The following is a 72089-nucleotide window of genomic DNA, read 5'->3' as shown; positions in this document are numbered from 1 at the left end:
GTGTATGGATTGACCTAGAATGATTGGAAAACATGAAAATCTGATGACCCACCTCGCCATCTACTGTGGACTTCATCGGCCCGATTTGGGCTCTTCAACCGGCCGTTCATCATAAAATTTCACAGTTGAGCTCGACGCAGTGTGGGCTTCCATCTAGTGTGGCACGTGTATGTTGTTGTTGGTTGAAATGGACAAAAACGGCGATGACCCTGTTGGATGGTAAACAGGTTCAAAACAATCCGGTTCGAACTCACAGGTTTGGAGAGGAATTTCTTGGGGTTTGGAGAGCAAAATGGATATTTTAAGATTTGCCTCTTGTTTGACATGCTTCTCAAAGCTTTTATAGAGCCTTGGGTCACTAACAAATAAAATCTTGGGACTGGTTTGGATATTGATATAAAATTGATGCTTAAAACTTCTCAGAACCATAATTTTTTATCCGTAATTCAGAATTTGACGTGTTTCCAGTCTATGAACTCGTATCGACGAGCTCTACACAATGGTACATCAATCAAATAAAAAATCTTAACCATAAAAAAAGTCAATTTTGGACCCACATACTGTCCATTTGGTCAAATTTGGTCAAACATGTTCAACAAAGATATTTTGTTATGGGTTGTTACATATAACCCCTAAACAATGAAAGAATTGCAAATAAAATTATGACTTAAAATCTCAATAATACGCTTTTAAAATAATATAGCTGGTATATATTTTTGGAAAGTAAAATTTAAACATTAAATATCTAATAAATTTTTCTTAAAAAAAAATTGAATGATGTTGTTTACTGTTTTTGTTTTTTTTCTTCTAAATTGTGTGTAGTTAGAGTTTGTTAAAGATATCAACTAATTACAATGTATAAGAATAAACAAAACAAAACAAAAAATACTAAAAACTAACCAAGTTTTAGATTGTATTTCAATTTTTATTGATGCATTTCTTTTTCTTACATTTTTAAATTACACAAAATTTAAAAATAAAAAATAAAAACAGAAGCTAAACACATTAAAAAAGGACGTCTAAATAATTATCATCTAAATTATAAAAGTAATGCATCAAAGATTTTGAATTTATTAATTGTATATTATTTATTTTAACTTTCCTAATCTTTTTAATTTCATGCTTTTTCTTCTTTCTCAAAATAGTTGGGATAATATAATATTGGAACCAAAACTTCTGTAAAATTCATTTGTACTATTGTATAACTTTACATTATTTTTAATTAATTATAATTTTATATTATTTATAAATTAATGTAAAATATTATTTAGTGTAAGATAACGTATTTTATATTGTATATTTTTTTTAAAAATACAATGGGGTATTTTTGTCCTAAAGACCACTGTAATCATTTAATGGTTCAAACCATGTATTAAAAAATAAAAAAAATTGGGAAAGTTTTGCCAATTTTTCTATATTTCCAAAAAGTGGATAAGAAATTTTAGTTTAAAATAAAAACAGGTAAAATCTAGAAACTTTCTATTAAAGTTCTGATATTTCCACAAAATTTTCATCAATTCATTCATAATTTCGTCAAAAAATCCATAATTTTCATGAATTTACATTTCTATAAATACTATAATTTTATCAAAAAATTTATAAATATTATTGATGTTCAACTATCTATCTACTATTATATATTTTTTTTACCATAATAAATTTACATTTCTATAAATACTATAATTTAGATATAAATTATAATATAGATAAAAATACATGTGAAATAAATGATAAATATTATAAGTAGATAAATATTAAAAGATGTGCATAGAATATATTCTCTGCAATTGCAGTTAAATGACTTAATGGAACGTTGTCAAATAGTAAATCGTCGGTATTGAATAATTTTTTGTAATCAACCAATTTCATATAATGATTATTAATAAGAACAATTATATTTAATATAAGATCTATATAATTGACATATTAATAATAATTACTTCTCATATTTTATATTTCAAAATAACGATGAGAAAAAGACCAACAATTTTCAACCACTCGAGAGTTTTATGTGCCACCTACATGACATTTTATCAAATATAATATAATTGTAATAATTGTTTTATATATCTTAATTAATAAATATTTTTATCAAATATGTATTTTTTTTTTTTTTTGCATATCTTTAAGGATAATAACATAATTATGATCATTAATATTTACTATACATTGATTGGATATATATAAAATCAATTCAATATTTTTTTGTGGTCAATTTGATATTCTATTGATTAAATAAGTTAATCATAAACTTATAAAAAAAAATCATTTTTTAAAAATAAATTTCCAAATATTTGGATAATTTTTTATTAAATTTTATTGATATTCAATAATTTTTAATATTTACATGGATATGTTTGAACCTTGATTCTAACCACACTCCATTTTTTCCTAGTCATACTTTATTTTTAATGATTTGTTAATATTATAACCTACCTATTAGTAAAAGGCTAGCATTACCCTAATAAAAAAATAAAATAATAACAATAATAGATAGAAAAAATGCTAGGCTATGGTGTCGGTATAAAACTGAAGATTTTTTATATCCTCCGGTATACATATATTGGACAAAATCAACACATCTAAATGTATATCAGATGACTTCATAAACCAAAACTTGTTGTACTCTTTGATATACATATGCTTAATGAAATCAAAATATTTGTGTTATTTATATCAAATGACTTCACATGTCATAGAATGTGCATTTGAGTTATATAATTGGATGATGTTTTCTTATCCAATATACGCATATTAGACAAAAATCAAAATATTCGAGTTGTGTATACTAAACAAAGATAAACCATTGAGTTTGAAATTTTGAATTTTCTAATAAGCCTACATTGATTATTTTCTTGCCAAAAAAAGTTGCAAATGCAAAATTAACATAAACTGAATGGGTTTGACCTTCCATTCAAAAAGGTGTCAGTTGAAAACAAACTCACATATTGCAAGATTGCTAAAATAAAAGAGATATACCCTGAGAGATTCCAAGACACACAGTACACAAAAAGGGTCTTAGATCCATGGGTCGATCCAGACAAATTTATATCTTCTTGCAACCATTGTTGACTAGACAAGGGAGTTTTTATTGTTATCTCATTACCAACATTTGAAAATCAATAGTAGAAATATTGCATTCATGAATTTAGTGTATGTTAATTTTATTTTATTTTTTTGAGGGTAAAATAATTATGTTTAATTGTATAGGGAGTGAAAATATAATTAGGTCTATTAACTTTTTTAGTCCCTAAGCTGTGCTCATAATTACACTTTGATCAATGAACTTTTTGTTTTTAGTACTTTGGCCTTAAACTTTAATTTTTTGCGCACTATTATTCCTTAAACTATTTTTAATTTAATTTTTCATAATTTTAAAATGTGCAGTGCACTTGATGCAACATGCAGAAGTTTTCTGGGTTAGTCTATTTTTGCAATTTTGTTGGAACAAGTGCATTACATACCTTAAAACTGCTAAATATTAAATTAAATATAGTTTAAGGATTAATGGTACACTAAAAATTGAAATAGGGATCAAAGTGCCAAACAAAAAGTTAAATAAAGAAAATGCAACTATATATATAGGCATAGTATAAGAACTAACAGAGGTAATAACTAGTATATAATTAAGTATATTTGCTTAGCAAAAAAGGTAGCATGGTTTGTATATAAGGTTTTTTTAATCATAGTACATATATACATATATATTTTATTAAAAAGGGATGTTAACAAAGATATGCCGAGAAGAGAGTCTTCCCACAGACTCTACAGTAGCCAAGTGATCATAACTAATGAAAATCCAGGCTAAAATTATAACTAATATTTGTCAGACCATCAGCAATTGCATTGCTCTCATGAAAGACATGCTTAATGGAAAAACCAAGGCTTTGTTTAATCAATGCTTAATAGGTTTAGATAATACCAAAACACATATGATCATCTTGTATACTTGTGTTAATCTAGAATACAACAAGAGTAGAATCCAATATTCAATCAAGATATTGTGAAAGTTCATTTCTCCCCAAATTTCAACAGAGATGCAACTAGTTTTCCCTAAATTCACTGTGACACTAGCAATCCAAGTGCCTTGGCTATCTCTAATAAGCCCATCAGCTCTAGCTAAATTAAAACTTGACTTAAAACTGCCATCAATATTAAGTTTGACAAATCCACAAATAGGAGGTTCCCATTTTATCTAGAGAGTTTGCTGAACCTTACCATTCAAACCATGCATGAAAATATAGTTCATATCCAAAATATACCATCTAAAATGATAATTGAAAATGGATTTACATCTTTACTTCCAAATCAACCAAAAACTAAAAGTAAAGAGAGCATTCTATATAATCTTATGAGCTTGAGACAAGACTTCCCTCCTGCGTTTACTTTTAAAATTCACAGCAAGCCAATCATATTTAAAGAAATCAACACCAAAATGAAGAACACCAAGTGAAACCCAAGTTCCTCTAGCTAAACGACAATCAAGCATAGCACGAATTAAGTTTTAATCAGCATTATGACGTAAGGAACAAGTAGCAGTGCTGCAGAGGCCATTATTAAAACTACTTTCATTAGTAACCTGCCATGAACCAATAGCCAGCAAAAATATGAACTCGAAGAATGGTTTGAAGCTTCCATAAGCAATTCCAATTCCAATCCTTATCAGTATTCAAGATATTTTCCAAAAGACAATATGTTGATTTCACACTAAAGCTAAAATTAGAAGAAAAAGAACAGATCAAGGCATCTTTAATAATAGGATCCATATAGCAAGAATACTAATGCTCTCCTTTACTAGATTGGTAGGTACTAAATTTTTTTAGTTTGTCAATCTGCCAAAAGCCTTCATTAACAACCTCAGCAATTTTCAAATTCCAGACAATATTTAGATTATCCAAAGCTTGATCCTTTAGGCTTCTTTCATAAATACAATTATCAATCCAAAAAATAACTTTTCTACCATTACTAATGAGCCAAGATAAGCCTTTATTTAACAAATTGAGACATCGCTTGATCCCTTTCTATTGAGAACAACACAATCTTCCGTTAATGCCAAATCTATTAGTTTCAGAATTATCATGATCACAAATGGTGCTCTACCTAACGAAATGCAACTTCCTACCATTAATTTCTTGCCAGATGAATGTCTATGTTGAATTTGTTTATCTTATGATCGATATGTTTAGGAAATTTAAGAATTTGCATTTGATAAGAAGGAATAAAACTCAAAATTGACTTTACTAAAGTGACTTTGCCAGCAAAACAAAGTACTTAAGATTTCTAATGCTCAGTTTAATCCTCATTTTCTTTCCAAAACAACTTTAATTTTTTTTTTTTTTTTATTGCTATCCATAGAATGATACATGCCCAAATACTTCCTTGGATCATTAGCTATGAAAGTATTAGTCAAATTCTAAACAGTTCTTTTAGCTTCTCCAAAGGTATACTTAGAAAATAAAGTTAGATTTATGACTATTGATTTTTTTGACTAGAAACCAAACGAAACTCCTTTAAATAATTTAAAACCATAGCAACTTGATCAACAGTAGCTTCAAAGAATATGATAAGATCATCTTCTTTGATAAGATCATCAACAAGCAAGATGAGAAATACTCGGACCATTTCTAGAAGTCTTCAAATTTTTCCATTTACCGGCAAGCACTTGATTTGGGATAGCATAAGAAAGCTTTTCTATACAGAGAACAAAAAGAGGAGGGGATAGACGATCCCTTTATCTAATGTCTCCGCTAGGAGTAAAGCTATGAAATAACTCCCCATTCCAAATAAGAAAAGTGTTTTCCACCTTAATACATTGCATGATTAAATGTACCCATCTATCAGGTAAATCAATTTCCTTCAAAGTACCTTCAATGAAGCTCTAATTAAAAGGATCTTTTAGGTTTGGGATATCTATAGGATCTTTTAGGTTTGAGATACTAATAAAAATAAATAAAAGAGAAGAGATATAATATCATTTTTACATATTTTTATCAGATTTGTCGACTAATATGACTATCCACAAGATTCTTTTGCATTTGATAAACTGATAAAAATAGATTAAAAAGAGAAAGAGAGATTAGATGTTGAGTAGATTAATTACTTCGCATGACCTTTTCAGATGCCTTCTCTCTCTCTCTCTCTCTCTCTCTCTCTCTCTCTCTCTCTCGTGTGTGTGTGTGCACGCTCTCCTTTTTGTCTCTAACTTTTCGACAATATTTTTTCAAAATTTTTTTTAACCTTTTTCCAACTTCTATCACTGTCAATTCTCCCTCTATTTATAAAGGAGGGGAACTCAAAATAAAAGTAACATATATTTCAAATTGTATTCGAAACTCAATTTTAAACTTTAAAATTTAATTTTATATTTTGAAAATCAATTTTGATTTATGATTTTCCTTTTTTGATTTGAAAATAGATAAGGAGTTAGATTTAAGATTAATTAATTTCCACAAATCTCTCTCGTTAAAAATTTTTTACCGTTCAATAGTCTTCTCCACTGCCATCTATTTAATAAACAAAATGCCTTCTTTCACACTCAATGATGTTTCCCCTTTTGAAAAAAATTGTAACAAAAGGGCCAAATTATGGATTTTTAAAATCTTTTGATTGCTTCTGCTACCCATGATAAAAATCATATAATGCACACAAACTTGAACAATCATCCAAGCCATATATGTTTTCTTAGATTTTTCAAAAACCAAAGTGTGTACTTACGTTTTGACCCCGTGGACCAAATATTTTTTTTTTTTTTTTTTAAATCTTGGCATGTTATTTTTCAAGAGAATATATTTCCTTCTTTCCAACTTATAAAAAGTCATGATTCTGCATGAGCATCTTTACTTATGTTCAACTTTCCTAATGTTCTAGAGCCTTCTCACTCTATACTTCTGCTCCATATGCCTACACATCTGCATGATATATTTCTCACATCTCCCATGTTTTCGCCAATTGCCCAGTCGCATGCATCCACTACCTCCTCTTATAATTGAGCCTCATCATTCAATGACTCATCTCATCATCATAATACTACTCTACTATCATACAAAGCTTGACTTGTAGCAATGGGATTTAATCAACATCCTAGGGTTGATTATTTTGAGATGTGCTATCCGGTTGTTAAGCCAGCAATAGTTCAATTGGTTCTTTGCATTGCTCTTACACAAAACCATTAAATTACTTAAGGTAAATAATGCATTTCTTAATGCACATCTGCATGAGGATGTGTATATGAAACAACCATAGGGGTTTGTCAACTCCACTAATTCATAGTATGTTTGCAAGCTCAAAAGGCTATCTATAGTTTGAAACAAATGCCTAGGGTGCAGTTTCAAGAATTGCGATAGTTTTTTTCTTTTTTCTAGTTTTTGGATCTTCCAATTTGTACTTCGACGCTTGTTTGTTTGTTTACAACAAGAATGGTTGCATCTCGAGCTTCTTGTGTATGTGAATGACATTCTTTACCAGGAAATAATCAAAAGCTTTTGGATCAGTTTGTTCAATGTTTGTCCTTTCGTTTCACCTTGTAGAATCTTGAAGACATTAGTGTAGTTTTTTTTTTTTTTTCCCTGGCAATTAAGGTAATTTCAATGCCACATGGGTAGTTTCTTTCTCAAAATCAATATATATTCGATCTTCTTAAGCTGACCAATACGCTTGGTGCTAAAGAGATTTCCACGGCCATGTTTACCCATTCAACTTTACAATGTAGTGATGATTCCTTATTGCATAGTGCTACTGAATTTTGGTAAATGGTTGGTGGCCTGCAATATTGATCTTTCACTCGCCCCAATATTACTTTTTCTGTTAATAAACTTTCTTATGCATTAATCTAGTGGTGTTCAATGGACTACTATTAAAAGGTTCCTTCGGTATCTCAAAGGTACTTATGAGTTTGGCATGTTTCGTCAGTATCAATCTCCTTTAACTCTACATGCTTTTTCTAGTGCTAACTTGGTAGGTAATACAGATTATCGAACTTCAATGTATGTCATCTTGCTTGCTGCTAGTGTCATTTCTTGGTCTTTCACAAAACAATGATCTATTTTTCAATCATCTGTTGAGGTAGAATGTAGAGTTGTTGCCAATAACACTGGTTAACCTTGTTGGCTTTCCAATTTTATTTATGAGTTGGCAATTAGATTACCTTTTGTTCCTTTTGTGTATTGTGAAAATATTGGTTCTATTTATCTTTGTGTCAATCCTTTATTTTGCTCCAAAATGAAGTATGTTGTGATTGAGTTTCACTTTGTTCAAGTTAAGTTGTTATTGATAAGCTATTGGCCTGGATTCCAATATTGCAAGCACGCGAATCAAACAAGTAATAAAGTGAATGAGTAGGGTATTATTCCTAAGGATTGGATTTTAGCCTCTTAGCCTGTTTCAGCTAAGTAATAAAGATGTTCACTAGATAATTTTATGTAAGAAACTGGATTCAAAATTAATTGCGAATCAACAAGAATTTAAACTTTAAACTAAATTAATAACTAATATGCAAATTCAAAGAAACAAAACAACATCACACAGTTATATATGAAAACTATGAATTAAAGTATCTAGGACCATAACTTCTTAAACCTATCATATGACTATTCAATTTAGTTATTAATGACCAATTTCACTTCAATTATCAGCAACAGATTTCTAAATTCATCTACTCCCTCTCTCAAGGTAAACAAAGTCTAGTAGAAAATATTTGTAACATTATTGAGTAGAATACCTAATGATTTAGATAAAAAATGATGTTAAGACTTTAATGAGGTTTAAAATTGGTATTTTAATTATAATAATTAGAAAAAGCCAAAATTAAAATATCAAAAGCTAATATTTTTTTTACTTCTCATAATAGTGTCCAAAAATATATATTTTTTATAAAAACAAAATTTTTAGACTTTATCAAACAATTCAAGTAGTTTTAAATTTTTTGATAAAAAAAAAAAACTCCAAAATCAATCTCAAACAGAGTTTAAATATTATATCGACAGTTTTCTCGAAAATATGATAATGTTGTGGTTCTGCACAATGAAGATGGAGATACTATTGATTACATTGACATTTACAAGCAATCAACTTTTGGTCATCCTAAAATGCAAAACAAATAAAAAAAAAAAAATTTAAGTGTCATATATGTTCCATATTTAACAACATCTGTTAATCATAATAGATTTGAGCAAAAAGAGTTTCTTAAACTACGAGGTATCAGATGTAGAAAATTTTAAAAATTAAAAAATTAAAAAAAATCCAAAACAAAAATAAAATATTTAAAAGGTATTAAATTGTAATTTTCTCTCTCTATATTGTTATTTTTTCAATAATATATTTTATTACCTTGACAAGTTGTTATTTCTTTTTCTTTTTGGTAAAATTCATTAAAAAGTAGTTATAAAATATTTATATACATATTAATTGGGATAGTTACACAATCTCCACTATCTAGTTTAGGATAAATACGTAATGTTTACTATTTAGTTTGAAAGTTTTTCATAATTATCTTGGAGTTTTTCTTGTTTTAAGAAACTTGGCTTGTAGTTTTATTTTCCTTTGACATCCTTTTAAACATTAAATAGACAATTTCATCCAAAATTAATACGTTAAAAGACTACAATACCCATTTAATTAAAGTATAGTATTTAGCAATATAACCTTTGAAAACTTGTAATCAAACACTCATTTTTAGTAAATAAAAAAGTTGCCTTCTGATAATATCATAAGCATCATATCAGAAGTCTTGTGTCATCCAGTATAATAGGGATTGCGTAAACTGTAAACTAGAACTACAACTGGTGTGGTGATTGAGTTGTTTTCTTTTTCTAAACTATTACCTTAGTGCTCATAACCAAAGTTTAAAAAACTAAAATTTTTGTGGAAATTTCACTTAAATTTTCATTTTTCTATAGGGTGAAAAGGAAATTTAAATCCAAAATGGAAATAAGTATAACTTTCACAATGTACATCAAAATTTTCGATATTTCTCTATAATTTCAATGGAAATTTCTATTAACATATTGATATTAATTCATTTATAATCCAATTAAAATTTTATAATTTTAAAAAATTTTCATACAAATTTTGAAAACATGCATTAAATTTAATTTGTCTATTAAAATGTTTATAAATATTACTGATGTTTAATAAAAATTTAAAACATATGGATAAAGCTTATATACCAATTATTATATAATTGTTGAGCTGTTAGCAATCTGAGAATGTTGTGATTTTACAATTCAACATGGTTTCCATCTTTTCCATAAAGGTCTAATTAAATCAAATTCCTTCCAAGCAGTAATCACCAAGATCTTTTAACTCTTGAATGTTTTGTGGTAGAAAAAGTTAAAGAGAAGGCTTCAAACTTTTGGTATTTTTATATATAACTTTTCTCCCAGAGCCTCAAATACATATCTCACAAATTAGCTAGGTTCTCCCTCACTTTTTCTAATCATTCTATTTGCTCAAAGGAGAGGCATGTGTGCTTAGAAATGATGCATTTGCAATCTCTTATTAATAAATTAAGTTCATTTAAAAAAAAATATAGAATGTCAAAAAAAATTGAAGATATGTAGGAAATGACTAACAATTTTTGACTACCTAGGAGTTCTATGTGGTATTCAGATAACATTTATGAAATCTAACGTAATTGTAATAATTGTTTTAAATATTTTACTTAATAATTAATTTTATCAAATATGTATTCTTTTGCATTATTTTTATTAATAATATACTATTATAACTATTAACACATACTACACATCGATTTATTAAGAGAAATATAATATTCGTTCAATATTTTTATAATTTTTATAATCAATTTGATAATTAATTGATTAAATAAGTTGATTCTTGAGTTTCAATAAAAATTTCTATTTTTTAAAAAAAATTATATCAATTTTCATAATTTTTTATAAGTTTTTACCTATATTCAATAATTTTTTATGTTTTTATAAATATTTTTATATTTTAAACTTTTGATATTTTCATCTATACTGAAATTTTGGTATTTCTTAAAGTTTGAAATTACTTGAATTGAACTTTTAAATTTCAAATATGTTTCAAAACAATCCAAATCACTAATAGCATTAATTTTACAGTTAGATGATATCAACATGATGTCATGTTGACATCATGATTCATTTTTCGGCAATTGAAAAAATAAATTTCTTATTTTTCCATTTTATATTTATAGTTTTTTATTCAAAAAATAGTATCCAATTTTATTTTATTTAGACTAAAATTTCAAAGAAATTGAATATTTTTTTAAACTTAAATTAGACCCAAAAAATTTGGAATTTTGTTTAATAAAACTAATTTCATTAAATCAAAAATTAAATAAAATTATTTTAATGGACCATAAATTAATAATAATTTTTTATGACCAAACCATAAAAAAAGTCCAAAATAAAAAAATAAAAATTAGACCAAAAATTAAAATAAATTTAAATTTTTATGATTTTTTATTTGGTATAAAAATAGGATTCTATAAACAATGAATAGTCATAGAAAAATCAGAAATAGAATGAACATTTTTTGCTTAAAAAGATAATGATGTAAAAATAATAAAAGTAATTGTTAGATCAAATAAAAATAAAATAAAAATAAAATCAATAAAATAAATATTTTTTTTTATATTAGACCAAAATAAGAAAAGCATAACAATTAAAATTTATATTTATATTTATTTTTATTTTTGTCTAATTTTTATTTTTTTTATGGTGTATTCATAAAAAATTATTATAAATTTTTGGTCTAAAATTATTTTATTTAATTTTTGGTCTAATAAAAATATTTTTAGTAGAGTAAAAATTCCAATTTTAGTTTTATTTTTATTGTTATCTAATTTTAAGTCTAATTTCTATTTTTTTAATTTTAGTCTAAATTTTTTTATGATTTATGCGTAAAAAAAATGTTATTAATTTTTGACATAATAAAATTATTTTATTAGATATTTGGTTCAATAAAACTTTTTAATTAGACCAAAAATTCCAATTTTATTTTTATTTTTATTTTTGATCAAAAAATATTTAATTTTTTTAAATTTTATTTCAAATAAAATAGAAATGGATAGAATATTTCAAATAAAAAATATAAAAATTAAATAAAAAATTACTTTTAAAATTTTTAATTTTATTAAAAATAAAGTATAATGTCCTACTAATATCATCTAATAGTAAAATTAACATTATTAATTAATTAGATTGATTTACAATAGATTTGAAAATTTAAAATTTAATTTAAATAATTTTAAAATTTAAAATTCAATTCGTTATAGGTATAAAATTCCTAATCAATAATTAACTTTTAGAAAAACATTTTCAAATTAAAAAGGAAACTTTTGAAATTATTTCTATACAATTTTAATATTAGAGGTTAAGAGGGATGGGGAGGAAAAGAAGGAAAGAAGACCCATGTCCCTGCATTTGTGGCCTTGTGTCAATGTGCAAATGACATTTTCACATGACAAATTCAATGGCTTCTAGGTTCAGGAAACATCTATGGCACGCAATAGGATGCCTGCACGTTATTATATGTACAACGTGACACATCATTTTTCTTTAATTTCAACTTATAATTTATTCACAAATACAAACGTACATGTTTTAAACGTTCAGGACCCAAAAAAATGATCGTGTTAGTTGTACTCTCCTAGATAAACAGTAAAAAAATTAAATATTTTACCCAATACGAACCCACTTTTTTTTTTTTTTTTGGGGGGGGGGGGGGGGGGGGCGGGGGGGGGTTTTGGGAACATTATTCGAATCCAAGTTCTGGGGAATCTTGGATTTGGGAACTTTAGAGCCACTACTTTTTGAGGTAAAAGAAATTAAACCATCCATTTCAAATACCGAATCTCAAAGAGTTAGCCCTTTTTTAATCATTTTTGCTGTTTCATATCACAAAGAAAATCAATTGGCAGCTACATTTCCAGGGATAGAATGGGTCATTGGATGGAAATGCATTGATATTGAAAGTTGAGTTTATTATTTGTGATTGTTATGATCATCATTATTGATCTGAATTTTCAGGTACCAATTAGTTGTACTTATCTATATTTGTACTTTTTAAATTAAAAAAATTAATATGAGAATATAAATCCTTTTCAATAAATTAATTAAATTTTTACACAAAATATAAATAGTCAATAATAAAGACAACTAGCATTATTCTTTTAAAGATTTTTATTAATTTGGCATTGCATATAACTATTGATGGAAAAGAATGAAATATTTTTGTGGAACCGGAAATTTTATTTGGATTTTATTTTTCTATAATATAATATAACATGATATATTTGATACGTGTAGGTGTGATACAGGTATATCTGGCGAATAAGATGATTCAAGGGTGTTCAGACTTTAGATGTCGACCTTTTATTTATTTATTTATTTATTTTTCCCTCAACCAGCAACATTTTTTTTTCCTTTTTCCTTTTATAGAAAAATAAACTATAAGTTAAATTTTTTGGATTAGTGAAAAAATGGAAACATGATTGACAAAAAGAAGGCCGTCTAATCAAGGAATGCCGAGTTGTTGTGAGAACAAAACCTCCTAACTTAGGACTTAGGATTTATACATAAAAATTTTAAAAAAATTAATTAAAACATAAAAACCATGAAATCTTTTAAATTTTATTTATGTGGTTGAACTTGTTGTAGTAGTTGAATTTAGTCCATCGGATTGTTAAAAATCAAACCAACAATAATTCTTGAAAAGTTAAGATTATGTAGCGGGATGGGACGGGGCCGGTTTTTAAAATTCCGTTCCCGTTCTCGCGGGGAATTTTACATCCCATCTCCGCAATTTTTCTCGTTTTTTTAGGTGCGGGGCGGGATTGGGGATTTTGTGGAGTGGGTGGGAAGGTTTTCCCCATTTTGTTTTTTAATTGATATTTTTTTAAAAATTTTATATAAAAAAATTATTTTATGATTAAAATATAAAGAAAATGACTACAATGCAATAAAAATATAATAAAATACATCAAGGAACAAATTTATAATTATAATAAAATACATATTTAGAAAAATAAATAAAAAAAAAGAAGAAAATGATTTTACATAAATAAAATTTTATAAAAAAAATAATAAATATATATATATATATATATATCGGGGCGGGGTTATTATTCCCTGTCTCCGGCCCGTCTCCGACTCGATTTTTAGGTATTTGCCCCGAGCCCGCCCCGCATCCCCTAATTTTCGGGGAAAAACCGCCCCGTTAGGGGCGGTGCACCACGGTTTCGGGGATGGGTGGGGCAAATTGACATCCCTAATTATGTATAATAAAGGTGGACATAAACCTATTCGAATTGACCAAGTCGAGTTGATGAGTTGATGTGGTTCGGTTCAACTTTTGATTTATAATCAATTTGGTTCATTTTAGAAAATGTTTAACACAAACCAAATTAAAATCTACTACACATATATATAATTTTTAAAATATTTTTATTATAATTAATCATATTTTTAATGTAATTTTATTATGACGTTAAAAAACATCTTATTAGATAATTTTTATATATAATTATACTTTAATACTCTTTACAATTATTCAGATAGTGGACTCTACAATTTTTTTACCCTTATATCTCATATTTTTTAAATTTCTATTTTTTTTTCAAATTGATTCCAATACGTTGAAATTAACCCAAACCATCTAAAATTGTACTTTTGTAACCTGTAATTTTTTTTTCCAATTAAATTCTTTAAAACATATTAGAAACTAAAACAATTTGGAGCCAAAATAAAATCTAAAAACTCACCATTTAATCCAACCAAACAACACAAATGTATTTTTTTTTATAAAAATTTTACTTTTCCAAAACAAAAATTATATTATTTTATGAAAATTACTTTATGACTTGTTTTTATGATTTTCTTTTATTTTATTTGAATCTCTATAATATGTACATATTATTATTTTTATTTTTTGAAAAAAAATATATTGGCATTTTTTAATATTTTACTAATCTATTAAAAAATAATAGTTATCTCTTAAAAAAAGTTTATAAAATGTTAATTTTCTGTCCAAAGTTTATAACGTTTTTTCATACTACTATTTTGTAATGAAACTTAAAATTTTATAAACTTATTTAAGAGGGAACTATTATTCTTTTAATAAAAAATAAAATTAACAACCTGTACATATTACATAGAATCAAAATAAAATAACAAAATATAAAGACGTATAAAAAAAAGAGTGATCAATTATTTTTTATAAAATAATGTAATTTTTGTTGAAAAAGTAAAATTTTTATTAAAAAAAATTACATTTGTGATGTTTGGTTGGATTAACTAGTTAGTTTTTAGAATTTATTTTGGTTGTAAGTTTTTTTAGTTCGCTAATCTATTTTACTAAATTTAATTGGAAAAATGAAAAAAAACTAAAAATGAAAGGGTATTAAAATGCAATTTTGGATATTTTTGTTAATTTTAACAAATTTAAACCAATTTTGATTAATTTTCAAAATAATAATTAATTTAAATTATAAAAAGAATTTCAAATTAATTATTGCAAAAAAATAGAAGGAATTTTAAAATTAATTTAACTTAAATAAGGGTATAAAGGTAATTCAAATTTTTTAAGAGAGTATGGATAATATGATTAAAAACATAATGAATGTTTTTATATTTATCCATAACTTCAAAAGTGTAAATGAAATATTCTCTAAAAGATTAATTGGATATTTTAAATTTAATTATTATTATTATTATTTTTTACACATGTCAATTGATATTAATGATATGATATACCTATGAGGTTTTCAGCTAGTTATTACTTACATTCTTTATAAGTATAAATGAGGTTGACTTTGGTCACCCATACAATTACAGATTTAATTGGCTCAGTTAGTTTATTTATTTATTGTGTTAAATAAAGGAACAACAATTTCATTACTGCAACAGAGTTGCATACATCAAACAATAAGGCCGGAGACAGCCATTGTGGCCTTAGCTGATGCCAAGATTCATAATAGTCTAAAACTAATGTGCCAACTGATGAGTCACACTGTTAGCTTTCGTACCCACAAAAGTACAATAAAATCCATTATGAATAGAAAATAACCCTCTAATTTCGTCCACTAAATATCAATTAGCATTTAAACAAAGATCAGATGTGCAACTATTGAATTGCTAACTGTGAGTTACTTTCAATAGCACCCCCTGTAAAACCGGCCTCTAAACAGAACAAAATTGCTTCCTTTATTACAGCAAGTTCCACCGTTAGAACACTCCACCTAGCATTAAATGGCTTATTCAGAGCACCCATTCACCATTAGCATTATGAACTATGATGTCAATCCCAACACACCCTTGAGAAGATTGACAATGTTGCATCAATATTAATTTAATGGACTCAATTGATATGTCATTTATATACAAGATACTTATATAAAACATAAAAAAAAAAAAAAGATTATAGGTTAAAAATATAGTTTAAAATATCGTAATTTTTTTAAAAAAATTTATTTTTTAAATACATGGAAAAGAAATTTAGCTTCCAAATAAAAATGGATTTAATTTCCATAATATTCACATAAATTTTCGATATTTTTTTATAATTTCTATAGAAATTTTCATTATTATATTTACATTAAATTCTTCATAATTTGGTTAAAAAATCCATAATTTCTATAAAAATTTTCATTTGAATTTTTATAAATTTAAATTAAATTTTCATAAAAATTTTGGAAATATCTATGATTTTTTTGTTAAATCATTTTATCAAAATTTTTTATGAATGTTATTAATGTTCAGTAAAACTTTTTGCTAAATTAATATTATTAATAGTTTTTTTTAATTATCTTCTAATAATTAAGCAAATAAAAATAAAAAAATTTATATTTAACAAATAATATCCAAAATTATATTAGACAAATTTATCTATTATATTTTTAGAAAAAATTAATATTATAAATTACAAATTTACCTATTTATTATTATTTTTTATAATAATAAATTTAATATTTATATAAATATTGTAAAGTAAATAAAAATTAGAATGTAACAAAAATTGAAAAATATGTAAAAAATATATTTTTTTTCAAAATAATATTTAAAATTTTGATATCAATAATATATTAATAATTATATATAAAATTACATTTTACATTTTACAATAAGAATTTGGAATATAAAAACAATTCTCAATGCTTAGAAATTTTTTTAATATTTATAAAATATTATATAATTGTAATAATTATTTTATATAATTTAATTAATAAATAATTTTTTGAATATATATTTTTTTATTAATAGTAATATATTTTTAATTATTAATATTTATTATAAATTAATTGATTAAAAAATTATAATATCTTTCAATATTTTTATAATTTTAATAATTAATTTAATAATTAATTAATTAAATTAGTTAATATTAAAATTTTAATAAAAAAATTTATTTTTAAAGCAAATTGTCAATAATTTTTTATAAATTTTTATTAATATTTAATATTTTTTAATATTTTTTTATTTAAATTTTTAATATTTTTATGATATAAAAACATTATGGGAAAATGGTTATAAATTACCAAAACAGCAAATCATGATTATGAGACACGCCTTTCCTTTTTGAATTAGGTTTTATTGAAATGATAAAAAATAAAAATATATATCCGTTATTAGGAAAAAAAAAGCCCCACAAACACAACATACATTAAGAATTATGGCGACACGTGATCGGTGAGATACACGACATGGGCCCACCAACTCCCCTGTTCCTCTCCATCTACTGCCTATCCCGGAGAAATATGCCATTTTCTCGGAAAAAGGAAAACACATATATGTATTTTTTTTTTTTTTGGGACTCACAAACACAAATCCCGAATAAAAAAAATATATATATAAAAAAAATGTGAAAATGTTGGAGCGGAAAAAGTAATGACGTGAGGTGAGTCAGATAGGATTATTGCATAAACGAGTCAAGGTCCCAAGGTGCAGAAGGCAAAAAGTAAAAACATCTATGAAGTCGGAGATTTTGTTTCTATTATTATTCTCCCCTTAGATCACTCTCATTCTCTCTCCCCCTCCTAATTCTTAGGGCTATCTCTATTTGGTGTGCTTTTAACAAGACAAGCATCAGCAAAGAAACGACTTTTTTTTCCCTTTTTTTTCTTTCTTTTTCCTTTTCTTATTTTGTTTCTTTTCTTTTCGTCCTCGCTTCTGGTAAACCAACAATTAATTTTCCCACTGAAAGACCCAGAGATTTTGGGTTTTTCAGTTCTGGGACTTTCATTTTTCCGTTCAGGTGCGTTCCTGCCTTTTTGTCGGAATTTTCTTTTGTTTTTTAATTAAAAAAATTGGAACAATTACCTTAATTGGGCGATTTTGTATGTGTATATATTTATTTATTTATTCTTTCTAATTTTTCATTATTAGTTTTGGTAAATTATAAAGGGTATTTTAATTTATGCTTTTTTTTTTTTGGGTTTTTTGGGAATGATTTCCTTGGGAAAAAAAAGAGCTTATTCTCAATTAATTATTATCATAAAGAAACTGATTCATATTTATCGAGTTTTTAATAAAATTTGTAGTCTGTTAATATATTCGAAATCATTTTCATTAATTTAATTTCTTTGTTCCTTCATGAACTATGAAAGTGTGTTTTGCATTAACTGTGGAAATTTCTACCTTCTTTTTGTTTCAGGGCCGTGTCTAATTGTTTGGACCAACCAAACAGCTTTTGAAGCTGGCTGGATTGAAAAATGAGAGCATTAGTTCGATCTGTTCGACATTTTCGATCAGCTTTGCGACAACAAGCATGCACTTACTCGAGTAATTTTACGAGGAGGAAGCAGTTGATACACTTCAATTCTGGGTTTGCTTACGAGCTCAAAAGCAATGCTGAAATTCATCGATTTCGAGACCACCCCACGTTTATGGTCTCAAGAGCTCTCTCAGTTGATGCTGTTAAAGTTACTAATGGAGGTTATTTCATTCTTTTTTTTTTTTTTTTAAATAAATTATTTCAATTCGCATATTAAGTGAAAAATTAAACTTCTGAAGAAATTGAACATGATATTTGTGTTTGGTATTTTTCCCATGGCAGATGTGAACAGAGGAGGACCTCTCGTTGAGTACGAACGGAAAATTGCTGCAGGTGAACTTGTCGATGGAGATGCTTGCCAGGTATACCAAGAATTTAGCAGTCTGTGCATATCTAACAAGTTCTGTTTCATAATGTGCATAATCTACGAATTCAGCTTCACTTCAGTAGATCAAATTCATAATTCGACTGTGAATAGGTTTCTTAATAGTGAATGGTTTGTAACTGGATGTATAGCGGCTGAATAACTATCTGTGTAATAGTTGAATGCTGAATGAAAGATAATTTTGCAGCTAGGCACCTTAAGAGAACTTCAGAGGCTCTTTGACGAGCTGGTTGAGTCAGCGGATGCCTGCCGGTTGGATAGGTATACGGCTTCGGAGAAGGCTGGAAGGTAACTCTTTCACTTTGTGTTCCTTTATTTGGAACAGATTGTCCCTGCTTTAGTCCTTGTCTGATCCATCATATCATCTATTTCTTGCTCTCAGGAGTAGGTGGCTGTGGTCTCGTTTCATCCCACAGTCTTCATACTCACCTGTTAAAGGTCTCTATCTGTATGGTGGAGTGGGCACTGGAAAAACCATGTTAATGGACTTGTTTTTTGACCAATTGTAAGTTAAAAATTCATATGCAGTTGTTTCATTGCCTAGATGTGTCTCTATTTGACCCAGAATATTAAGATAAAAATTATGGTAAACCTAATCATAAGCAGATATTAAAAGTGCTGGCAATTATTTTTTGTTACTTTATTCTCATCATTGTGAAATTTTGCTTTCTCAGGCCATACAGTTGGAGGAAAAAGAGGATCCATTTTCATGACTTTATGTTAAATGTCCATAGCCGCTTGCAAGTAGGGATGCTACTCTCCCTCCCTCCCTCTCTCTCTCTCTCTCTCTCTCTCTCTCTCTCTCTCTTACACACACACACACACACACACACATATGGCTACTTTAATTTTAATGCAAGCTAGACTCTGTGCCTGTTATGTTGTCCAACCTGGCTACTTTATTTTTAATGCAAGCTACACTCTCTCACACACACATGGCTACTTTATTTTTCCTGATTATGTTGTTCAACCTGTGTAATAATTGTTGGATGTTTCTCTTTCAATAATTGGAGACTTTGTACTCATGTCGATATGAGCTGGATATTTATTCTTTTTGCTGTCAAAATTCTTGGTGCACCATACAAATGATTGCCCTGGTATTATAGTTTGTTTAATATTTGAGGTCCAGTGCCTCTATTTTAGTCAAACAATCCATTATGCCTTGAATTTGATGTAGAAGTCAGCATAAAATGTAAAAAATATGAAAAGTGGTTCATTTTGCCATTTCTGTTGACTGGATTTGTTCTCCATTTCTCTTGTATGGCTGTGGGTCCTCATATACATGGAAGTGCATGTTATGCAAATATTGCAGCAAGCTAATTAATATAAATATTCTATCTAAATGCAGAAACACAAGGGTGTGGCAGATCCACTTGAAGTGGTTGCTGGAGAGATATCTGATGAGGCTATTTTATTGTGTCTGGATGAATTCATGGTATGCTAGAGATAGTAGTACCACTTTTTCCCTTGCGCTTGTAACCATATCTGACTTATCTGTGACTCAAGGTCATATATTGATTTTCCTTTCTATGTGCTCTTGAGGTAACTGATGTTGCTGATGCATTAATCCTAAACCGTCTGTTTGGACATCTATTCAGCAATGGTGTTGTAAGTAGTTCAACATATATTCTATTCTCAATAGATCTTTCAATATCATATGTTCTATTCTCAGTAAATCTTTACCATTTCAATTTCTGAGTTCTCTTCTGAAAATTAAAATAACTGTTTGCTTTGTCCATATGGTACGAGTTAAGTGTAGATTCTTGTTTCCACTTCAAATCGTGCTCCTGACAAACTGTACGAAGGTGGGTTGCAAAGGGAGCTGTTTCTGCCCTTCATTTGCACATTGAAGGTATGGGTGAATCTTGTCTCACTTGGGAGCAGAGATTAGATTGTTTCAATTCTATAACTTTAAGGATAGTTTATGACAGAAGATGGTACAGAAGGAAAGAGAAAATAGCAAAAAGTGCGTAGGATTTTTAGAGTTACGCTGATAGGAGCTAAAGTTTAATTGGTTATTATTTAGTAACTGCCATAGTGTGTTTAGGCCCTTCACGTATTATTTTCATATTTTAGGAATGCTGATCTGGTTCCAATGCTCATGTCTTCTACTTATCATTTGCATATTTTGGGAATGCTGATCTGATTCAAATGTTCATGCCTTCTGCTTCTTCTTCTTCTTCTTCTTCTTCTTATGATTTACTTAATGATTTGAAATTCATTTTCGTTATAGGAAAGATGTGTAGTTCATGAAATTGCTTCGTCAGTAGACTATCGAAAATTGACTTCGGTATGATATCTAGTCCTTTTAGATTTCTCAGAATGTTCTGCATTTTCTGGTGAAAATTATAATAACAAAGTTTTTCATGTTTGTACTTGAATGCAGTCTGAGCAAGGTTTCTACTTTATTGGAAAAGATTTGTCAGTCTTTCTTAAACAAAAATTTCAACAATTAATTGGACAAGATAAAGCTTGTCCACAAGAGGTGGAAGTAGTGATGGGAAGGACATTGCAGGTATTTGCTAAGTTATATTTCCATAATGTTATACACAATACCTAGTCTTATATTGGTTCTTTATTATTTAATGCAATAGGTTCCACTTGGTGCAAATGGATGTGCATATTTTCCTTTCGAGGAACTGTGTGACAGGCCTCTTGGTGCTGCAGATTATTTTGGATTGTTCAGTAAGTATTTTTGATTTAGCAGAGTGAATTTGGACATGGATATCAAAGTATATGTTCATAATCCTAGGAAACTGACTGCTTCTATGTGGATAATTTGAGCCCTTCTCCACTTGACATTCATTTTTCTATTTCTGAACCTTTAAATTGTTCAAATGAAGTGGAAAGTGTTTTTCCTAATGGGTAGTTCGTATTTTGTACAAACTACAAACTATCAACCTGGCGTCAGGAGTCCTTCGCATGGCTTAATTATACAATGTAGGCATTTTCTTCAATGCTTATGCAAGTTTCTTTGTTTTCTTTCACAGAGAATTTTCATACACTTGTGTTGGACGGTGTCCCAATATTTGGACTCAACAACAGGACAGCAGCGTACCGGTTTGTCACTTTAGTTGATGTATGTTCCATTTCATCATTAATTAGTCAATATTGGTTCTTTCTAACTATGGTTGCGTTACCCTGACCTCTTGTAGATTTATTTAATTGGTCTTTTATTATAGTTTGCTAAGTATGAGATGTCCAAATGCATTCAATGGATATTTGATTTTTGATATGTTCTTCCAGCATCTCCCAATTCTTGGAAATGTTTGACAGAAAATTGTACTTTGGACTTCTTGTAAGCCTTGCAAAAGGCCAAGTTGCCATGTGATGACCTATAGAAATTGGTCTTGCAAATTTGATTAAACTTTTCCCTGAAGTAGACAAATAGAGATTTGTCTGGGTTTGGGAGCAATTGGAATTTCTTTTTCCATGATATAGTCCTGTAAGACTTAAAAGGTTTTCATGCATATTGGCTATGGTTAAACTGGGAGTGAGTAGCATGTGGATCATATGATGCTGTTGATTTTATATTGCATTTGGAAAGAGTTTGTGCCTTTTTTTTTTTTTTTTTCCCCATCAATTTTATTTTAAAAATTATATTGTTATGTTGTGTTGATTTTCTTTTCCTGCAAGAGTTAATTTTTATGTGAAAAAACATTTTTCAGTAAGGGAGTTTATGCGGGCCTACAAATGCCATGGAAATGGTATGGAAGTCGTTAAGGTGTCTTAATTTATTCTTTCAGCAAGTGTAACTTTTTTTTTGAGATAAACATTGTAAAATAAGGGAGTTGATTGGGCTTACAAATGCTATAGATGTATGGAAATAGCCTGATTGAGATATAGATATATAAGGTGAAACTTGAACATTCCTCCACAAGCTTATTGTATGCATAAATGTAGATATTTCTCTGTAATTTTTTCTTTTTGTTTTTTTATTTTTTTTTTGTTTTTTTTTTTTGTTTTTTTTTTTTTAAAGGAGAAGCTGGAGTTGGAATAATGCTATTCACCATTGTGGTTACAGGTGATGTATGAGAACAAGGGCAGACTTTTGTGTACAGCTGAGGGCTGTCCGGTAGAACTTTTTGAAAGAATAGTAACAATTGCTGATGCTCAACAGATTGCACCTAGAACCTCTTCAAGGTCAAGGAAAAATGATGACTCTGACCTTTGTGTGGACAATGAGCTGGGTTTCGCAAAAGACCGCACTATTAGTAGGTATGATGCTATGCTACAGATTCTTTAGGAGTTTATAGAATAATAGGTTGATCTAATCAGCCGTTGCTGACATGAAATTGTATACTTACTTTCCGCTTTTCTCATTATTCGCTCACCGCTCAGCTGCTGATCTTTTCAAGTAAAAGACATCCTATTTTGGTAAATAATATGTGTGACTAAAATTAAAGGAAAAAATATAATATGGCCTGTCAATTCTCTTCATTGGAAAAAAGACAATTTATTCTTGTACATTTGGATCACCAAGAAGTTAATTAAATGCTTGATTTGGTTCCTTTCCTTGATAGATTTAGCAACATCTGTTAATAATTGAAGAACATTTTAAGTTGTTTATTATTGGAAGATGCAAACATAATGAAGGATGATCGGGTCTTTCAAGTTCTACTGCCATCTTGTTTACCCATTCCACATGTTTACTAATCTATGCAAGTGTATTCTCAAAACATATCAGTAAATTTTTTTTAAATATTGATTCAATGATGCTCCCTGAGTATATACTCTAGCTTTATCCTTGGCTGTAACCCTTCATATTGTTTGATAGCTATATATGGATAATTAATACAGGGTTGTAACAGTGTGGCATTTGCAGATTTGCCACTTCAATTGTACCACTACACTTGTTATTCACTGCTTGTTACTTAGACTTTTTAACCCTTAGGTGAAGTCTTTTTGTTTCATGTTCTGTGAAGAGCAGTTCCGTAGTGCTTATTGTTTTCATTACATTGCTGACTGTGAAACCGTTGATAATTCTAGATTAACAGAGATGAATAGCAAAGAATACTTAGAGCACCATGCTGCCATGGTAGCAGAGAAGCAATAGAGTGGGAAATGGGAAGGTTTAAATCAGGATCTGCTACATGAATTATACAGAGAAATATTTCAACGATTTACCTGGAAGAAAAATTGAGTTCAGTAGGTGAAGGAAAGTGAGATATGAGTTTCAGAAGATGTGCTATTTGTTACTTCAATAAAATGTAATGTTATCGTATATAAAGTGTTCATGTAACAGACAGCTGATGTTGTCAAAGATGCATCAGAATAACCTCTCATTTCTACAAATAAATATGTCATCATGTAACAGACAGCTGATGTTGTCAAAGATGCATCACAATAACCTCTCATTTCTACAAATAAATATGTCAATTTATGCGGGGTAATTACGATCTGTGCACCTCTCATGAGTCAGATAAAGACGTCCCACCGATTCCAATTTTCAAATTTTTATACTCCCTCACTGTTTGCAAATTATTTGTATTTTCAATTTACCCTTGTCTTCAACTTTGGATGCCCACCTATCGCAAATATGATATTAAAACTTTTTCTTCCATAAATCACCCTTTTTATTAGATATTTGCGTTTGGAAGGACTGGAAGGACTATTAATCGCAATTAAAAATCTCAAGGTTTGTTTTGACATCTATTTTGGAGGGTTAATTAAGAGGAAATGAATTCTAATAGAGTTTGATATCCACTTTTGTTTGGTTTTATCTTCATTTTCACTCTCTGGTTTTCAACAATGTTTAAGTTTGTGTACAATATTGTTTGAACCATGTTTATAGACTTTAAAAACCTGCAATACTGTATAAATATGTAAAACTAAAAAACCTAGTGGTAAATCAAAAAAACCTTGGAAACTTAGTTTGTTTGGAGATTGAAGACAATTTGTGTCTCGACTATATCTCGGGATCGTGACTTTCTAATTCGAGATTATATACTTATGGATATATATGTCGACAATATGCACATGCTGTATGTAGGGACTCATGAAATCTAGATTCTCAATGTTTGATCAACAAATATAAAAATAAACTGCATAAAAGACTTAATTCATCCATTTGCCTACCAAAATCAACCATTAATGGCCCATTTCCCCATTCTCCAATGCTGATGTTGGATTTTAAGCCCATTTACTATTCTATTGTCATTATTCATCCAATTACCTACCCAAAAAAGCCCCATTAATGACTTATCTTACATTGTTGATGTTGGATTTAAGCTGATTTACCCATCATTTTTACCTACCTATCTAATCATTTAAATTTTCCTGGGATCCATCCATTTGATCTTCATCTATCTCTACTAATTATCTTATTTCATTATATTCCACGTATACTTAAATATCAGTTGCAAAAAAACTCTTCAATTTATTCTGTCTCTTTGCCCATCTCCCTATTTCCCTCTCCATATCCATCTATCTCTCCCTTATTTGTAGAAAACTTCCATACAACTATGCAATCAAAATGCCATCAAACATGAGAGCATCCTAGATGAGGATGTTGCCATTAGATCATTGCCATGTGTTTGGGATGGAAGCATGACCTTAGAAATTGCACATAACATACCACAAGGCAAAGAAAATGGGGAGAGGTATTAAGACAAACTAGAAGCGATTGAAAAGAAGCAAATGTTAGGCCTAAAACATTGATGATTTTATACTATATTTATAGCATAATATTTGTTAATTTATGTTAATTTGTTATGGAAGTATACTTAATCATTTTTTTTGGTCTAAAATCTAGATGGAGAAAGAATTCCAAGATAACAACCATAAAAATGGATTCTTTGGGTCGAATTAGGGTGAACACTAAGATTAGAGCTCAAACAGACCAAACACTAAGAAGATTCTTAAAGATTCCTTGAAGATTCCAAAAAAATTCCGTCGGGAATTTCATAGTAGAAGTGAATGTTATATGATTTCTCACGATCTGACGATTTCAAATATTACATTATGTTTGGATTCCAAGGTGCAAGCAAAAAGATATCATCATTTGAAGTTCGGAATTTATAAAATGAATATGTTAGTTAAATCTCTATCATTGATTAGAAAAGGGAATCAAGACAATCCAAAGGTCAAGTTGGCTAATTTATAATTAATGAAGCATATGTCATGTCACATCTTCATTAAGGGTAAATTAGACTAATTAATAATTTTCATAGAAGGAATTAGGGAAAATGAAAGTTGTGGGAAGCAAGTAATATCAAGTTTTCTTTTTACACATGAAATTCATTCAACATTTTTAATGACTTTAAAAAGATGTCTTGCAAGAGTTCTATATTGAAAACAGAGAAAAAGGTTCATAAGATCCTATATATATAGTCCTCACCTTATTGAAAGAATATATACAAGCTTAGAGAGTTATTAAGGAGGTTTTAAGAGACTTGAATAGAAATAAACCAAAATTTGGGACTTTCTTAAGTTCTCTTAAAAAGGTTATAATGTTTTAGAGTTTTAGAGTTTCAAGAGATCTATTGGAGAGCTTGAAGAAGGAATAGATGTGAGTTTGCTTGGAAAAGAAGGTCATGGCTTGGAAAGCTTTTGGAGGATTTCTTCACTAGTTTTTATTCTCTTCTCTTATCTCTTTAATTGTGAACCTTGTTTTTAATAATTATGGATGTTGAATTTATTTTTACCATGAACTAATTTTTATAACTAGGGCTCTAATGTAGTCCAATAAATGTTTAATTACTTTATGTGTTCAGTTTTATTTAATTAGTAATATGCTTTGTTAATAAATATTAGTATGCTTAATGCTTTTATAGGCCAGAAGGAATGAATGATTTTAATAATATTTGAGCTTGGGAAAAGGATGATAGTATGAATCTACAATGATTTACATGAATGCATAAATGATTATAAAATAATTATGTCTCATGCCATATTATTTGCTTAATCTAGCTTAATGAATTTGCATGATTTAATTTATAAGCTGGAAGGAATAAATTAGGTTATGTGAGTTAACAATATTACCAATTAATGAAATTGGAATATTTAGTGGTGAAATTAAATGTCCTAGTGTTCATAATTATTAAATTTACTCGCTTACTTGAAATTTGTTTAGTTTTAATCGATTGGTTTGTTTAGTTTTAGTTTAATTAATTTTTAATTGTCATATGAATTGCTAGTTTAAATATTACCAAAACCTAATTATTTTTAACACTTAACTCTTAATCCCTTGGGTACAACAACCCTATTTTTTCACTTTATTACTTGAAAACAATTCGTGCACTTGCGAGTTGATTTTACACATCAATAAACATCGACAACTTTGGTTCAGATGGAGTTGGGCCTTAAATTCACATGATGTTTTAAGATGTGATACTTTAGAGAGTTAGGCTCTTGAAATTATCAGTAAATTCATTTTCAGATCATTGGCACCTTCCTAGGATTGAAGATACAAATGATGCGAAGTATCTACCTATAATTTCAAGTTCCACAACTTTAAGAAGCATTTTACAACTTGATATGAGTTTATAGCTGCAGCTCGATTTGAGCCAATGTTGCTGATGTTTGTTTCTTTTCTTATCGTTTCTAGTTTTATTTCAATTCCCTTTCCCCCTTTTCCTTGGCTTATTGAAGATGATGTACTCATTTATTTTATTTTTTAAATAATATGTATGATAATGGTTATGGAATGTATATCAAAGTTTGCATTATCATAGTAGTTTACACTTTGAAATACAAAGTTGTGAAAAAACATATATATATATATATATATATAGATATATTTGTCAAACTAATGTCCTAGATTCATATCAAGACTCTCAAACTCTACAATTCGGTCTAATACTTGGGAACATTAAAACATGTATATAATTTTCAAATAAATGTTTCATCTCCTTTACTTTATATTAAAAGCCTTGATTGAGTTTAACAAATAGGGAAAAATTATGTTTGACCAAAAAATAACATCTAAAAATTCAAACGTCCCTAGCATCTTGGTAATTAAAACTTAGGAAACAAACATATGAAGAATAACGAACATATATATTGATCTAGATTGTCCTGACTATATATCGAGACATTTCATTTATGCTATTCTTGAGAAAATATAATTGTAAACAAACACCACGCAAACCAAATTTAAAATAACATGTCAACTCCACAAAAACCATCCAACAGACTCTTCAATTTAATTAGCATTACTTTCTATCTCTACCATTTTCATATATTTAAACATTATAAGTAAAAACCTTCAATTCATTTTCTTTTGCAAACCACTTTCTCTGTCTCTATCACTATTTCTTATACCTATTCAAAAACTAAAACACACTTGTAAAGATGACGAGGAGTGTTGAAAGATGAGGTGTAACTCGTCATTCTAGCTGAGGAAAGAGAAAAAGCTCTAAACCCCCTTTGGAATGTGATAGTACAAGATTTTTTTCCACAACCTCTTATACAGTTGTTCCTGCAATTGGTTGTGAAGAATGCTATTAGAACGTTTGGGACCTTTTTTTATGTGTTATGAGATATATCAAGAACGGATCGGACATTATCATTTTCATCACCAATGAAATGGAATTCATTCTCCTAACTTTTGATGTCTGATGAGTTTGACATTTGGTATTTGATCTTCTCTTAAGTATTCCTTTTTTTATTATGAAAAATGCTAATATTGATGTTATTGAATGTTGGATGTATTTTTTTTTTTTATTATGAAAAATGTTAATGTTGATATATTATTGAAGGTTAGATGTTAATGTTGATGTACTATGAATTGTTCAATGTTAATGTTAATATAAAATTCCAATATATAACATATACTTAAATCTTTAATGGGTACATGTCATGGCGATAACTATGAATGCTTTGACCTTAAATTGAGGATCACAACCTTTAGAAATTAGGACATTAATATTCTAAAGTTCAAGTCTGATCAAACTCCAAGGTCAACTAAAAATCCTATTACTATTCCCATCAAATCTATTTACTTATAGTATCCAATCAACATAAATTATATTTACATCTCATGTATCTTTTGTGGTGGGCGGTAGGTGTTTGTGATGAGTTTATAGCAAATCGTCATAAACACTCAAATTTAATTCCATTTTCGTATCTTTACACACCAGTTATGTATATATAAACATCATGTGCAAAAATCCATTGCTATCTCCATATTTCTTTCCATTTATGTTTGTTATTATGTCTTTTTAATTTGAAAAACTAAAACACACTCTTAAATCCTATAAACACTTAGGCAATTCCAATATGTTTGTGAAGATGTTGAAGATGGTTGAGAAATAACATGATACCCATCGTTATGATTGAAAGAATATGAAGAAAAACAAAGGAAAAAGCTTCAAATCCTCTTTTAAATCAGGTAGTGCAAGACATTTTTCCACATAATTCCTTACAATTGTTTCCACAATCTACTATGAAGAATGCTGTTAGAATGTGGGAGCTTTCCTAGCTTATATGTCACCTATGCATCATTGTTGTGTACTCCCACCTTTAACTTGAAAATGCTAATGAAATATAGGTGATTGCTACGAGGTTCTTGGGAAAATTTCCTAGGAGCAAAAGCACAAAAGATGTTGCAGCACCAAGAATATTGTTGTTGATGTACTTTACTTATGTATTCAAAATTCCAAACCTCAAGAATATACAAGTATCATATTTCTAGGTGCAATTGAGGATGATGTATATGTACAATCTTATGAGCATCCAAACACATGTAGAAAAGAAAAGGAGTATGGGGAGATTTTAAATCAAGATTCTTAAGTTATTGAGATTGGAAAAACAAACATGAGAAAAGAAATATAATAAGTTGCCAATTAATTGTCCCTTCATAATAATGGAAATCCCGACAAATGGAGTTCGAGAAATATGATATTACATATAATTAGATTGTGAAATAATTTGCCAATTAATTGTCTTGACATTATACCAAGAATCTTGACAAATGGAGTTTGAGAAACACAATATCACGTAATTGGATCATAAAATAATTTACCAGCTAAGTGTCCCACCATTATATTAAAAAATCCCAACAAATGGAGTTTGGGAAACACAATATCCATGGTTTTATCCCATAACAAAAATTTAATGGATGATCCATTTACCTACATGTTATCTATCATGTTAAAAAACAATTACTATTTTTACCAATTCCTTAACCGTCCAATCTACTTTTTGGATCCATATTCTTACCAACTATGGTAGGTTTATGACAAATTAATATAAACCCAACCCACCAATTTCTATTAAATCATCATACCTTAAAACAGGATTACGCTTCTGAAAAACTTCAATTTTTATCTCAAGCAAAATAATATCGTTCGATTTCCATCTATGTCTCATTCTCCCTTTCCCTCTCTCTCTAATATGTTTTCAAAAAATAAAACTCAAACCCTATACCTTTGAAAAAACTTAAAGACAAAAAATAAAAAAGAACTAGTTCTTAAGCCAATTTTATTCGTGAACATGAGGTGGACTGTTGAGAGATAGAGAAAGAGAAAAAAAAAATGGATGAAGCTCTAAAACCTCTTGATGTTGACATGATAGCGTAAGATTTTTTGTTTTTTGTTTTTGTTTTCGTTTTGTTTTTTTTTTTTTTGTTTTTTTTGTTTTTTCATAAAGCTCTTTATGTTTGTTCCCAACATCTATTGTAATGAAAGCTGTTGAAACTTATGGAAGCTTTTTTATGGATTTATTATCTATGGTTTGTTGCTGTGCATTTGCATATATAATTTGAAGATGGCAAAGATCTATTGGTGACTGGGATGAGGTACTTCAGAAAAAGAAGCAAAGAGTATTCCTCCTATTCTTTTTTAGGTGCTTTTCCCATTAATTTTTGATAGTGTAAAATTTATTGTTAAAAGATCCCGGATATTTTATATGCTATTGGAGATGAATCTAGTGGGAAATTATGTTAAGCTAGAGTTGTAAACTCAATGTTATTATTATTTTATTTGACCTTGTAAAATATTTTATTTAGATATTGATGAAAGTTTTCATTTGTCAAATTCAATGGCATCCTTTCTTTTACTTGCATTGCTAAATTAATTTAACAATCCTTAATATCTTCTTTAATATTATGACAAATAACATGAAACTTATAATGATTGTCCTGATAATAACTAAAGATCACTACTACTTAAAAGACAATCATAAAGTTTATATCATTGAAAGCAAATCATAGATGTGTATATTGAAAGGAAGGGAATGTAATATACTCCCTCAATTAATTGTTCTGACAATATATCGAAAATCCTGACCAATTGATTTTGGTAAACATAACATCAAAATACTGGATGGTACAACAATTGGCAATTAATTATCTCAAAATTAATTTGGGAATCCTGATAAATGGAGTTCTGGAACATAATATGCACAGTTTTACTCAAACCAGAAATTCAATTAATGATTCATTCATTTACCTACCATTAACGTACCAAGTTCAAAAATGTTTACTAACCTCATTAGTCATCTAATCAACTTAAAGTCTCATCCAATCCACTTTTAAATCCTCATTTAACTTATATCTTTATCAAATGTGGTGGGTTTTTGTCAAGTCAATATAAACCCTCAATTTCTATTAAATACATTATCACATGCAAAAATTATAAAGTCAAAGATCTTTATCTACATTTTTTTTCCTTCTTTCTATAACACATTTAAAAATGATAAAATCTAAACCATAGAGCCAAACCTTATACCCAACTGAAAGCAAGCTAGTTTTGACTCCAACCTTGTATGTGAAGATGATATGAATTGCTGAAAGACTAGGAAAGAGAAAAAGAAAGAGGAAAAAAGCTCTATAACCTTTTTTAAACATGATAGTGCAAGATTTATTTCCATAAAATTTTATATGAATGCAATTTATTGAAGTTTATATCATTCATGGATTGTTGCCGCATCTTCTCAAATATCACTTGAAAATGCAAGTGATTTATAGGTGACAAGGATGAGCTATTTTAAAAAAAAGGAAACAACAAGTATTCTTCCTGTTGTTTTTTAAGTGCTCTTTCCATTATTTTATGATAGTGCTAGTTTTGTTTCTAAAAACTCCTACATAGATTGTATGTGAGGTGAATGTTCTGAAAAATTTTGTTGGAGTTGAAGCTGCGAATTGAATGTTATTATAATTTGCTTTTTTTTTCATTTAATTATATAAAAAATTTTATTTAAATGTTAATGAAGTTTTTATTTATCAAATTCAATAAGTGTTACTTTGTTAAAAAAAAAAAATCATAAATAGAGATCCTTATTTAAATAATGGAAATAAATAGCATAATACATGTGGAACAATAAGTACTTATGTGACATAAATGTTTTGATGATAAATGGAGATCCCAACTTGTTTGACTCAGGAATTATAGGTATAACATAAATGAGAATTCATGATATAATTTTCTTGATCATAAGTGGAGATCCCCAACTAAATAAAATCAGGAATAACAATAATAACATAGCTAAATAGTACAATTGTGACGTAAATGTCCCAAGAGATCCCGACTTCTTTAAATAGAGAAAAAATTATGACAGTTGTCCCCATGACACGGAGATCCCAACTACTTAAAATATTGGGAAAAAAACGTACATCAAAGTACAATTGTTATTTTGTCAAAGTACATCAAAAGAAAAACAACTACACATGTAACATAAATGTCTCGATAACAAATGGAGATCCTGGCTTACTTGACTTGAGAATTATGGATATAACACAAATGAGAAACATTCTTTTGTAATATAATTTTCCTGATGATCAATTGAGATCCAGACTAACTAAATCAAATCGGGAATGGTGGGGAATAACATAGCTAAACATGTAAAATTGTGACATAATTGTTCTGAGATATCATGACTTCTTCAAATCGAGAAAAAAATGTGATAATCATCTCAATGATAATTAGAGATCTTGATTATTTAAAATATTTGGATTAACATTGGTGGAAAAACATGTATATTATAAAAGTACAAGTGTTACTTTATCAAAGTACATAAAAAAGAATATGATATAAATGTCCAGATAACAAGTGAAAAGCTTGACTTAGTTGGCTCGAGAATTACGAGTGTAACATAAGTGAGAAATATTTACTGTTACATAATTTTCTAGATCATAAATTGAGATCTTGACTAAATCAAACAAGGAAATAGTGGGAATAACATAGATAAAAACATACAATTATTGCATAGTTGTCTCGAGAGATACTGACTTTTTCAAATCGAAAAAAAAGCTGAAGACTTCAACTTCTTATATAATTACATTTGAATAAGACTTATCTAAAATGATCAAATATATAATTAAGTTATATTTGTTAAATCAGAATTTAAGCTTATCAAATACATATAAAGCTTATATATTTAAATAAAGCCTTTTTAACTGATTATACATTTTGTCTAATTGACAACTGAGACTTTTATACTTTTTTTGCGATTCTCAAATTTAAAAGATCAAGCCTTTTTCTTAATAGTGTGTGAGCACATGGACATCAATTATTAAACACCAATTATAATTTTTCTTGATAAAAAACACTCAGCTGAATTTTCAATTTGGGAACAATGAATTATCCAAAACTAACATCATTAACTTGACGGTTAAGTTTTCAAAATATTTGTTATACATAGCAAATTAAATGAACTCTATGTCTTTTCAGATTACAATGTTGCCTAATCTCATTTTGTTTATACTTATAAGTAATTTAAGAATAAGGACAAAGTATGATCTATCTTAAACCTAGGTTTCTTCTAAAACTTCCTCTAATATTTTATGATCCTCATTCTTCCCTTCTTTGCTGTTTGAAAACAAATTTATATAAATTGAGTCCACTCTATTCGATCTACTTATAGTAAAAATGCATTTGATTATAGCTCAATTTCCTTTGTAAACTGGTATGAAGATGACCATTCTATTTACACATTTCTTCACTGTGTGGAAAATATTTCCATAATTTTTTTTTTGACTTTGATTCCTTCTTCACTCCTTATCAATCTCTTGAAGCATTTCTTCGTTATGTTATCTTTTCAATCAACAACTATCAAATGGGTGATTGGATAAGATATCTGTTTACATTTAAGGCTCCTTTATGAGGTATTTGAGATTTGTTTACATTTAAGGCTCCTTTATAAGGTATGTACTTTCACCTAAATATTTACTGAATACTTTTGTATGCTTTTGGAAGGAAACCAAAGTACCTTCATCTAAAATTCAATGCTGCACTTTTCAACCTCACTTTTTGACACCACTAACAATTGCCTATTACTTACTTTTTTTCTTCTTCTGTATTTGGTTGCACAAAGTTGGATTCATTAGCATTAGAAGGGGATAGGCTGCAAACTAGGCACTTGGTATTCAACTATCCTAACATAGACACCATTTGCCTAAAAAAAAAAGGGCTTTCAAATTGTCACTGTGATAATTACCAATGTCAAGTCTGTGGCAATTGAATTGAATATTATGAGAAAGTCCAATCCATTATAGTTAAAGGATCTTAGCCAATAGATTTCATTGCAAATAATTCCATATGGATGAATGTCACCCCCTTGTAATTAGATTTTTCGCTTGTTGCTTTCTTTGAATGCTAGAGTGCATTAATAGAATACACATATGAAATTTCCTTGAGTTTTCAATAACTAAAGCACTAATGAGAAAGAAAATTGATGTATTAACATGTAACTCATCTTTTCGCTTTGCTCTATAGTAAAGGGCTTTTGATATTTAGGCAAGGTTGGTCCTAAAAAGGTAAATGAAGTATTTAAGATGTTGGTTAATGAATTTAAAGTGATTTTTGGACTCATGGTTATAAGCAACTTATTAAAATGATGGGTTTGCTATTGTATCGTGTTTTTTCAACAAGGGAAATGAGCCAAAATCAACTTAATTCATTCATATTTCATACACACATATATAGTACAAAAACTAATGTGAACATAAGCTCCACCCATCCACGGCAACAAATGCTATGACAATGATTCATGATGAAACTTTTCAAATGTGAATGCAATTGCATCATATTGCTTTCGCTTTGCTCGACAAGTGTGCTCTCTCATTCATTACCTCATATTAAAATTTCCCTTCAAATGTTGACACATGTCACTATCTCCATTGGTTGTAAATTATGTCCAATTTGTGCTTGCTAAGTTAATAAGTTGTTTTTACCATATCATTAAGCAGCTTAAGCTTCTCAAGCTCCACAAGTAGCATACTTAAACCAAGACCTAATCTGGCTTATTAACTTAGTTATATGTCATTCAGTGTTCTTAAACACCAACTTATAATGCCTAAAAAAAAAGGTTTTAAGCATACAAGAAAAAATACCTCTCTCGGTTTAAACAATCTTGTCTCGGGTTTACACATCCATGTGGCTAACATTGCCACAAACTCTAACACTTCTTCTTGGTAATGTTAGTCAATACATACAACTTTGTTCTAAGCATTCAAACCTTTCTCTTGGCAATGGTTTGGTGAGGATATCAGTAAGTTGATCTTATGTTGCACAATGTATCAAACTAGTTTCTTTGTTTCTTTCAACTTCTTTTATGTTATGATATTTGACAGGTATGTGCTTGGTTCTTCTATATTGGACTAGATAGTGCTGAAGTGTTGTCACAATAAATGAATGTTAGTTTCTCTTGCTTGCATCTTAAATCTTCTAGTAATTTTCTGAACCAAATAGCTTAATTTGATGCTATTGATGTTGAAATATGTTCAACTTTGGTTATGGATTGAGTTGTTGATCCTTGTTTGTGTGACTTATAAGAGAATGGATTTGAATTAAACATGAACACGTATCTAGATGTACTTTTTACGCTATTGAAGCTACCTACCCAATCACTATCATAATATCTAACTATATTGCATTCATTGCCACATTCATACTGTATACCATAACTGGTCATGCCTTTAGCATACCTTAGCACTCTCCTTATTACTTGATAATGGTTTTGGGATGGTGAACTTGTGAATCTTGATAGTATGCTTGTTACAAACATTAAGTCTTGATGCATGCAAGTACAATTAGCTACCAATCAAACTTGTATAAACCAAGCCATTTATCTTTAGAAAACCATCTTTAAATTCAAATTTAGCATTTTGCATCATTGATGTATCAACATGCTTGGAATTTTCTAATTGAAACTTCATAATCATATTTAAATCATATTTCTGTTGAGATAAGATACCTTTGCTAGTTTGCTTAGTTTCCAGGCCAAAAAAGTAATGCATCAATTCAAGATCGGACATGTTAAATGTGTGCTCCATTTTTATCTTGAGTTCTTGAATGACATGATCATTAAAACCTATTATAAGTAAATTATCAACATAAAGAGAGACTACCACTTTATCTTCACTTAAGCTTGATTTGTGTAGAGTGTAAGCTCACTTTCACTTCTCAAAAAGTCTTCTTTCATCGAGAACTCATCCTATACCATGTTCTCGATGCTTGTTTGAGACTGTATAGTGCTTTGTGCAGCTTGTAGACTTTCTCCTCCTCTCCATCTTTGAAAAAGCCTTCAGTTTGTTCAATATATACATCTCTTCAAATATACCATTTTAAAAGGTTGGTTTAACATCTAAAAGATATATTTTCCATGAGCTTTTTACTATAATAGCTAGAAGGAGTCAAATTGTCTCATGTCTAGCCACCACCATAAACGTCTCACTATAATCAATGCCAAATTATTGCATATAGCCCTTTACTACAAGTCTTTCCTTATATTTATTCAAGGTTCCATCAAGATATAGTTTGGTTTTAAACACTCATTTTGCTTCAAAAACATATCCATCTTTTGGTCTTTAAACTAGACTCCATGTCTTGCTTTTCCCAATCATGTTTATCTCATCTTTCATTAACATCTAAATGATATATTTTCCATGAGTTATTTGCTGCAATAGCTAGAAGTCAAATTGTCTTATGTCTAGCCACGAGTGCAAATGCCTCACCACAATCAATGTCATATGTTGCACCTAGCCCTTTGATATGAACCTATATCAACTCATGCCTAAACCTATATTATATTAGCCCGGATTGAAAAATTAAGTTCAAGTTCTTATGGTCATCTCAACCTGTGACTAGAAACCTTGGTATATGATGAAGACGCCATAATAGATGATTAATAAGTCAAACTAAAATACTCATTCTCTAATGGTATTTTAGGTGTTCAAAGAGAACAACAAGAATTCGTTTTCTCAAATAATTTTCTAGATAATATGTAAGCTGTATTCTCATAAAATAAAAAAAAAGCCCTTAAAGAGGCTAAAGTCATAAAACAATAAACCCTAAAAAAAAAGTTTGAATTCAGCCAACAATAAGGAAACAACAAGTGTGGCTAAAATTCACAAGCTTTCCTAAATGTATTTGGATTAATTAATTCCTCATTTTGAATTAGGAATTAATTAATTTACAATTGAAATTATAAAAATAATAACTTTTCTAAGTTAATTTTTCCAGAAAAATAATTAACCTAAACCAAAATAAAAGCTATTTTCCTAAAACAAAAAGTCAAACACAAATTAGGAAACTAGTTGACTAGTTTGACCACTAAGCTATCTTTGACCAATTTTCAACTTGTAAAGGCTTAAAATCAGCTCCCATATGCCATGTAGGATGCCAAATAGGATTATTTATGATTACCATACATTTCCCTTGATTGGAACAAAAAAAAATGCCAAATCAACAAAATACAGCAAAGCCAGCTGCAAATACAGCAATTTCAGCCAAAAAATCCTTCCATACGTAAATGGCCTCTTTGGTTGCTTTTGCTACTGTCTTGACTTGATTCCATGACCTCTTAGTGATATCAATTAAGTTCATGAAGTTTTGAACTCATTCCTTGCTGCCTGGAGTCCATAAATGCACTAAAACAGCTATCTGGGTCCATATCAGCCTCCGCCACTTGGATGCTTAAAATAGGCTTTAAATCTTTGGATATTGACAAGCCCTTTTGAGAATTGATAATTTTTTGTATAAATCCAGCCAGGTTGTCCTTAAATCTCTTAGCTTGAGCTCTAGTGATTGGCCCGATCTTCCATTGTATAGGATCAGCACCCAAGTGGGTTGTCAGTTGTACGGGTGTGGGTGGATTCTCATAACCTTTTATTACAAGTTTTGTTTTATATTTATTCAAGATTCTATCAGGATTTAGTTTGGTTCTAAACACCCATTTTACCCCAATAACATGTTCATATTTTGGTCTTTGAACTAAGCTCCATGTTTTGTCATTTTCTATCATGCTTATCTCCTTCTTCATTGCATCTTGCCATTTTTGTAGTTGTGTAGCTTCACTAAATGGTGTAGGGTCATGTATTTCCATGCTTGCCGTTTCATACAACTCTTCAAGTGATCTTGTACCTCTGCTGTCAATATGATACTCATTGACTGAATCATCATCATCATCTTTTATTTCAATATCAAAATCACCTTCTTATTATGAAGGTGAAGTTGTTGATTGAATATAAGTGCTTGAATACATATCTTTCTTATCATCATAACATTACGGTATACAGCTACTTGCCTCCTAGACAAGTCATATATTCTATGGTCCTTTGAAACCGAGATATATCCAACCAAAATACCAATATTTACTTTCTCGTCTAGCTTGGACCTCTTTAAATAAGGAATATGCATATAAAATATACTTCAAAAGACTTTTAAACGATCAATTGAAGGTTTAAAGCCATACCATAGTTCGTTTGGTGTTTTTGATTCAATCGCTTTGCTTGGAAGTCTATTGAGAAGATATACACTTGTATTTGCTGCTTTGGCCCAAAACTTTTTACGAAGGTGCTTCTCATGCAGCAAGCATTTTGCCAGCTTCATTATGGTTTAATTTTTTCTTTCACTCACACCATTTTGTTGTGGTGTGTGTGGTGTTGTAAGTTAATGAACAATACTAGCTTGCTTGCAAATGTCTTAAAAAACATTTAATATGTACTCTCAACCATTATCAGTCTTTATCACCTTGATTGTTGCTGGAGCTTGGTTCTCTACAAGTGTTTTAAACTTTTAAGATATGGCTACCATCTCTGATTTTTGTTTGAGGAAGTAAATCTAGCATTTCATTGAGTAATCATCAATTAATATAAGGAAGTAAATATCTTTTGCCTTCATGTGTAATTTTGTTCATAGGTCCACATACATTTGAATGTAAGTTGGAACTTGTTACTTGATTTGTAGAGCTTTGTGATTGGGAATGATTGCCTTATACACTTGCCAAATTGACATGTTTGGCAAACATCTTCATCTTCATGTATTTATGGTAGGCTCTCCATAGTATATTGTGTATGTATCATCTTCAAGGTTGTGTAATGGTAATGGCTAAATCTTTTATGCCATAGCTTTGACTTTTTTTCGTTTGTTTCCAAAACTGATTAACTTTGGAACTCAAAATCAATCACAAGGATATTGTCTTTCATATGTACCATTAATATCACTTTGGTATCTTTTGAATCTAACAATTCTTATCTAAAAACTTTAAAGTATAACCTTTTTTCATAAGTTAAGATGCACTTAAGAGATTCTTGGACAGTTTTGGCACAAACAATACATTAATGATAAGTGTAGTACCTTTAGAGATTTCTTCATAAAGTTGAGGTGCACTTAAGAGATTTTTGGAAAGATTTGGCACAAACAGTACATTAGTGATAAGTGTAGTACCTTTAGAGGTTTTGACAACTATATTACCTTTACCTTATGTTTGCATGATTTGCTCATTTGTTGCCTTGATTTTATTGCAATTCTATTGTAAAAATTGACAAATAGCTCATGGTTGTGGCTCATGTGGTGTGTACAACCGCTACCTAGTATCCATGCATCTATGTTCAAGCTTGCAAGATTATAAGAGGTTGTGAATGTTTATACATGCTCAATATTATTGTTGTTGTCATTGACTCTTGAGCATGTCTAGATTATTGTCTTTAGTGCTTCTTTTACAAACTCTTTCAACATGATCAAATTGTTTGTAAATTTTTCATTGAATATTCACACTCTCCATTAATAATATTTAGCCAATGAACATGTTTTTTGCAACTAAAACAAAGTGCATATGTCTTCTTTTCCCCTCGTTTGATACTGGTTGTATTTGCCATTGTTTTACCTTTAAAAGGTTTAGTTGTTGAAGATAGCTTTGCTTTTGTTTCTTGCTGCAAGTGTTGCCTCGGTGAAGGTTGATTCACCTTGCTACTTAAGGCTTATTCTTTGCTTCATGGCTTATAGATCATTGATAAACTCTACCAAAGATTTTATGTAATATCTTTTGTTTCTTCCAAAGAGGATATCTCAGATTCAAACTTTTTAGAAAGGCATATAAGGATCTTTTTTACAATCCTTTGATCATATAAAGAATCACCAAGTAATCTAATTTGGTTCATAACTTTCATGATCCTATTTGCAAAGTCTTTCATGGATTCATTTTCATACATCTTCAAATTCACAAATTCTCTTCTAAAACTGAGAATTTGCATTTGTTTTGTTCTGTAGTTTCCTTGAAATTCAACTTCCAGCTTTTCCCATGCTTCCTTTGGTGTTGAATATGTCATGATTCTTGTAAAAATTTCATCAGTCACAACTAGATTGAGTGGTCATGAGAGCCTTGTATGGATGAGCATTTTCCTCACTATGAAGCTTGATTTGGTTGACAGTTGCAGTAGGTCTTAAAGGTTCTAGTTTATAGTCCACATCCATAAACTTTCTAAGATCATAAGCTTGTAGATATATATATGCGTTCATTTTTTATTGCCCAAATGGCATAATTTTCAACATTGAACAATAGTGGTGGAGTTGAAAAATGAAAGGAAGCCATTGAAACCAATAGGATTTCTTTAGTTTCTCACTCAAACTTGTTCAACAAAGGATTGAAACACGGCTCTGATACCAATTTGATGTTTAAGGCAATGTTAGTTTTAAAGAGGAAAATGAAGTATTTGAGATGTTGGTTATGAATTTGGACTGATTTTTAGAATTACGATTATGAACAAGATATGAACAATTGAGCAGCTTAGTCAAACCAATGGCTTTGCTATTGTATCGTGTTTTTTGAAAAAATATAAATGAGCAAAAATCAACTGAATTCATTCATATTTCAATACAAATATATAGTACAAAAACTAGTGTGGACATAAGCTCCACACCGCCCATGGTAACAACTGCCATTAGAGTGTTTCATGGTGAAACTTTTCAAAATGTGAACATAATGTCATCACATTGCCTCCTTTTTGCTTGACAAGTGTTACTCTCTCATTCATTACTTCATGTTAAAGAAGTCCCCTCTAAGTTGACACATGTCACGGTCTCCATTGGTTGTAAATTAGATTAAATATGTGCTTGCCAAGTCAAAAAGTCATGCTTGTCATGTCATCAAGCAGTTTAAGCTTCTCATGCTCCTCAAGTAGCTCACTTAAACCAAGACCTAATCTGGCTCATTAACTTAATTACTTGTCATTTAATGTTCTTAAACACCAGCTTATAATGCCTAAACAAAACATGTTCTAAGCATACGAGACATAAAATAAGACAAAACATTTCCCTCAACTTAAATAAGCTTGCCTTAGATTTACACATCAATGTAGTTAATATTGCCATAAACTCTAACAGTCTTTTCTTATAGGCTCCTATTTTCTCTTTTAAATTCCTTTACAGATTTTGAGTTAGGAAAGGTGTGTGAATGTAGGAAGGTCGAATACTATAGAAGCTAAAATAAAAAATAAAAAAAACTACTACGACTACAAGCCAAGTTAGAAGCGACTCGCTTATATTCTCCGTAGGATTGAATATAGTGGCCGACTTCCTCACAATATTAATTTTATACATATATGTGTGTATATATATATATATCATGTCATCCAAAAAGGGTGCTTGACACACATTCTAACAACACTTATCTATTTGTTTTTCTCATTTTTATTTTATTTCAAATTTTCCAAATAAGATAACATTTTTCTCATATGCTTTTGTAGGAGAAATCAAATTTTCATCTTTTTGAATGTGGAAAGGGAGACCATTTCTTTTATATATATATATAATAATAATAATAAAAATAAACAAATAAATAAATAGAAAGGAGAGTGGCCATCGGTGAATCCGTCAACATCCTATTAATGAGAAAAACTTGCATGACACAGTGGTATCAGGTTAACTATTACCATTCCAAGTCATTTTGTGACATCTGTTACAGATTTGCTAAATCACCTTTGTTATTAAATTTTTTATTCTTTATAAAAGCAAGTTGTTTTCCATTTTTGTCCTCTACAACACCTTTCTCCATTTTTATGAATAATATATTGAAGAAAACATTTATCTCTTCTCATAAAACCATCTTTCATTAACTTAAATAATTTTTAAGGCCACCTCTTCTTATATTTGATAATTAAATAATTTTTAAGAACTATGAGAAACAAAAAAGATTTGATGTTTATTCAAACTTGAGCTTCAAAAACATGAACATGAAACACATCGATCTTATGATCCATGGATTACTTTTCTCCTTTATTAATGGTCCATGCAACTTGCCAAATTACCAAATACAAAAAGCAATTCGTTATATGTTTGAATTTTTAAAGTTTAAATTTCTCAATGTCATTAAGTGTCCAAAAGGTAGAAATATTAGACATGGTCGCAACCTCCGTGTTGTGATGAGAATTCTTTCATACTCGTACAATCGAATACCCGCTAGGGTGCTGATCCTATAAAAATGAAGACGGGACCAATCACTAGGGCACAAGCTAGGAAATTCAAAGAAAATCTGGTTAGCTTCATCCAAGGGGTGATTCAATCTCAAGAGGGTATAACATTATCTGAAGATCCAAGGTCCATCTTGTATATCCAAGTTACGAAGGCGGAAATGGACCCAGTAAGTTGTTTTGTTGCATTTTTAGATCTCGGGCAATAAAGAATGTATTCAACACTTTATGAACTCAATTGATATCACCAAAAGACCACGAAATCATGTCAAAGTAGAAACAAAAGCATTTAAATTCCACTTATGCGCATGACTCCTCTTGTTGGTCAAAATTGATTATTTTGGTGCTGACTTTGACTTCTTTTCTTGTTCAAGCAAGTTTGACTTATTCCAATCAAGGAAAAATGTATAGAAATCATTATTAATCCTATTTGGCATCCTACATGATATATGAGAGCTGATTTGGAGCCTAAACTAACTGGAGATTTGATAAAGACAGCTTAGTTGTCAACTAGTCAACTGGTTTCCTAATTTTAGTTTGACTTTTTGTTTTAGGCAACTATCTTTTTTTTTTTTTTCTATTTGATTATTTTCTGGAAAAATTAACTTAGAAAATTTGATATTTTATTATTTCAATTGTAAATTAATTAATTCCTAATTCAAAATAAAGAAATTAATTAATCCAAATTAGATTAGGAAAGGAGGAGAATTCGACCACACCTAGTTTCCTAAACCTATGGCTGGTTTTCTATAATGATTTAAGGTTTATTTTGTGTTGTCAAACCTATTTAAGGCTTATATTTTCAATAAAAATTCAGTTCGTTATTCATACAGAAAAATATTTGTGAGAAAGAATTCTCTTTGTTATCTTTGAACACCGAAAACACTTAATACAAATCAAGTGTTTTAGTTTGACTTATCAATAGGACATTCATCACCTATTATAACGTCTTCATCATATACCAGGGTTTTTAATCACAAGTTGATTAAGGGTTAAGGTTTCCATTAAAATCTAAACTTAATTTTTGATCCAGGCTAATTTAATACAGGTTTATAAGCAAGTCGACCTAGGTTCGTATCATTTGGGATCAAAAGTCAAATTTTGTTCAGGTTTGATCTATCTTATTTGTTTTATTTTATTTTGTGTTGAACTGTAATTTTAGCATCAAGTTAAGGTTGCATCTATCTTCTTCATGTTCTGCATTTAAAAAAAAAAAATGATTTTTCTTCATAGCCGAATTTGTTCCTTGTTTTATTTAAATTTTTGCTTCCTAGTTTGTTGGTTGTTTTGCATATTGATTCTTAATAATTTGGTTTATTGTTGATTTTTCTTTGTTGTTTTAATCTTAAATTAGTTGCATTCATATATTAAAAAAAAAAGAAAAAAAAAAGAAAAGGAGTTTCAAAACATATTGCATAAAATGAACAATTTTTTGCAATTTGTTTTTGTTGACAAGTTAGTCTTGGGTTTGGTGGAATTTTTGGTGTTGGAATTGTAATTTTTGGTGTTGATTTCTGCCACTGGAGTTGTGTTTATATTCTGTGAGTAATTAAAAAATAAATAAATAAAGCCGAATAAAAAAAAAATTTTAAGTTTGAAAGGTTTGAATATTGTTTACTTGGGAGTTGTTGGAGATGCTGCTGTTTCATTCAATATTGGCTGCTGAAAATTTGAATTTTAAATGCTAAAATTGTTTAGATTTAAATTGGTAAAGAATTGGAAACAAAAACTTAAAATTACGGGAACTACAACCAACAACTTTTATCTTGATCAAAATTGTTCTTGTTCATTTTTTGAATTTCTTTCCTAAGTTTTATCCTTGAATTTTTGACTCCTTAATATTCTGGTCTGTTCCTTATTAGTTTCAAAAATTGCTTGCTGATTTACCTTATTTTTGGTTAGTTAGGCTGAGTCTAGATTTTGTCAATTCACTCGATATTTGCTTGTTTTAGTTGCTGTTTTGTTGATAAGTTTAATTTAGGCATACTTGTGATCTAGAAACTATTTTGTGTGTGTTTTTATTAGAACTTTGAGATAATTTTTTGAATGGAAAAAGGCAAGAGTGTGTGAACTTAAAAGAGGGTTAAAAACCGAAACTAGTGTGCAAACACAAGTGTCGAGACCTTATTTGAATGAAACACGTGAAGGAGTCATTTTGGTGAGAATATTTGTGTTATTTATACTAACATGGCAGATTCAAGAATGAGAAGAGGAGATGGCTCATTAAGAATTAATGCAGAGGAATCCATAGGATTCAAGGGTGATTCTCGAGCAACAGCAAGTAGAGGTGAACCTACCTATATGATGGTGATCTTAGAGCAACTCCAAAGGATGAATGCTCATTTTGATCACCTAGATCAAAGAATGGACAGATTTGAAAACTCACAATGTGGGTTGAATCCTAGGGTGGATTTCAATGGAGGCCGAGGACAAAGTCGAGGAGGTCATGGACGTCCTAAGATAGGATTTGAGGAAGGTAATTTTAGAAACAATCTACAGAAGGAGTTTGATGATATTTTTGCATTCCAAGGAAGGTAAAATTGTGGGAGGCAAGTTAGAGATGAGGATGATGACCTTGGGAATTTGAAAGTGAATATCCCACCATTTTTGAGGAAAAGTGATCCGGAGGCATACTTAGAGTGGGAGGAGCATATGGAGATGATATTTGATTATCATAACTATTCTGAGGTAAAGAAGGTAAAATTGGCCACTTTGGAATTTGACCACTATGCACTCCAATGGTGGACTAATAAGCAAAGTACCCAAAAAGAGAGTTGGTGATGAATTGAATAATATTTAGCATAAATGAAGGAAGCCATGAGGAAAAGATTTGTGCCGACTCACTATCATAGGTTGCTGCATCAAAGATTCCAATCATTAACTCAAGGAAGTAGGATTGTGAAAGACTACTACAAGGAAATGGAATGCTCATGATGAGATTGAGCATGAATGAGGATCGTGAGGCAACCAGGCACGGTTTCTAGGAGGATTAAATCATGAGATAGCCAATAAAGTGGAGCTACAACAATATGTAAAATTGGAAGAGATGCCACATGTGGCCATCTAGATTGAAAACCAATTCAAGAGGAAGGGTGCAAGCTTATGGTTTGGAGGTGTTTTTAATAGTGGGAGGACTAATTCAAGTGTTTCAAGAAGCAATCCCACCTATGACGAAAAGACAAAACCAAAGCAAGGAGATGAAAGCACCAATTGGCCAAGAAGGGAGGTTAAGGCCGAATCTGCACAAGCACCAAGGTTTGAAGGTATATTCGATCATAAACCATCTAGAACTAGAGATATTGTTTACTTTAAGTCCAAGGATGAGGACGCATTGCTAACCAATGTCCAAATAGAAGAATTATGGTGCTAAAAGGCAATGGGGATTAGAATCCGAAAGTGAAGAGAGTGAAGGAGAAGTCGAATTTGATGAGGAAGAAATTGATGTTGAAGAACATGAAGAAGCCAAGACACTTAAAACCTCAAAAGCAGAATTGAGCTTGGTTGTAAGGAGGGTTCGAACCCTAGATAAAGATGAGGACCAAGTTCAACGAGAGAACATCTTCTATACCCAATGTGAAATCCAAGATAAAGTTTGTAATATGATGATTGATAGAGGAAGTTGTGCAAATGTAATTAGTAATATGGTAGTTGAGAAATTAGGGTTAACAACAATTAAACATCCTGAACTATATAAATTACAATGGCTTAATGATAGTGGTGAGATGAAAGTGAACAAAAAAGTTAAGGTAAAATTCAGCATTGATAAATATGTGGATGTTGTTTTATGTGATGATGTTCCCATGCATGCTGGCCATATATTATTGGGGAGGCCATGGCAATTTGATAACGACATAATACAATATGAAAGAAAGAATACTATTGTTTTTAAATTTAAGGGAAAGAAGATTAAGCTGGAGCCATTAACTCCAAAGGAGGTGTTTAGAGACCAACTTCAAATACAACAAAGGAGGAAGGCCATAAAGCTTAAAGAAAGGACTAGTGTGCCATATACAGCTTCATCACCTATCCCATAGGGCAAGGCTGAACATCTACATCCAGGTAAGTCTTCTAAACTCAATGGTGAGGAGAAAAAGAATGACAAAGACAAGAGGAAGGAAATTAAAGGAAAAGCCAAGAGAGAGAAAAACGTTGAGAAAGCCAAGAATGACAGAAAAATTACGGTGGCCGAGAGTGGAAAGGAAAAAGAAAGGAAAGAAAAGAAAAAGAAGAATTTTCATCTTAGCTTGAGTGAGATTAAAAAGGCATTTATGAGTGATAAACCATTGCTGGTCATGATTTATAAAGATGTTTATCGAAATGATCAAGCTAACCTTGAAGAGCATGAATTACCAAGTTCTATTTCTTCTCTTTTACAGGATTTTGAAGATGTTTTTCTGGAGGAGATTCCTACTAGTTTACCACCTATCCAAGGGATTGAACATCAAATTGATTTTGTGTCGGGAGCTGTAATTCCTAATAGGCCTGCATATAAGAATAATCCTGAGGAGACAAAAGAGCTAGCAAGGCAATTAAGTGACTTACTTGACAAGGGTTATATTCGTGAGAGCATGAGTCCATGTGCTATCCATGTTTTATTAGTGCCTAAGAAAGATGGATCATGGTGCATGTGTATTGATTGTGGGGCTATTAATAATATCATTATTAAATATAGGCATCCAATTCCTAGGTATAACTAATGCACCTAGCACTTTTATGAGGTTAATGAATCATGTCATGCGTCCATTCATTGGAAAATTTGTGGTTGTATATTTTGATGATATTTTAATATATAGTTGAAACCTTGATGGATGTGTAGGACATCTTAGGTAAGTTTTAAATATTCTTAGGAATGAAAGGTTATTTGCTAATATGAAAAAGTGTGATTTTTGTAAAGATGAACTTGTTTTCCTAGGATTTGTTGTAAGTGCTGTAGGAATTAAAGTTGACCAATCTCAAGTTCAAGTAATTCAAGAGTGGCCGAAACCTACCTCTATTACCCAAGTGAGAAGCTTTCATGGTTTGGCTAGTTTCTACTAAAGATTTGTCAAGGATTTTAGCACTATTGTAGTACCTTTGACTGAAATTGTAAAGAAGAATGTTAGATTCAAATGGGAAGCGCAAGAGAAATCTTTTAATTTGTTGAAAGAAAAATTAGTAATGCTCCTTTACTAGTTTTGCCTAATTTTTCTAAAACTTTTGAAATTAAATGTGATGCTTCGGGTGTAGATATTGGAGCTTTTTTAATGCAAGAAAGAAGACCTATGGCATACTTTAGTGAGAAGTTGAATAGAGCGGCATTGAAGTACCCAACCTATGATAAAGAGATGCATGTGTTGGTGAGGGCTTTGAAGACATGGTAACATTACTTGATGCCGAAGGAATTTGTGATTCACATGGATCATGAATTATTGAAGCACATCAAAGGCCAAGGGAAGCTTAAGTGATAGCATGCTAAGTGGATTGAGTTCATTGAAACTTTTCCTTATGTCATCTGCTACAAGAAAGGTAAAGAAAATGTGGTTGTCGATGCATTATCCCGAAAGTATGTATTGTTTTCTATTTTAGATGCTAGATTGCTTGGATTTGAACAATTAAAAAGAACTTTATAAACATGGTAGTGACTTCGATGAAATATTTAGGTTCTGTACTAAACATAATTTTAATAAATTTTACATCTTTGAGGGATATTTGTTTAGGAAAAATCAACTTTGTGTGCCTAATTATAGCATTAGGGAATCACTATTTCGAGAAGATCATGGTGGAGGTTTAATGGGTCATTTTGGTATTCTAAAATCTTTATCCTTATGCAAGAACATTTTTATTGGCCTAACATGCGGAGAGATGTAGAGAGAATTTATGAAAGGTGTCTTAAATGCCAAAAGTCCAAGTATAAGTTCAAATTGCAGGGACTTTGCATGCCTTTGCTGATCCCATCCTTTCTTTTGGTAGATTTGTCTTGGATTTTATTCTTGGTTTACCTAGGTCTAGGATAGGTAAGGATTCAATTTTTGTTGTTGTGGATAGGTTTTTTAAGATGGCAGGTAAGGATTCAATTTTTGTTGTTGTGGATAGGTTTTTTAAGATGTCACATTTTATTGCATGTAATAAAACTGATGATGCAACTAATGTAGCTAATTTATTCTTTAAGGAAATAGTGAGACTTCATGGTATGCCTAGAACTATTGTTTCAGATAGGGATGCTAAGTTCTTAAGTTGCTTTTGGAAAACTTTGTAGGCTAAGTTAGGGACTAAGCTTTTATTTTCAACTACTTGTCATCCACAAATTGATGGACAAACTGAGGTAGTAAATAGAACTTTGTTTCATTGTTAAGGGCATTAATTAGTAGAAATTTAAGAACATGGGAGGAATGTTTGCCACATGTTGAATTTGCTTATAATAGAATGTTTGCCATATGTTGAATTTGCTTATAATAGATCTATGCATTCAGCGACTAAATATACTCCATTTGAAATTGTTTATGGTTTTAATCATTTGACTCCATTAGATTTAACACTTTTACCTTTAAGTGAACGTACTAATCTAGATGGAAAACAAAAAGCTGATTTTGTAAAGCAGATTCATGAGAAAACAAAAGTAAACATTGAGAGGAGGATGGAACAATATGCAAAGAATGCTAATCAAGGCCGAATAAAGGATGTATTTGAACCTAGAGATTGGGTTTGGTTGCATTTAAGAAAGAAGAGGTTTTCCGAACAAAGAAAATTAAAGCTTATGCCTCATGGGGATGAACCTTTTTAAGTATTAAAGATGGTCAATGAAAATGCTTATAAACTAGACTAATCAGGTGAGTATAATGTGAGTGCTACATTTAATGTTACTGACTCCATTTGCTGCAGGTGATGACTTTGATTTGAGGGCAAATCCTTTTCAAGAGGAGAGGAATAATGAGAATCCACCCATACCCATACAATCGATTACCCGTTGGGGTGCTAATCCTGTACAAATGAAGAATGGACCAATCACTAGGGCCTAAGCTAGGAAATTCAAAGACAATCTGATTAGCTTCATCCAAGGAGTGATTCAATCTCAAGAAGGCATGACATTATCCGAAATTCCAAAGCCTGTCTTGTGTATCTAAGTTACGAAGGCGGAAATGGACCCGGCAAGTTATTTTGGTACATTTTTTGATCCAATGGATTCAATACTTTATGAGCTTAATTGATATCACCAAGAGGCCATGAAATCATGTTAAGGCAGAAGCAAAGGTATTTAAATTCCACTTGTGCAGATGACACCTATTGTTGGCCGAAATTGCTCAATTTGCTGTCGGTTTTGACTTCTTTTGTTGTTCAAGCAAGTTTGACTTATTCCAATCAAGGGGTAATGTATGAGAATCATTATTAATTCTATTTGGCATCCTACATGGAATATGGGAGCTGATTTAGAGCCTAAACTAACTGGAGATTAGATAAAGACAGTTTAGTTGTCAACTAGTCAACTAGTTTTCTAATTTGAGTTTGACTTTTTGTTTTAGGAAACTATCTTTTATTTTGGTTATTTGCTGGGAAAATTAATTTAGTAAAGTTGATATTTTATTATTTCAATTGTAAATTAATCAATTCCTAATTCAAAATAAAAGAATTAATTAATTCAAATTAGATCAGGAAAGGAGGAGAATTCGGCCACACTAGTTTCCTAAACCTATGACCGGTTTTCTATAGTGATTTAGGGTTTATTTTCTGTTTTCAAACCTATTTAAGACTTATATTTTCAATGAAAATTCAGTACATTATTCATACAAAAATAATATTTGTGAGAAAGAATTTTTTTTGTTCTCTTTGAACACCTAAAACATTTAATAGATCAAATGTTTTAGTTTGACTTATCAATAGGACATCCATCACTTATTGTGGCGTCTTCATCATATACCAAAGTTTCTAATCACAAATTGATTAGGGGCTAAGGTTTCCATTAAAATGTGGACTTAATTTTCAATCTGGGCTAATTTAATACGGGTTTAGGAGCAAGTCGACCTAGATTCGTATCATGTTGTACTTTTTCTAATCGAAAATCTTTCATGATAGATTTAATAGGAGAAAAAAAAAAGATTTAAGCTTTCTAATCTTTCTATATTCACTTTTGGGAAAAGATTTGAAAAAATTATAGAAAGGATTTTTTTTATTTTTTATTTTTGTTAATTATAATTTTTATTTTTGTTTATCTTTTAGCTTTTGTTCTTGTGAAATAGAAAAAGAAAAGTTGTAAGGAAGGCCCATAAAAGGGAGAAGAAAAGGGGTGTGGATGGAATGGTTTTTCCAAGGAAAAAAACATCCATTAAGATGTGATGGAGTTGATATGGCAAATTGTTACATATCGCATTGAATTATTTGAGTGGTACCAATTGATCTGATATCACCATGTCATGCAAGTTTTTCTTCCCTTTAATGCTACTTTGTATATCTAACGCTTTGGAGCTTTAGAATTTAATAATTAAGGTCCATTTGTTTTTTCAAACAAAAAAACAATGGAGCTCCATGAAGCTAGTTCTTATGTTTGGGGATGATAATAATACAATTAAACATTTGTTTTATAACAGAATACTTTCCACTGGGAATGGGCTTATAAGCTAATTTAATGGATCAATTTATTATAACCAATGGTTGGACAATTCAAGTACTTTATGTACACATTACCAAAAGAGAGAGGGGAAAAAAAAAAAAATACTACCAAATAAGTTTATATCTCTATATTATTTTGCTTTCAATCGGCCAATCAAAACAAAACAATCAATTTTACGCTAATCATAGATATAAAAATAAATAAATAAAAATTTACACTAATCATAATGGAACAATTTGATATTGGCCAGTGCTAGAATCCACCATTTTACTAAATAGGGTGAATAAGCAACCAATGATGAAAGAGGATTCATAAATGAGAAAGAACTTGCTGCCGCTTGCGTACCATGTCGTTGTTATATAAGAAGAAATAAATGTGTTTCTACTTTTTTTTTTTTTTTTTTAGCTACTACAATGTGTTTCTACTTGTGCATCATGCCCTTATATATATATATATATATATATAGTATAATCTAAAATGATTCATGGTGGGTAAATACCCTATTACGGTTGTAAAATTGCTTGGAAACACGAAATTTTCTTTTTTTTAAAATGCTTAATAGAAATTGATTCAGCATAGAAATAGCTGATCTAAGTAACAGTTCTAATATTTTATATTTGATTTATTTTATCCATAGAAAACGAAATAATAGAAAAATCATTTACGTCGCTTTTGTTCCCCTTGTCTCGGGTCGCGGCTGTTTCTCCTTTTTCATCTGTGTGTAACTGTAGTGTTGTCGCTACGGGAGGCTCTACATACATTATTCCTGTCCGTGTCTATTAAAATCAGGCGTATCACAGAAGTAGGATCATTTGGGCTTTACGCCCCCCAGCGCATTTTGTCGCCGCAAGCCCGGAAAAACCTGAAGAAGAGAAGACAAGACGATGAGCGTGCGATCCAAAATCCGAGAACTCAAGCCCTCGTCGCCGTCCAATGACTCCCGCAAGGCCCACCAAACCCTAACCTTGCCGGCGATTCTCTCAACGGCGAGGAAATTTTCTCTAGTGAAGAAAACCCTAGTCACGATGTGTGTTGTCTTCACCATCTACGCCGTCTTCACCACCTTCTTCACCCCAACAGCCACTTCCAAGCTCGAGCCGTCCTTCCCCTCCGACATCTTCGGCTCGGCGGCTTCGATCGCAACCGTTTCCCGCGAGAGTCTGCTCCGTAGCTCCTTTGGACATCCTCCGGTGAAAATTTACCTCTATGACCTCCCCGAGAGGTTCACGTACGGAGTCATCAGGCACCACTCTCTGGCCCGCGGTGTCCGACCAGTCCAGGACGTGACGACGCTCAGTTACCCGGGGCACCAGCACATGGCGGAGTGGTACTTGTTCAAGGATCTGCTCCGACCCGAATGGGAACGGATCGGGTCGCCAGTGGTCCGGGTGTTGGATCCCGAGGAGGCGGATCTCTTCTACGTGCCTTTCTTCTCCTCCCTGAGTCTGATCGTGAACCCCATACGGCCGCCGTCTGCGACGGGAGGGGATAGTACGCCGGTGTACAGTGACGAGGAGACGCAGGAGGCGCTGGTGGAGTGGCTGGAGGCGCAGGAGTACTGGAAGAGGAATAACGGGCGGGACCACGTGATCGTGGCATCAGATCCCAATGCAATGTATAGGGTGGTTGATAAAGTTAAGAACAGCATTTTGCTTGTTTCGGATTTTGGGCGGTTGCGCCCTGACCAGGGGTCACTCGTCAAGGACGTCATTTTGCCTTATTCGCATCGGATTAACACCTACACTGGCCAAATCAGCGTCGAAAATCGCGACACTTTGTTGTTCTTTATGGGCAACCGATATCGCAAAGAGGTGATCCCTATCATACTTTTGACTCTTCATGTTTGTGTTGATGATTTTTTTGTTGTTGGTATTTGTAGTCCTTTTATTATGAGTTTATTGCTGGATTGCTTGTCATTTCCATCATAGCAATAAGTATATATACATATATTTATGCTGCATTGAGCTTTTTCTACTTCTGTTATCAGTAATTTTTTTTTTTTTGACTTTTACTTGTCATTTCAAGCAGGGAACTAAACCCTTTCTGTAATTTGGCTTTTAAAAAAACTGAGTTTAAGTTTATGCCCGGAAACTATATTGCGGGGAACCCATCCCTTTTGGTAATTTGGATTTAAAAAGACTAGTTTAACTTTAGGCTTAGAAACCATTTCAAATCAAACCACTATTTGTTCGCTATATCTTCTCTCAAGTGCTCTGCTTTCTTCATCCTCTCTCTTTCCTTTTCTGTCTCTTTTAAAATAAAAAAACTAGTTTTCAATTTCTAATTTGAAAACCAGAAACTGAAACAATTACCACGTCGGATCTCCTGGAAGCTTTGGTTTCCATGTCTAGAATTAACAAACGAAATGATCTTTCTGACATGTTTGTGTTGGATCCTTTACTTGTTCTGCTGTGGTCGCAATTTCAGAGCTATTAACTTCTTATTACTTCAGGATTCGGTTACATAACAACCCGTGGGCCAATTTGGTCCATAATTTCTCTTATCGTGACCAGCTCATGGGCTTGACAATTACCTTTGTCTAATGGCCTTGTGCTTGTTTTAGTTTGCAAACTCTCACTTTTTAATTTTTAGTTTATAAAGGGCTTGTAGTTATCAATTGTTAGTATTTTATGTGAAATTTGATAACTTGAGAAAAACATGAGAAGGAAAAAAAGACAATATGGTATACACCTTTGCCTTCTTTATATGGGAGACATTCTTATATATTTCATAAAGGTTCCAGTCATTCACCTTTGAGTTAATAGTGATTTTGACTTTTCACTTAAATGTTATCATATTGTATGTGCTTATTTGACAAAACTTGCTTGCATGTGCATTTAATATAAACAACTTTAATGCTTGAATTGAATTTTGTGATGCTTGCTAATGTATGAATGCAATTGAAGTCATATCATATGCTTGGATGCAAGAAGAAAATTAGATTATAATGTCTAAAATCACTATCTTGCTGATCTAAAGTTTGCTATTTCCATTTTCTATCCTGTTTATGTAGGGAGGAAAGATCCGTGATTTGCTTTTCCAACTACTTGAAAAGGAAGAGGATGTCATAATAAAACATGGAACTCAATCCAGAGAGAGTAGGCGTGCTGCTTCACATGGGATGCATGCATCTAAGTTCTGTTTGAATCCTGCTGGTGATACTCCATCAGCCTGTCGGCTTTTTGACGCCATAGTTAGCTTGTGTGTGCCAGTGATAGTCAGTGATAACATTGAGTTGCCTTTTGAAGATGTTATTGACTACAGAAAGATTGCAATATTCGTAGAAACCTCCACAGCTTTAAAGCCAGGGTTCTTAGTCTCAATGTTGAGAGCAATAACTCAAGAGAGAATTCTGGAATTTCAGAAAGAGCTGAAAGAGGTTAGAATATTTGCTTTCTGTCCTTGTCTTTTTTTTTTACTATACCTATATATATATATATATATTTGTTATTGTAAATAAATGCACTCATGAGATACACAATATTATATGAAGATATGGGAAATATATATTCGTCTTTTCAAATTTGTTTGTGCCATGGAGTTACGACGTTACATTACCTTGTTTTAGAGTCATAATATGGTTCAACATACTCAATGATGAAAAACCGGTTAGGTAAGATATATATCACTAACAGTGTAGTTTCATTGTGGAAACAAACCTAAAAAAAGTAACTTTTACAATTGGAACCTTTTATTTCTTTCTCTTAATCTTTTTCCCTGAATGCCTTAATGATTAAGAAGACGGTAATATTAAATTAATAATGGAATTGGCAATTCTAAACAATTTTGTGTATATGATATGATATACTAGATGAATTCAAGGGCTTGAAATTAGTAAGATAGTAGATGCAATTACAATTCCATTATCACAGAAATGGACAAAGTAAGATTTTTACAGTGAAAATATTTCTAAATCAGTAAGATAAGAATCAATGTTTTTGTAAATGCAGCATAGCTAAAATAGTGCAAGAAGGGGGAGAAAAAGACATGAGAGTTTTATTTACAATGAACATGTATTTTTTGAGGGGTAAATTTCAACTTAATTATGATGTAATTTTTGCTGGAACTTTTTTTGTTGTTAAAAGAACTTAGGTGCAAAATTAAGATGGGCATTATAATACTAGAATGGTATATGGGCGATATAATACTAGAATGGTATATTGAACATAGTTAGACAGTAAGGATGTTAAAGTTCACTTAAAGAGTTTATATTTGCTTCATATCATCATAGTTGATATTTTGAAATATCTTTCCTACACTTTTCGTAACTAAACCATAAATGTCCTCCCACATCAATTAGTCATGTCGAGGAGATTAGTATTCCTTATCACAACATATGTATGAGAGGAGATATTAGGAAATTGTCTTTATATGCATGTATGATAAGTTTAAGATTTGGTAGGTTTTGATTTAGGGTTTGTTCCTATGAAATGAGGGAAACAAAAATATGTTGGTGGCCAGAAAGTTGTAGAAACCTGAAATTTAATATTTGGGATGGGAAGTTTATTTAATAATGGATTATGTAATAGATAAAGGTCGTGAGAAGTTCTTGGGAATTAAGTGGCTTAGAGAAGGAAAAAATTGTGTTGCAAAAAGTAAAGTATGGTTTGTTTTGATTAAAAGTAGTTCATTAACGATATGTAAACCAAAGGGAGAAAAATAAGAGACTGGATGAACACATGATGCTGCTCAACTCACTCAAAACTCAAATTTTCATCATAAACAGCTGTCTTTAAGTAGGTTTCATCATACCTAAAATGACTTTTAGCATTTCATTTTCCTACTAGGACTGCAACCTTTGTGTAGAAAACAGGTGAATTATGGTGCAAGTTTATTGTGATTCTCCTTAGTTTAGGACACCTGATTCTGTTAGTCTAATGACTGGAATGAGATACTGTTTAACCCTAAATTTGGTCTCAAAACATAAAACTATTTGGAGTCTGCTTTTCTGCCATTTATGTCTTAGACAATAGTAGCATGAAATTGTGCTAAAAGTTAAAAGATGTACAATTTTGATCCCTTTTTTTTTTTTTTAAACCCCCTTCTTGTTGCAATATCCAAGACAATGCATTTGGATATTATTGATACTTCAATCCTGCAAAAAAAATTTTAAGCTCAGAACATGAGTCTTTAATTCATGATTAGTTTGGGTGGTTTGTAAAAAAGGAAAATTGTCAATTCCATTTGTCTCTGGAATGGCCCCAATATGTATATATATATATATATATATAAGAAAAGTTTATCATTCCTAACAAATTATATGGATTGTCTAATTGTTCCAGTTACAGTGGTGGTGTCTTCAATGCATTTAAAATCTATAATTTCAGAAATATATTGTAGATTTGAAGAATGTGCAAAATATGATGGAACAAACTTACTGAACTGCATTAAACTTATTCCATTTAAGATAATTAGTTAAATTGATAAGTAGTTTCTTTGGGCCAAAAAAAGAAAAAGAAAAAAGAATTCTATGATATCCCTGCAAATGTTTTTTTTTTTTTTTTTCATATGATTAATTACCTCTTATTAGTCCTTTGTTCTCCGAATATGGTGCATGCATGCAATAACATGCTCTTAATTGCCTAATACCTTGTGATAGTTGCCTCTGTTTCGGCATATTTTAGTCATAGGGAAAACATAACTGGTGTGTGTCTTGGCAAAGAAAATCTTTGTCTAACATGACTAGCATAAATACTTATAAAGATATTATAGAAATTATATCTGTTTTTTATTTTTATGGATATATTGGAAATTGGTTATGGTGGCTTAAAGCATTTTTATGCATTGTAGATTTGCAATTAAAGATTTTTGTGTATTGAGGTTATAATACCTGTGCTAAATGTAGGGAGATAGCATATTTATTTCATTGTTATCAATTGTATAATAAATAGTTCTGTTTAAGTGGTTTAAATACTTGCACTGTTTACTAAAGATAATCTCTCCATCTTCAATGACCTACCTGATTTAGGTGAATCATTATTTTGACTATGGAGAACCAAATGGAACGGTGAATGAGATATGGCGCCAGATTGTACGAAAGGTACCGCTAATTAAACTAATGATTAACCGTGAGAAACGGCTGGTCAAGAGGGATTCAAATGAACCTGTCTGCTCTTGTGTCTGTTCGAACCAGACTGGGATTCTAACCAGCTTATGATACCTCTTTTGTCTACTAATGGAAGTGGCCGTCTTCATACCAGATTATTTGTCTTTGTTCAGGCAGGCCAGACAGCTATACTTCTGTTGATTATTTAGAAAATCTGGTAAAGTTTTCTGGCGATGGGGATGAATTCCCGTGTCCCATGTAAGATGGGCGAATAGTTGCTGCACAAGGTTCGTTATTAATTGCAGAGCTGAAAATACATGCACTTTTTTCTATCCATGGGCATTTTCAGGTTATACACGAGTTGTTGTAGATGATTTTATTTATTTAAAAACAGACTGAGTTGGTAAATTGATTATTATATGTAATTGTAATTGTTTATACATGTCACAAAATAAAGATCTCATTATTCTTCTAACATTCTGACCACACCTAAACTATGCATATGTTAGGTATGTCCGCCTGCAAGGTACCATCAAGTTTTAATAGCTGTGGTCAATTTTCTTTTCTTTGTTTTTATTAAAGTTCTAGTTCGGCTGGCGGCGCGGCCTTGCTGACTGAATCAATATATTCGAATCCTAAAGCAAAAATGGAACGTCTTGGCTATTTCATGTTTTAGGTTAATGAAAGGTTCAACTATCAAATGTGCCCTCATAAACAATGACTGACCGTAAATCTGTACAAGCATCTATGGAAATGAGAAATTGCAAAGTGATTAGTTTACTTGTTACTACCGAAGCTTACGCCATTGCTTGGACCCCTTGGTTGAAAACATTAATTTGATTCCGTTGTTTGGTAGAAACACCAATAGATTCTCAAAGCTTTAAGATATGCTATTATTTTAGATGGGTAACTGAACAAGTTTCAACACACTAGTTCCAGAACATTGGTTTTGGCATTTTAGTTTCTAAGATTGAATTTTGTCCTTAAAATGCTGAAACATGATTATTTTAAAAGCCAATTGTGTAAGCAAAATTCAAATTAAAGAATTAAAGTGACAAGGAAAAAAAAAAAAGGATGTTCCTGTAAGATTACGAATTCATTTATACGATGCATAATATTTGTTAACAAACCATTCATCTTTTACATCCGAAAAACCATACATCTTCTGTCTGAGACTCTTATTATGAAAACATAATGGCATGCAACATATTACAGCTTGGCAACTTCCCTAAGTACTGGACACTGTGCCAATATTATAATTTAGCCCTCTGCAATAAGCCTACCATCGCGGAGAGCTTATTTAACTTGGCTAAAGTTGCAATTTCAAATTAAGTAGGTAAAAGTCATCTAAGGTGGTGCCTGCAAGAGGAGAGGATGATATAGAAATGTTTGACGAAGAGTAACGAAAAACTTTGATGAGTTCTGAAAATGTAAAAGACCAGAAAAGAAAAGAAATCACCTTAAAGTTTCTTTTGTTCCTCGTCGAACTTTGCAACGAATTGTTGGGAGCCCAAGATGCTGGTGAGCCTCATATCGATGACACCCGGAAAACCCTACCATGCACGAAAAGATCAAGAAAATGTGAAATAGGATTTTGGAAAAGCATATGAATAAGATATTCTGGTACAGCCTCCTTGAACACACAGTTCCTATTCCCTTTAACCCTTTTGATTCTGGTAGAGACTCAAAAGTTTGATAGATTAATATGTAAAAATATTTCAGCGGAGAAACATCAGATGCACATACCATAATAAACTCCATCAACCTCAAGCACGTCAATCTGCATTAGTTTCAACATAAAGAGTCAACTAATAATTTAGTTTGCAAATATACAAATTTATGTAATGGAACATGAAAAAATAAAGCCCAAATTGCAATAGCTAGACAGGACAGATGTATAATATAATTATAATCAATAAAAAGATGATTCTGATTGCATCAGGCCACAACTTCAACTCCTAAATGCAAAATTATATTGCAACAAGTCATTAATAGGCACCACTAAACTTCAGAACTCAGCTGTGTTATGCTGTTTAATAGAAACAAAGATGCGTAAACTAAATTTTATTTTTATTTTTGACTCGTTTGTGAAAAGCTAGAGCTAGTTGCTATTTATGACTCAGTCCTAAAGGTCGTTTATGGGTTAGCTAGTATCCAAAGTGGAATATTAGTATTCTTATTTGTTTTTCTCGGTCTCGGTGACAACACAGAGAAGATGAATAGCAAGAATATCAAAGAAAACAAGAAGGAATCAGAGATCATTTCAAGAGCAGCAGAGGGGGAATCATTTGGATTTGGAAGACCTTCCCAGAATTCCATCAGAGACTTAATAATGTATTAGGACCTTTTCATGTGGTTTCAAACTCTTAATAAGTTGATCAGGTTGTATCCTTTTCATATGGTTCGAGGATGAAGTTATATTAATTTCAAGAATTATGTTGTCAGTATGCACGATATGCTTTTGTATGAACGGATGTACATACTGAACCAGTGCTTTTGCATATTCTTAAGGAATTTTTAGAGTTCTCCATACCGCAAACCTAAAATGAACCTTCATTTTCGATTAAAATGCTTTCATATATTCTCTCTTCACTGATTAGAATTTTACCACGAAAAGGGGAATAAAAAAATCTATTAATCATAAAAGAAAGTGAGAATATAAAAATCAAACAAATTTTGAATAACATTTCAAAATGACTAAAAACTCTTAAAAAAAAAATTTAAAGTAAATGGTAAAAACAAATTTCCTATTTTTTATTGAATCTCGTTTCTGATTTGATCGTAAATTTCCTATTTATTGAAAAAAAAAAAAAAAAGGAACAGAGCAACAATGTCCAATATATAATCCATGCGTTGGGAAATGGGAGAATTCCAAGTTCTTACTGGGACTTGGAGGCCAATTTCACGTATACTGTCCATGAGTTCTTTAACCTTTATGGGATCGTTAGCTCTGGTTCTCATGAGTGGCCTCCGAATCTTATCGAGGGGAAGCTCCACTATCACTGGCCCACCACCTCCACCTTCACTTGTACTGCTTGTCAGATCAGGAGCCCCTGAAAATCCTCATCAAATTTCACCATTATTAGTATTATATGCAAATATTAAACTCATCTATGATGATCCATCATAATTATCTCTACGTTTTGTTTCAGAGAGTGCTTGTACCGTTTGGTGAAGCAGAAACCGAGAAGGTCCTCAAGCCGTTGGGTAATTGCAGAATGAAACTCGCCATCTGCGTCTACTATTATTTTTTTATTTTTTTTATTTTTCCTCATTTTCTACGTCCTTGCTTCTCATTGTTTATCCAAGACAAGGATAAGATCGACAGTGGCAAAGTCATATTGGGTCGTGTTTATGACTTGGCTTCATCAGAACCATTTAATAAGAAAAATTGGTCCTATTGAATAGTTGGCAGCGACCATTAAAATAATACCAACATCATGCTTTCGATTTCTATTCACCACAAAAAAAAAAAAAAAAAAACATCATACCTTTTGTTTAAAATCTGTAAGTATTTCAAATTCATTTTGGTGATTAAATCTCTTATCAATTTATCAAAAAAAAAAAAAACTTAAAAACGAAAAAGAAAAGTTGCTATTTGGCACTGATAGTTACTGTATATGTTGGTTTTAAATATTGATGATTTTATATTATATTTATAGTTTAGTATTTATTAATTTATGTTAATTTGTTATAAAAAATTACTTAATTATATATATATATATATATTAAATCTAAGATAAAAGATGATAAAGTTTAAAAAACAACCATAAAAATAGATTGAACCATAATTTGAGCGTAAACTGACTAAGCATTATAAAAATTTATAAAGATTCCAAAAAATTTGTTGAAAATTTTATAAAAATTTCCATTGAAAACTTCATATTGGAAGTAAATTTCTGTTAAGAATTTCATATTGGAAGTAAATGTCACATAAATTCTCACGGTTTGATGATTTCAAATATCACATTATTTTTGAATTTCAAAGTGTAAGCAAAAAATATTATTATTTAAAGTTTAAAATTTATAAAATAAATTTTTTAATTTAATCTCCACCATTGATCAAAAGAGGGAATCAAGACAATTCAAAAACCAATATTATGATAAATGATAATAATTGATTAATTTATCATTAATGAGATATATGCTATGTCATATGTTCATTAAAGATAAATTAGATTAATTAACAATTTTTCCAAAAGGAATTAGAAAAAAAAAAAGATTGTGAGGAGCAATAATATCAAAAAGTTTCTTTTTTACACATTGTCCAACCCTTTAGATAATTGAAATAAGGTATCTTGCAAAAAGCACACATTGAAAATAATGAGAGAAAATGGTTCTTAAGACTATATATATAGCCTCATCTCATTAAATGAAGATATATAAGTTTAGAGAGTTATTTAATAGTTTTTAGGAGGATTGAATAGAAACAGATTAAATTTTAAGAGTTTCTTTTGGGCTTTTAGAGTTTTGGAAGATTATTTGAAAAGCTTGACGTGTGGTTGTTAGGAGAAGAATGTCACAACTTGGAGAGCTTTCAGAAGATTTCTTTATTAGTTTTTATTCTTCTATTTTGGTTTTATTCTTTTTTTTTTTATTTCTTTAGTTATAAACATTGGTTTTAATAATTATGGATATTGAATTTATTTTTGTTATGAATTAATTTTCATAGTTAAGGCTATGATGTAGTATTAATTATAAAGTCTAATTACTTTAGTTACTTTAATATATGTTAAATTTTATTTAATTAGTAATATATTTTATTAATAAATCATTAATATGCTTAATGTTTTCATAAGGCGAAAATAATAAATGATTTTAGTAATATTTGAACTTGGAAAAAAATAATATTATGAATCTATAATAATTTACATGAATGCATAATTATTGGTTTTCTTATTATTTGCTTAATTTATGCTTCGTGAATTTGCATGATTTAATTTATAGACCGAAAAGAATAAATTAGACTACTATTATCAATTGTGAATGAAAACTACTTTTGATTAGTTTTACAATTAAATATAGTTAACAAAGTTATTAATTAATTAAATTTATATATTTAAGTAATTAAATTTAAATACTTAGTAGTAAAATCAAATGAGTTAATATTTATAATTATTAAATTAATTTTTTATTTGAAATTGATTTAATTTTAATTGATTGTTTTTAGTTTAATTAATTTTCAAATGCCATTTAAATTGCTAGTTTATATATTAAAAAAACTTAATTATCTTTAGTATTTAACTCTTACTCTTTTGAATATGACAATTTTATTTTTCTACTTTATTACTTGAAAATAATGCTACACTTGCAAATTAATTTTATATATAAATTGACATACCCTATAGATATATATATATATATATATATTTTAATTTTTTATATTTTCATATTAATATTTTGATTATTAAAAGATAAAAAAAAAAAAAATTAAATCCTGAAACTTAGATTTTAATAATAGGTATGTCATTGCTGAAATAGCAAAACCCAATGAATAATAATATTCATTATACGATGCCTACATGGATAAAATAGAGAATTCGCACAGCCACTTTGGAACCCATTTTTCATATATTGTAGGATTTGGGAGAGAGCTTACATACAGGTCATTTCTCTTCTGGTTCCGGATAAGTCCAATGGCTGCAAGCCCCTTCTCCCTGATTAGGTACTCTTTTTGCTTTTCTTGTTTCGTTTTCTTCGAATTTTCAGGTTATGTTATTCACTCCAGCATGGGAACAGGAACTCTGCTGCTGCAATGGCTGCAAGAGCTTTTGTGACGGCAAGATCATCCAAACACAATTTCACCAAATTAACTTTCCGTTTTGAACCGAACAGGTATTTATAAGCGTGACGTATTATTATTGTTATTGTTATTAAGAGTTCCATATATAATGACTTATATGAAATGGTCGTTGGTCTGGTTGACACATTGCTGGTTTCGGAATGCATAACTAGGAAAAAAAAGAAAAAGTTTTTCTACTGAAAAAACTGATGTTTTAATTTACCCCTCTCTCTATCAGCCTTTGGGTAGCATTCAGTAACACTAGAACTGACAGTTGTGGAATTTGAAAAATTTCTATGTTTGTATAAGATGAATCATGGTTAATATTTTATTGTAGAGGTTTGAGCAGTGGAGAAAGATATACATACATATATATAGATATATATATATATATATATATGCAAGCATGCGTGTATATATATTATTATATATATATATATATAGATATATATATATGCAAGCATGCGTGTATATATATTATTATATAGTTGTTCTCATGAAAACATCTCCTGAAAGTCTAATGGCGGATATAGTGATTTGATATATGATTAAAAGTAAAAAGCTGCTTGGAGAAGGTAGTAACCCTTAAAGCATCTCCTATGGGAATGTGGATTGTGAAAATAAATATGCCACATAAGCATTATAATGCTTATGTTTTAAAGAAATTGCTCTCCAATGGTAATGTCTAGAATGAATGTCAAGCAAATGTGGACATTGTCATTGTAAAGCTTCCTAGAAGGCATAATTTTCCTTAAAAAGGCCCGTTTTTTAAAAAAAAGAAAAAAAACTTAATAAAATATATAATTAATTAATAGTCATATCATTGAACAACAATTTTAGAATTGATTGTGTATTTATGTCACATAGATTGAAAAAATATCAATTTCTATACCCCATAGAAAACAGTCCACATTCACCATTGGAGATATTCTTTGCAATTGCTTTGTCACTTGTTTTGTTATGGTAAGGACTATGTAATGATATTGTGGACTGCATCTCTTATGTGACAGCCAGTTAACTTTATACATGAGCCTAATAAATTTAAAAAATGTAAAATGCCCTAAACAAACTCCAATACACAATCATATAGAAATACTTATAGAAATACCTATTTATATGTTTCAATTTTACTCTGAATCCATGATCGAGAGGCATTCAAGTAAGAGCACAACAAAATCCAAGTAGAGAATGAATTTGGATTTTTGATTTCTATTAAAAATTTCTTAATAAACATACTCTTTTTCTTAGACGAGATTTAAGAACTTGATTATCTACTAAGATATTTGGATTTTTGTTAAATTTTTTGTCAGGTTATCAAATGAGTCCTTGTTGATTTATGCAGTTAATAGTTAAGAATATGGCTAGCCACACTTTGTTTGTGGAGGAATAGGCTTCAGCTTTGGAAGATTATTTTCTTATTATCTTGATGCAGATTGAGCTTGATGGATTAGTGCTGAATTCGTTCAGAGGCACCCCAAACTCATGGCTAATTCTGATTGTTTTTCCTATTCTGTTAATGTGGGTATTATAAGTCACAAAGAAAAGCCGTGGAGTTACTGTCAGTACACATGAGTAAATTGAATTTTTTCTGTTTAAGAGATGGTTTTATGCTTATTTGGTTTTCTTTCTTCTTCCTAGGAAAAATTAAATTTGTGGCTGCCACACAGAGGGTTCATTCCATAAAGTCTCATGAAGTTCTTACCTTATCAAATCTCTACACCCATATATATACAATGATTTAGTGGGAATATTTTTTCCATCTTATTATGAACCATATTGATGTGGAATGTGCTAAGGATTGTCAGTTGACCACATGATTTTAGTTGTTAGTCATGTATTGAGGAGGCACCATTTAGTTCCCATAAGTGTGGTTATAATGTAGAAGAATGTTCCCAATTGATCAAAAGTGTGTGTGTGTGTGTATATCCAAGGTTAGTAGCGATGATATTTGAATGGCAAAGCTTAGATAGTCTTTTGTTGGAACTAGTCTGATTTCTCATTTATAAGATCAAGTATTACATTCCAAATATTATTTTGGGGCTTTATTGATCTTATTTTCTTAACTTTTAGATTTTGAATTCTTTAGATTTTGTACTGTTGATAACAATTTCTAACTATTATGTGTTCTGTTGGCATCATTTGTATTTTAACTGGCCTATATTTTTCAGATCCCTGTGTCGTGTTAGGGCTGCAAACAATGAAGAGGCTGTCGCCAAGGCAGCTGCAGTAGATGCTGACAGTGAAGCTCTTACCATGTATCATTTTTACGACATACTAGCACTGGTTTGATCTTTACATTTGCGTCATAGCATGCTTTTCTGTCTAAAACTTTCTATTATGAACCATTTTCAAGCTTGACCTGGGAAAGTTGAACATCTAGTTTTAGATTGTGGGAGGGTACTCAATATTGAATAAGAAAGGTGATACTGAATCATGTGATGCAATACTTGTAACTTGTAAGAATAGAATATCAATGGCCACTCCAGAAAGGATCTTCTGCCATGTTGTTTGCCATGTTGGCAGACACATAAATTAATACAAACAAGTAATCATCTACACTTTTCAATGCACAATTTGTTGCTGTAAAAAAGTCTTTGGAAATCTTGTTAACATTTACATAACATAGAAACACCAATTTGTAAATAAACCAAAAAGCTATAGGTAAAAATATTTAGACATAGAAAAAGAGAAAAATTAAGGATGCACTATGGAGAAGCAACAACAGGAAGGAAAGATGTATAAAGGAGAACAATAATTAAATTATTTTATAAGTAATTTCCAATACTTTGTCAAACATTAATGAGATTTTAATTAACTTTGCACATTGAAATAATTGCTTTCTGAAATTCTGCACTTTTATTATTATTTTACATTTGTAAAAGAAGATTGAATCTATGACAAATATATTCTGACATGTTTAGACAATAGCTAAAAACTAAAGTAAGTAATTTCGTGCATTTATAAGTTATTTTACTTTTCCTCCCTTTTCAGATTTGACAAGATCATAAGTAAGGAAATTCCATCAAGCATCATATATGAGGATGAAAAGGTTCTGGCGTTTCGTGATATAAACCCACAGGCTCCTGTTCATGTTTTAGTCATTCCAAAGTTAAGGGATGGACTAACACACCTTGGGAAGGTTACTTTTCAACCAAATATTGGTTCTGCATCTTTGCTAATCTTGTGTCCTGAAATTTGTTTCTCCTTGCTAAAAGCCTGTTTACTGTCTGTTATGAATTTCTTAGGTATCCTTTATATATATATATATATATATAACAGGGCACTTAACATATTGTTCACTCACGGTAGGACAAATATAGTCCACATACTGTGCAGTTAGTTTACTGCTATATTGTAGGTTATATTGCCTACAAAAACTGCATCAAGTAGACTTTGATAGTAAAGAAGGGATTTCTATAAAAAATTGATGCTATATAGCCATGACGGTATCGGTGATTGATTAGTTCTGAAGTTCTAGATATGTGCAAGCTCATATTAGCCATCTATCTTTGAAGGCTACTTTTGGTTACATGCAATTAAATGAAGAACTTGTGGTTTCAAAAAGAATATTTTTCATCTATGCAAAGCTGATAATGAATTATTGTTCTTTAAATATGGAGATCTACTATTTGGATCTTTTAATAAGTTTTGTCAGATAGTGTCCTTTTATTATTTTCACTTTGACTGGAAGGAAATTTTGATATGCCTATGCTTTAACAGGAAAAGAGGATTAAAATATTTGTGTGAACGTAGTTATCTTATTTTGGTCAATGGAGACCAAATATCTGAGTACAAGATGATTAATGTGATAACTAGCTCCATATGGAACATACATTTTGTCTAGGATACATATATTACACGTTTTATTGACCAAATATCTGAGTACAAGATGATTGGTGTGATAACAAGATCCATATAGAACATACATTTTGTCTAGGATGCATATATTACACTTTTCCAGTAATTTCATGGACTATGCATGTGGTCTACTTTCCATTTTATTTATGTTTTATTGTTAATTGCATTTGCTTACCTTTTTCTAACAGTAGAGTTATTGATGGAGAATGCATATAGGAACATAACTATTAGGGTTTTATAATTATTAGGACTATAATATTTTTATGTTTTCTTAAAGTCTTGATTTAGTTTCTTTATTTGATTAGAATTTTTATCATTTTTATTTTCTTTATGTTTGTAGGTTGTTTTATTATAGATGCAACCTTATTAAACAGTTGATTAATATTATGAATTATTGAGTGAAATTACTGTCTTTTGATTGTTTCTCCCTCTAATATTTGTGTAGTTCTCCTTTTTGTCCATCTAATTCTATGCCCTTTTCATCCATTATCTTCCCCTAAATTATGCCTCCTCTTGTCCTTTCTCTCTTTTTGTTACTGTGCTGCATCGGTTACACTAACTAATCCTTAGAACACATTGATTGTCTAACTATTCAAAAGACATTTTATTTTGTTATTACTAAAACTAATTCATCTTTGCACCCCCTGCCCCTTGCCTAGCCTTTAACATGTAAAAAAGTGTCTCTGAACAACCACAATACACTATGCTTAAGGTTCAGAGATGGTAACTTCACTATTTATAAAGTTCAGGGTATTATTGGCAATATATATATATATATATATATATAGGGACCAAAGTGCAAAATCATGGAACATTGAGAGATAAATTGGTGCAAAAATACCAAAGTTAATAGGCTTTGCTGCAATATACTGTCAGTATTTTATGCCAATTTTCATAAACCATATGGATGAGGGTAAACAAGCATGTACCAGCTTAGTCAAATACCAAATTTCCTTGGATAGTAAGTTATTGGATTTCTCATTCTACTTTTAGTCGACTCAGCCAAACATCATGATGGAGAGCAACTGCTTTATGACATAACCATGTGTTGAAAGTGTCAATTTCTGCATTCTTCCGTCAGGCTGAACCAGGACACATCGATATACTTGGTCAACTTCTTTACGCCGCAAAAATAGTTTTTATTAAAGGCTGTTTTTCGTTTGTTGTTCCTTTTGCTTATACATTTGAGGCTGAGTTGATGCAGTCATCAACGCTCTTGAATAGCAAAATTTCATGCTTGGGATTTAATGTGGCTTGAAAGTGATTCTCCATATGTGGTGCGGTTTTTGAAATAAAAATATCAGAAAGTTCGTTAGCAATTATTATCACAAGGGATGATTATTTGAATTTCATCAACCCCATATCTTTTAAGGCTTATCACAAGGGATGATAATTTAGGTCATAACACGGTGCATGATTTGAAAATGACACGAAATTAATGGATTTGGGTTTATTATAAATGAGTTTGGACCAAATTCGTATCAACCTGCTTAACAATACTAATAAACGTGTCAGCTCTGGGTTGACTCGTTTAATCCGAATTAACTCAAATTTATCTGTTTAACTAAACATGTATTATAACTTTAATATATTAAATTTAACATTAGTAATACTTTAACTAATACTTCTTATTACTAAATATCAAACTTATTTAAGATTGTATTATTAATGTTCTTTTATTAATTAAAAATAAAAAAATAAAAACTATTAAAATAATATTTATTTATTTAAATGTATTATGTTTAATAGATATATGGATTTATGGACATTAAAAAAATAAAAATTAATGTGCCTAAGAATATTGGAGATGTAGAAAATTAAAAACATAATTATTAATAAAGTTTTTGTATATTATTTTTAGGGAAGTAGTATTAAGTTTATTATGTATATATACATGTATCTATATTTAACTATTATGTGAGATTGTTATATTATCATATCATATGTTATATTATTGTAAATTTGTAATTATAATTATATGGTTTTACATATCTATTTTAATTTTAGATTAATTAATGACTAAATTATTTTCATTTGATATGATTAATTTTAATAAAGTAATTTATTTAATTGGATAAATTTCTTGTAAATGGGTCAATTGCGCCTAAACGGGTCAATTTCGTATAAATGGATAAATTTCGTGTAAACGGGTCGTATCGACTCAAGTTGACCCATTTAATAAATGGGATTATACGGGTCGTGTCAGATTACCTGTTTATTAAACAAATCGTGTTCGATTTGAAGATTTCTGACACAATTAATAAACAGGTTGTATTTGGATTGAGTAATTTCAATACGATTAATAAATAGGCTGACATAAACATGACACGAAAACATGAATTGCCACCCCTACTCACATTGTTAGGGAAGCAAATATGGTTGTGAACGGGCTGTCCAAGCTTGCAATTTTGGCTAATGAGGATATTTGGTGGTTCCAACTGTTTTTTGAGTGCATTTCGACACATGTTAATGATTTTTGGAGTGATAGGAGTTTTCCCTGTACTTCACACGCTTTTATTGTTTTGTATTTTGGTTTCTAGTGATTTGGTTTGGTTTTATATAATATAATACCTCATTATATATATACATATTTATATATGTATATATACATATATATATATATATATACAGAAATTCTATGGTGAGGACGGTCCGCATGAGGACTGCAGTATTAGTGACGGTTTTTTATAGTATTAACGACGGTTTCTTAGAAAATCATCACCAATACTATGAAAAACTGTCACCAATACTGTGGTCCGTATGAGGACTGTCCGCACCATAGATGGACTATATATATATATAAGGCGTTGCTATGGTGCGGTCCATTTACATACGAATCTATACCAAAGCCAGTACTTTTAAGAAAAAGCATCGGCTTTGCTGTTACAAAGACACACCAAAGCCGACGCTTTTTTTTTAAAAGTATCGGCTTTGGTGCGGGTCCACATGTCGATGGACCACACCGTAGGCACGCCCTATATATATATATACTTGTTTATTAATTAATATGATAATTTGTGTCACCAAATGTATTGTTGTTATGTTATCTTGGAATAATTTTAAATTAGTTAGAAACAGATTTTGGAAAATTATTTTTAGTTGTGTTGAAAGCCATATATCTAAATGAGTGGACCCAAATGTAATTATCTCTTAAGAATCCAAGTATCCAATTGTCAAATGCCATGTGGATCCACATTTATGAATTAGAAATCCTTTTCCACCAACCACTTTTGCCATATGTCACTTATCCTTATTTTTTCAATAAAAAAAGAGAAGGAGTTTTACTAATGGGTGTAGTGATCTCCATATTGATTAGTGAGCTTTATACTCATTAATCAAGCATTTTTTAGGTTTTGTTTATTTCTTTAAGCTTTTGGGTTATTTAATATGTTCCGTTCTCTTTCGTAAAAAAGCTTCAATTTCAAAATTTGAAGAAAAACTACTTGAAAATTGAAGTTTCTATGCATTTTTAGAGATATTTATTGAATTCCAGGTCAAATAACTAAAAAAATATTCTAGAAAATAGAGGTGTATACACTCATCAAGAGAGTGTGCATGCCACAATGGACCCAAAACCAACATTAGTGGCTTGCGTACTCTCTACTAAAGGGTGCACACGCCATTCATTTAAGGGCAAGTAAGAGGAAGTGGCATGTACACTCTTTATGAGAGGGTGTGCATGTTAGCTGTTGGAGATTCCCTATGTTTCTTCAAATTTTGGCAAGTATTTGACAAGGTAAGGCTTTAAAATGAAGCATGTGACTAGCATGTTGATTGACCACAATTCAAGTCTCCATCAGATGCTAAAAACAAGATTGATTCCATAAATGTACAGGTCGTTCAAGTAATAAAGTGACGAGAACCCTCCTGATCTCGTACCATAAACTTCATGCTGGGGTGTTGATCCTGTGCAACTGAAGATCGAGCCAATCACTAGAGCTCAAGCTAAGAGGTTTAAGAACAACCTTGTTAGCTTCATAAAAGGAGTTACTAAATCTCAAGAAGGTGTAATAATACTAGAAGATTCTAAACCCATGTTGAGCATCCAAGTTATAAAGGCAGAAATGGACCCAAAAAGCTATTTTGGTGCATTTGAGGACTCCATGCAGTAAGGGATGGGTTTGTTAGCTTATGAACATGATTGAGCTCACCAAGGGACCATGGAATCAAGTCAAGATAGAAGCAAGGGCATTCGAGTTCATCATTTGCGTCCCAGATTTTTACATTGGCTGAATTGAACATGTTTCGCATTGGGAAGGAGCTATCTTGTAATCCAAGCAAGTTTTGATCATTTCAATCAATGGCAACATGTGGGGGCCAGTTCTAATTCTATTAGGCATCCTACATCGCATATTGGATCTAATTTGGAGCCTAAATTAGCTGGTTATTGGACAAAGATAGCTTATTTGATAAACCAGTCAACTACTTTCCAAATTTGAAATTTGACTTTTATTTAAGGAAATAATTTTTTATTTTTAGTTTTTATTTAATTATTTTCTGGAAAAATTTATTTAAAAAGGTTGATATTTTAATATTTTGGTTGTAAATTAATTGATTCCTATTTCAAAATTAAGGAATTAATTAATACAGATTAGTTTAGGAAAGACTTGTTAATTTCGACAATTACCTGTTCTCTTGCTATGTTGGCCGAATTTGACCTACTTACTTGATTTTTGTAATTCTAACATATTTAACAGTTTATTTTCTTAGTAATATAAAACATCATTCATACAGAAAATTACTTATGAGAGATATTTCTCTTTGTTTTCTTAGAATATATAGAACTCCATTACAGAACTAGTGTTCAAGCTTGACTTATTAATAGGACATTCCATAACCTATTGTGGCGCCTTCAATATATCAAGGTTTCTAATCACAAGTTATTTAGGGGTCAAGGTGACCATTAGAATTTGAATTTAATTTCGATTCGGGCTAATTTAATATGGGTTTAGGAGCAAGTCAACCTAGGTTTGTATTATTTGGTATCAGAGTCAAATTTTATTCAGGCTTGATCTATATTATTTTCTTTGTTTTATTTTATTTTTATGTTATTCT

The 72089-nt window shown here is 30.4% G+C and overlaps 4 protein-coding genes across 8 annotated transcripts; 3 read left to right on the top strand and 1 right to left on the bottom strand.

Annotated features, from left to right (window-relative positions):
* Window positions 1–17771: 17771 nt before the first annotated feature.
* Window positions 17772–24531, top strand: LOC125424347 (uncharacterized). 3 transcript variants are annotated; one of them, XM_048481540.2, is made up of 15 exons: window positions 17777–18234; window positions 18634–18914; window positions 19036–19115; window positions 19326–19426; window positions 19521–19643; window positions 19813–19882; window positions 20487–20573; window positions 20681–20746; window positions 20898–20990; window positions 21372–21428; window positions 21525–21653; window positions 21733–21823; window positions 22129–22217; window positions 23163–23356; window positions 24128–24531. In XM_048481540.2, exons 2-15 carry the CDS (start codon window positions 18692–18694, stop codon window positions 24192–24194), a joined length of 1470 nt encoding a protein of 489 aa, XP_048337497.1. In that variant the 5' UTR covers window positions 17777–18234; window positions 18634–18691; the 3' UTR covers window positions 24195–24531. The 3 variants fall into 3 exon arrangements, with proteins under 3 accessions (XP_048337504.1, XP_048337497.1, XP_048337502.1); XM_048481545.2 differs by having other exon boundaries at window positions 17778–17937; XM_048481547.2 differs by lacking the exon at window positions 24128–24531 and having other exon boundaries at window positions 17772–18234; window positions 23118–23326.
* Window positions 24532–52005: 27474 nt separating this feature from the next.
* LOC107425497 (probable arabinosyltransferase ARAD1) lies at window positions 52006–57869 on the top strand. The gene is made up of 3 exons (XM_048476454.2): window positions 52006–53159; window positions 54362–54727; window positions 57317–57869. Exons 1-3 carry the CDS (start codon window positions 52233–52235, stop codon window positions 57503–57505), a joined length of 1482 nt encoding a protein of 493 aa, XP_048332411.1. The 5' UTR covers window positions 52006–52232; the 3' UTR covers window positions 57506–57869.
* Window positions 57870–58471: 602 nt separating this feature from the next.
* On the bottom strand, window positions 58472–60729 carry LOC107425505 (sulfiredoxin, chloroplastic/mitochondrial). Its single transcript, XM_016035517.4, has 5 exons — window positions 60560–60729; window positions 60278–60447; window positions 59141–59174; window positions 58854–58947; window positions 58472–58753 (listed from the first exon to the last, which is right to left on the bottom strand). Exons 1-5 carry the CDS (start codon window positions 60624–60626, stop codon window positions 58738–58740), a joined length of 381 nt encoding a protein of 126 aa, XP_015891003.1. The 5' UTR covers window positions 60627–60729; the 3' UTR covers window positions 58472–58737.
* A 2171-nt stretch (window positions 60730–62900) lies between these two features.
* Window positions 62901–68307, top strand: LOC107425488 (adenylylsulfatase HINT1). 3 transcript variants are annotated; one of them, XM_060812866.1, is made up of 5 exons: window positions 62901–63059; window positions 63134–63229; window positions 65345–65431; window positions 66168–66315; window positions 68116–68307. In XM_060812866.1, exons 1-5 carry the CDS (start codon window positions 62917–62919, stop codon window positions 68290–68292), a joined length of 651 nt encoding a protein of 216 aa, XP_060668849.1. In that variant the 5' UTR covers window positions 62901–62916; the 3' UTR covers window positions 68293–68307. The 3 variants fall into 3 exon arrangements, with proteins under 3 accessions (XP_060668849.1, XP_060668853.1, XP_060668847.1); XM_060812870.1 differs by having other exon boundaries at window positions 68028–68156; XM_060812864.1 differs by lacking the exon at window positions 68116–68307 and having other exon boundaries at window positions 66168–66901.
* The last annotated feature ends 3782 nt before the right edge of the window (window positions 68308–72089 follow it).

The sequence above is a fragment of the Ziziphus jujuba genome, chromosome 1 (assembly GCF_031755915.1).
Source record: "Ziziphus jujuba cultivar Dongzao chromosome 1, ASM3175591v1".
Taxonomy (NCBI): Eukaryota; Viridiplantae; Streptophyta; class Magnoliopsida; order Rosales; family Rhamnaceae; genus Ziziphus; species Ziziphus jujuba.
The sequence above is the reverse complement of the archived record's forward strand: the minus strand, read 5'-3'. Positions and strand labels throughout refer to the sequence as shown.

Bases quoted from the DNA above. Each gene is read 5' to 3' on its own strand.
- LOC107425488 (XM_060812864.1), top strand. From the start codon at position 62,917: ATGGATAAAATAGAGAATTCGCACAGCCACTTTGGAACCCATTTTTCA. The intron at 63,060-63,133 runs GTACTCTTTTTG...GCATGGGAACAG, and splicing joins AGCCCCTTCTCCCTGATTAG to GAACTCTGCTGCTGCAATGG. The intron at 63,230-65,344 runs GTATTTATAAGC...TATATTTTTCAG, and splicing joins TTCCGTTTTGAACCGAACAG to ATCCCTGTGTCGTGTTAGGG.
- LOC125424347 (XM_048481540.2), top strand. From the start codon at position 18,692: ATGAGAGCATTAGTTCGATCTGTTCGACATTTTCGATCAGCTTTGCGA. The intron at 19,883-20,486 runs GTAGGGATGCTA...ATCTAAATGCAG, and splicing joins ATGTCCATAGCCGCTTGCAA to AAACACAAGGGTGTGGCAGA. The intron at 22,218-23,162 runs GTATGTTCCATT...TTGTGGTTACAG, and splicing joins GGTTTGTCACTTTAGTTGAT to GTGATGTATGAGAACAAGGG.
- LOC107425497 (XM_048476454.2), top strand. From the start codon at position 52,233: ATGAGCGTGCGATCCAAAATCCGAGAACTCAAGCCCTCGTCGCCGTCC. The intron at 53,160-54,361 runs GTGATCCCTATC...CTGTTTATGTAG, and splicing joins GCAACCGATATCGCAAAGAG to GGAGGAAAGATCCGTGATTT. The intron at 54,728-57,316 runs GTTAGAATATTT...TACCTGATTTAG, and splicing joins TTCAGAAAGAGCTGAAAGAG to GTGAATCATTATTTTGACTA.
- LOC107425505 (XM_016035517.4), bottom strand. From the start codon at position 60,626: ATGGCGAGTTTCATTCTGCAATTACCCAACGGCTTGAGGACCTTCTCG. The intron at 60,448-60,559 runs GTACAAGCACTC...GAGGATTTTCAG, and splicing joins GGTTTCTGCTTCACCAAACG to GGGCTCCTGATCTGACAAGC. The intron at 59,175-60,277 runs GTAAGAACTTGG...AAACTAATGCAG, and splicing joins AAATTGGCCTCCAAGTCCCA to ATTGACGTGCTTGAGGTTGA.